We start from the raw sequence: 72,089 nt of genomic DNA, 5'->3' as shown, positions 1-72,089 counted from the left end.
GCAACTTGTAGAAGAGCACAAGTTATTTTGACATTTTAAGTGAAGGCCTTATTTGTATATAGCGATAACTAAAACGGATCAAGAACATATAAAAAAATCTTTCATCAAGAAAACGTAATTTAAAAAAAGACACGAAAAATGTAAAAAAAAATGTTTCTTGAATATTTATAACATGATTATTGTATATATTGCACAATACACTAACTATATATATATATATATATGTATATATATATATATATAAATACATACATATACGTACATATATATATATATATAAACAGAGCTGTGTGTGCCACAGACGATTTCTGATTGGTTAATCCAATAATCACATTTCCTAAAAAAACTATGGTTCCTACGTTCTTAAATTTACCATAAAATATTATGCCCTTATTTATTGTCCCACTTGGAAGGGTCTATTTTTTTCCTAACTTGCCATTTACAAATTACAAAATTACGAAACTTACACCAGCCATCACAATCAAACCTCCGACACCACGTTCGCCATTCTGGTGCTAGCCGCACACACGTACACACAACACGAAAACAAACGCTGTCCTCCAAAGGACAGACTATTAGTACTACTACCCAGCACACGCGCACACACGCACACACGCACACATACACACGTTCACTATCGTCCTTGTGTACGTCACGTTGTTATTGCAACCAAGCCCGTTCCCGTTTATCCATTCATTTGCTTATACTTTCTTTTACTACATTTTTTATTTATTTTTTTATTTATTAAAGGTAAGAGAGTAATTCTAGTATGCATACTAAACTGTTAACCGTTAGTTTGCGTGTTCGATCCTGATCAATTCTAATTTTTTTTAATTCTATTTGTTTATTAAATCCTATCCGAAGCGGGGAGGGGCTATACACTTTCCTTCCACCTCCCCCCAAGGGTGGATTTCTTACGGAAGGGCGCCCGATCCTCCACCAACCTACGGGCAAGCAGGGGGAGCTGGCCACCATCCCCCCCACCAAAAGGGCATTTTCTCACCCGAAAGGGGGGAGCTTGGCAGTTGCTCCCCCCAAAGGAGGGAGCCGGTGTCCCCCCCAAGGGTAGGGGGCGAAGAGGCCAGGAGGAGGTGACTTTTTCCTTTGGGGGGTAGAAGCCTCCAGGCACCCTCCACCCTGAAGTGGGGTTGGAGATTATCTCTCCCTGAAGGGGGGAGGCCGGCACCAAGCATGTAAATCCAGAGGGGTGACTTTTTTGTTACCCCTCGGAGTGGGAAGGAGGCCGATCACCCAGGCAACGCCGGGTAACCCCTGCTAGTATATATATATATATACAAACTCGGGCCTTATGTATTGTTTAAACATTTATGTGCATGTATATATATATTTATATATATATATATATATATATATATATAGATATTAAAATGTTTGACTTAAGTCTATGTAACCTAAATCTACAATTTTAAGTGTTTAGATACGTATATATATATATATATATATATATATATATGTATGTATATATACGATGAAAATAATGGAAATAGTATTCCGACAAAATAGAAAAAATAAAAAGGAAAAAACCGTATTATGTGTTCATCAACGTTTCGTCTTTATTTCTTCCAGAGGAAGTCTCGAAATAAAGACGAAACGTTGATGAACACATGACACGGTTTGTTCCTTTTTATTTTGTTCTACATATATATATATATATATATATATATATATATATATATATATATATATATACACACACAAACTCGGGCACTATGTATTGTTTAAACATTTATGTGCATATATATATATATATATATATATATATGTGTGTGTGTGTGTGTGTGTATTAAAATGTTTGACATATGTCCAGGTAACCTACATCTTAAATTAAACGTGTTTAGATCCCCAATTGGCGGAGCAATTGTGTACACTTTTCAATTTTGATCTGATTGCAGCTAAATTCTGTATAAATCTTATTAAAAAGGTTGCTTCATCTGTAAATACCGTTTATATAAATTTTCAAATGCTTAGACCCCAAATTAAAGTTATCAAATTTCAAAATGGTGGAGTAACCCCTTTATATAGAAAGATTTCTGGCCGAAAACCGATGAAAACTATATCAATACCACTGTTGGCAAATCTCGAGTTTTATAGACAGAGTAGTTTTGTAGAGATATGTACACATACAGAAACACAAAGAAAGATACTTCTACTTATATATATATATATATATATATATATATACATATATACATATATTTAGTAATGTGATTGATAATTATGTATCTAAATTACAACGAGCACATTTTCTTTCCCTGTATTTTAATTAAACTAGTAATTTTACATTAAAATACACTCTGCTCTTTAGACTATAGTTCTAATCTCCTTTAAATATATATATATATATATATATATATATATATACAATACTATCACAAAAAAGGCCGTATACTGACAGAAATAATATATTTATCGATAAAATAAATAAGAAACAATTGTTATATTCTAAAAAAAATCTTTTATGCACAAAGGAAAAAAAATTAGACTAATAGTTTTTCCTTATTATATAGACAAACAAATGTATGTATATCATAATATGAGTTTGGTCTTTGATAATGGTGTTATTATATTAAAGGTAATGTTGAGCTTCACACATAGCAATAAGTCCACATTTAAATAATCTTCGAATTATTTAATCCTCGAGTATATATATATATATATATATATATGTATATATATATATATATGTATATATATAACTGGTGAAAACATTTTGTCAACAGGATTATGGTGTAAACAAACACACACAAATACAGATATAATCATGTGTACACACATACACACACAAAAACACACACAATGATACCCACACACGCTCACACATACGCATATATATAGGCATATATATATATATATTTATATATTTATATATATATATATATATATATATATATATAAGAGAAAGAAAATTTGAAATGTAAGTTAAACTTTACAATTAAAATGTACCGTTCGACTGAATACTCCCCAAAAAAACATTTACCAAGTCCTTGTTAAACGCAGTTTGACAGAATGTTATTCTTGTTATTCTTTTCATCAGATGATGAAAAATTAACAAATTATATTTGTAGCAATGCTGGCATTTGCAAGTTAAGACGATATGTGAAAACGCAATTTGTTGAGGTTATACATTTTCAACTAAAAAAGTGAAAAAATTTTGGATATATAAAAAAGATAGATATAAAATCATACCGCGGGTAATATTTCAGCTTGCATGAAAATCCTCTCAAGTTTATCCGAAAAGCACAATACTTCTTTAGAGAGAATAGATTCCAAAAATAAGTCCAGTGTGACGATGAATATCACCCGATTGGGAAGACTTAAAAACAGCTGAAATAATGGAAATTGTTTTTTTTCCGGGCAGTGCAGTACCCCAAAGATTATATATATATATATATATATATATATATATATATATATATATATATATATATATATATATATTTTAGATGCGTGTATGCGCAGTTTTCTATCGTAATTTTTTGTCAATTTACGTAAAGCCGGGAATGCCTCGAAATTGCAGCCGCGCACATGTTTTCAATATGTATCCATTGCTAACAGTTTTTTTTTATTCCACCAACTAAATATTCATCTTCATTTGATGTAAAAGTAAAAGAGTTCATAGAGACACATTTTCCCTGGCAGTGGTTTGTTATTAAATTCTATAGCCATACTTAACAATGAGTCATTTTTGGTGATTAGAATTTTAATTATCTTACAATTTTATGAACATTGTCCAATTAGTATTCAATCAGGATATGAATCAATTATTTATCTAATAGCTGAAGTATTATATTTTATGCAAAGGAAATGCCCAATTCTTGCTTGTAAAATAGCATTATGGTTAATCGCTTTGGAGAATTTTGACATTGCTTCCGCCATTATTCTGCTATAATTATTACACGTACACTGAGAAAACTGTGTTTTCGTGCCCATGGCCTATATTCAGGTAAATGCAAATTATTGGCCAAAGAATAACGTCGTTAAAGAATTGTACATTTTGTTAAATATTATATATTTTTTTATATACTTTTATTTTTATTCATTCTTTTAAATAATTTTTATATAAGCAAATATGGTTTTCATTTTGCTAATGACTAAAATATATATATAACCATTATACTACATTGTATATTTTCATCATAAAACATGTGAAAATACGTTTGATACCCTGCTCTCATCCTCTGGAAAAACAGGTAATAGTACGGTTTCTGTAGCTTACTTGCACTTTATTTCTTGCACTGCAACACATTTCGCCACCGGGCAGGGTATTAAACAAGTAATTATTAATACGTTCGTGTATACCGAGAATTATTCATTCTCGGTCCAACCTCGCTTCTGAAGACTGTCAAAGTCCCCTGTTACGTCGAAATCGTGATTACTTGTTTTGAAAAATAGGAAATGTCTAAGTCTCCTCGAAATCAATGACATCTAACCTTAATAAGTATCATATTTAAAATCTAACCATTTTATAACTATGTGCGAGACAGTGTCTAGTATAGGTATTTTGTTTGTTCGTGTGCCTCCAGTTTTTCTCACAAGTTATGGTGAATTTTACGAAGAGGACTCTTTCGTTTGAATCTGGCCAATGTGCGGCAGTTTATATGTTGGTTTTATATGAACTGGAAAGTGTAGATATGTCTTAGGATCCGCTGACATTTTTACCGTTATTTGTTCCATTCAGCATGTTTAACATTAGATTCTTGTGCTTTTGACAGCGCATAATAATTCGTTTAACTGTATTATTTATACTGTTTATTAAAGAACAAATCCCGTTTACCGTGCCAGTGTTTTCATCAGGTCATGTGTTTTAAACATTTTCTTATGTCATGTATACTTTTGAGACGATTATAGACATAAAGCTAGTACATCGATTTATGTTCTCTGAACAGGTTTCCTCTGAATACAGAGATTAGTCGATTTATCACTACAATTTTAGGTCGGTTCTGTCTCGTAGTAGATCATATACAGAACGGAAATGGAAATGTTGTGCTTCTTGTTCTATTGCAATTTTAACGATAATTTAATTGATACAATATTATTCCAGTTTGTCTATGTACATTGTTAGACATGAGCGACATCAATGACTATATTGTTTTTCTCTTTCAAACTTCCGTATTTCTTCCGTCGTGATGCGTCCTATTATTTTTGGTATCGCCTTTGCAGTATAATTTGACGGTTATGCTACCAATCAAGCTATAAAAGTTTTAGTGACACCTATTATTTCAGTTATTCGTAGATCTCATTCCTTTCCTGTTTAATAACGACCGAGCATTTAAACTCGGATTTTATCTCTGGATACGCCGGTTAAATCTTCCATCTCGATATGGAGTTCTATTTTTCTAATATTGAGAGCTTTCATCATTCAAGATATTGGAAACTGTATATTCCTATCATTACTATTTCTTAACCTAGTTAAAAAACAAAAAACAAGAAGAAATGCCAAGATAGTTATGAATATATGTGTTACAAAATTGTTGACTTCATTCAACGCGACATAATGCAATCTCATACACTAGTAAAGGAGAAATAAAAACAAGGTAGCAGACCAGGTTAGTAAGTCAAAGTCGACATCTTCCGAGTAGAGGGTTTGCAATTGATTTATAACTCTTGAATGTAAATTGGTGGGTCTCTGCAATATTTGAATCACCGTGCATGCATTAACTATTCTGATCTTAACTCTCCTCCTGCAATTGTTGTTTATTTGGTCGTTGTTGTTCTTTTTTTATGTTTTAGTCTACCGGCACGATAATAAATTAGAGAAGCATAATTTATAATTTTCCTGATAGATGGCATTTGTTTATCAACCGAAAAACTAAAGTGTGGGTGGTAAGCAAAAAAAAAAAAAAATATGAGTCGTGTCTAATCGTGTTTACGTATGCATTTTATTAGCTTTTCGATCATTGATATATTGACTTGGTAGGAAAATATCAAGACGATTTTCGAACCCCAATGTTCTTCCAAATAGTGGGGAGTGGGCTTAGATTCATAAACAACCTATCGATTGACATTCCCTGATAGGTGAATAACGCCGCTTGCAATGATATGAATTGTTAATCCGTAACTTTTAAAATATGTTAATGTTATTCCAGTCATAGTTTATGGGCAAAAGCTGAATCTTATTATTTTACAAGAGGATCACAACTTATCAGGGCCCGGAAGCCACTCAGGGATACGGGTTATTGCATGTACAGTACGTTAGTGTGGACATTTAATAAAAGTGTCTACTTAGTGGGCGGTTACTCGGGAATTTGTTTACGTTGGACTTGAAAACATCCAGGTTGTAGTCAGGAGGGAAGCAGTTAGACGGAACAGAGTTCCACAGGCGTGCAGTTTTAAGAAAGATGCTTTCTTCATGGAATCTACATTTTGATTTAGGCACAGATAAAGAGTGGGGAAATGTTTGACAGTGGTTTCGGCTAGACGGGTGTTTTTCGTAAAAGCTTGGCTAGAGATTGGGGCTCAGACGAGCACTTGCCATGGAAATTAAGATGAAACAATGATAGGCTCGCAGAGTTTGCAGAGTTCTAATGGGAACTCTAGGCGCTGTTTTGACAAGGGCGACAGTACTTCCCTGCAAGAGATGCAAAATCCTAACGTCGTCATCTCACTAAACGGGAATATGCATGCGACTAGGAACCGCTTGCGATTTTCATACTCGCACCGAAGTTCCTTCGTTGGAGAATGGTGATTAAACCGCATAGGGTAACTGCGGTTTTCGATTCCATCACAAAGTGAAATGGCCTCTTCTGCTGCTGTTATGATACTTCTTCTATCGGTTAGTGAATACAAATAAATACATATAAACAAAAAGAATGAAAACAACTGCTGTGTGTCGTTAAAAATAAATCCACGGCAAATAAGTTTAATAGCAATACCAGGCATAGCCAAACATTTATCACGCTGTCGGTTATTTTTACATGGTCCTCTGCTGGGTTTATCTTCGAAGGTAAGGTTACTTCTATATGTAGTACGCGCTTTCTTGAATATATATATATATATATATATATATATATATATATATATATATATATACACACATTTAAATATATATATATATATATATATATATATATACACACATTTATAATAAAGCTAAATGTGTGTGTATTGCTGCACATGGATATGTTCAAATATGGTTCATTATTATACAAAACTGTTTACATAAAATAATAAAAGAGGCGACAAGGAGCAAAAATGGATATATTTTGTACAGTGATTGTTTATTCAAATCGTGCGGTCTTGGTACGCGGCCGCTCCTCAAATAATAGAAATATAAAACAAAAAACTTTACGAGGGTGCTTGATATAGATGCGGCTAAGATTACTTTGACAAATATGCTTCAGCTTGAACAGGGATGGTAAAAAAAAATGTTGGGGTCTACGTTCGCGCCTGACCTCAATAGAATGATAGCATGCCACAAACTTTAACAAAGACTTGCTATCTTTTTCATACTTGATATCTCTTTCATAATTATGTTTAATTTTGAGGAAATATGGTATAATAAAATTATGGGGTCTGAGTTTGCGCCTGATTATTATTGAATGGAAATATGTCACAAAGTTTAACAAGATTTTATTTAAATATAGATCCACATAAGGATATTGTGATAAGCGTTCAGTTTAAACAGGCGTGGTATGATAAAATAATATGATCTATCTAGCTTTTATAGAATATTATTTAATTTTATTTAATAAAATATAGTGTAAGAAAAGTATGTAGTTTTTAAGTAATATTCAGCCGAATTTAGTTGACCTAAATAGGATTTGACCAATATTTAATAATCTATATAATAAATCTGATGGGTGTTTTTAAGAATATGGCGACAAGCGTGTTTCAGATTGAACAATGTTGTATAATAAAATGATGGAGTCTATCTGGCTTTCATAAAATTGTTTCTAATTTGTTTTTACTAAAATGTAGTTTAAGAAAAATAATTTTCTTGTGTAATGTCCAAACCAATTTTCCTGACCGAAAAAGCTTTTGACTAGTGTTTAACTAATCTATATAATAAAACTGAATGTGTGGGTGGCTGCTCACGAATAAGCTTTTATATGGTTTTCTATAGTACACAACTGACTACATACTACGACGAGGTTTCAAAGAGCAAAAATGAATGTTACATTTTGAACAGTGGTGGTTTATAAAACTTGTGGGATCAGCGTAGGCGCTTACTCCCACAGAATTGAAAGAAAATAAAAAAAAATTACAAGTTTTTTTCAGAAAATCAGTTGTTTTTGAGTAATGTAGAAACCGATTAAGCTGACCTAAATGCGATTTGCCCAGTATTTACATAATTTATGATAAAAAAGAAGGGTTTAACTATCTGATATTATTTTCTCGGTATGGGTTCTTGTCCTCCTTAAGTAAGTGATTTTTTTTTAAATATTAAAGTTGCTTAAAGGCGGTTAGTGTAGCTCGTTTATTATTAATCATAAATTATCAAAATATTGATCAATCTCATTTCAGCCAATTAAATTGATCTGGAAACTAATTCCAAACAAATTATTTGACTTTATCTTCATTTTCCGAAAGAAAAAAAACACATTTAGACTTTAGATGGCGATTCATTTATTGTTATTAAATAAATGAAAGAATGAAATAATTAGGTAGATAGAGTATTTAGAAGTGAAACACGTGAAAGGTAAACATTACTTTAGTCGATAAGGATTTGTTCTCCTCTGACTGACGTAGAAAGAGCAGATAGTGAATGTTTAAGTATTTATTCTGAATTAAAATTGTTTTTTTCCATGATAATCACTACACTTGGATTTATTTATTAACGGACAGAACACATTTTATTTACAAATATTTATTTTTAAAAATTTCAAACGTAAATAAATATATTTTCATTATTTTTAGTATATATATTTGTAGTTTGATTGATCTAGTAAGAATGTAATTGTTAACTAAAAATAATTGAAAGATTGAAAACAAAATGTGTGTATAGTCTTCTCATCTCTTCCGACGAAAAATCAGTTTGGAAAGACCACAAAACATGTTACATATATGAATTTGTATGCAGATTAATTTTTATGCGTACCATGTTTTGATTAGAGATAATTTCTTCAATCGTCTTTACAAAAGTCAAAATCTCTTCCGTTGCTTCTCAGTTCATATGTTTCCAAAAATGGAAGCAGAAAGACATATATATTATTATAATATTGAAAGCAGAAAGACGTGAATATCCTAAAAACAAGCTATTAGTAGTTTACTACATCCCAAAGATCATTTAAATAACTATATAGGTCATAAATGCGTATTAAATTCTAGCTTAACAGGTAGTTTACGATATATGCCCACAAGGATCCTAGATGCAATGACTTATGTAATAACAAACACACCTGTTTATTAGATTTGTTTCAAATCCAATGTGGAGGGAAATTCAAGATGAAGTTCTCCCTGGATAAACAGACATCGATCAACAAGCTCTATTGGCCAGAGTCTTTCGCCTGCAGATAATCAAAGAGATTAATCCGATAAAGAAATCAGAAATCTTTGACCTACTAACATGCTACATGAACACACTTGAGTGACAAAAGAGAAGGTTGCTTCATCCACATATATTTTCGCGGCTTACCAGAAAAGTCAACTGTCCAGCAAATTGATTCTATTGATCAGCTGAGATTCCTGATACACAAACTGATCCAAGATTATTTGAAAAATTAAAGAGTCCGATGGTGTCTGATCCTTTTGCTAATATTTATTGAAATTCACCTTGCCTTGTTGATAGCCAATGTACAAAAAGACATCCTAAAAACAAACTGAATTTAATGATGATTGTTATCGGCTTTATGGAAGATCGCTTTGAGATTGTTACTTAGAAACTATGACACTAGATCGATTATACCTTACTCTCCTTACTCTCATTGCTCTTCTTTCTTTCAAATACATGCACTGCTCATATAAATGTTGAATTTTGACCGTCTGCGAAAACTTGCAAATAGTTTTGCAGATACATTAACAAGGGATCTGATGCAGCACACTGTGTGTTATGAATTACTCACATATGTACACAGTAGATATAACGGTATTAATGAAGCATTATGGCGTATGTTGGGGTTCATTTTCAATGAAAGACATCCTTTAATCAAAAAAGATTCAACTCTTTCTGTATTTTCTTATATTTGTGAACAAAAAAGCTTGCACTTTATTACATATGAAAAAAAAAACAACACATGCAATGGATGAAACAAGGAGTTGATGTAGAGGTTCATTTAGGTGAACAATTTGTCACTACAATTGGAAGGATATACTCTGTGCACTCACTTCATAGTGACTGTTTCGTTTTTGAGACTCTTTTGTCATAAAATAAGAACAGGACTTCATTTTCATTTCTAAGAACAACTTATGCACAAAGTGTTCACAACTATTATATTGTTTTTACATTCTCTTTGCAGTTAAGCAAATTACATATGTCAATCTCTGCAGGTAATAGAAACTCCGTGTTTTTTCTGCTTTTCTAAATGAATGCATTTTATTAGCCACTCTTTGCTACGAAAATCAACAATTGCGGTTATAAAATATATATATATTTAGACAAAATTTTAACTTTCTTTTCATCATATGTTTGGTTGGATACCCCAAATCTGAAGATATTTCTTTGCACGCACACTACTTTTTCATAAGATTTCATGAGACCAGACATCAGTGTCACATTTTATGGGCTCATTTTGAACCCAGTCAACGATGGGGTACTTCTGCTAACATATATATATATATATATATTTATATATATATATATATTTATATACATATGTGTGTGTGTGTTGTTTTGGTTTTAGCGATATGTTTTTGAATGAATTCAATTATTTAGAAAAGTGCATTTTTACCTAAATGCGAGTTGGGAATAATATTCCCTTTAACCAACTTGGTACCCACCAAGCGGAGCGGTATAAATATATATATATATATATATATATATATATATATATATATATATATATATGTGTGTGTGTGCGTGTGTGTGTGTGTGGGTGTGTATGTGTGTGTGAGTGTCTGTGTGTGTGTGAAAATGCCTATATTTTTAATTCCATAACCCTGGTAATTTTTCTGTTGATGTCTTCAGCATGTTAAAACGTTCTCTTCTTAAAAGCCCATGTTCGTAGCATAGAATCAAGCAACTATTTATTGTATAGTGTTTAATACATTCCGTTATAACTAACTAAAAGATAAAAATGTAATAACTTTAAAAGAAAATAAAAAAGAGTATGGGAAGATTGCGTGATTCCTAAAAAATCAACAGAGTATTTGCACATGTCTTTTATCAGTTTTACGCAGTGTTAGATTTTATATATATATATATATATATATATATATATATATATATATGTATGTGTGTGTGTGTGTGTATGTACGTGTGTTACGTGGGTTTGTTTGTGTGTGCTTGCGCGCTCGGGCGTGTGAGTTTTTCTTTTAAAATCTGAACTTGTGTTCTCTATGTAATTTACACATTGTATATATATAGGTAGTTTTATTGGATCATATTTTAATTTTATTGTTTTGTTCTCAGAATATTTTTTTTTTAATTTGGAATATTCTATCATGCATGCGATCTTTTTAAACGTCGCATTCTCTCCCACCAAAGGCATTGCCGAGGGGAAGTTATTCTGTTTATCTAACCTGTCTTCCAATTCAGCCGCGGGTCCTCAGACAAAATAGTCGAACTAAGTCGATAAAAATAATCGGCACTATTATCAACCTTTATCGTAAACGAATGTTTTTTGTGAGATTCCTGATGACTGTGCCGCTATATATATATATATATATATATATATATATATATATATATATATATAGCGGCACAGTCATCAGGAATCTCACAAAAAACATTCGTTTACATATATATATATACATATATATATAAATATATATATATATATATATATATATCCTAACAAGCATAATCTCTAAACTTGGATATACTTACACACACACACACACACACACAAACTCAAACACACACACACACACACACACACACACATATATATATGTATATATATATATATTATTAGTGTTTTTTGTAAAAATATCCAGCAGAGCGCTCAATTAAAAGGAAAACCAGAAATATAAGAGGGTATTCATATTTAATTAGGACCGTTTTAGATACCCTTATCAAGCTCTTTTCAATATTGACGAATACTGGCTGAAGAGAGCTTGATAAGGATATCTTTAACGGTCCTAATTATCGGGCTGGAAACCGACTGTACCAATGACTTCTGATCTAACAAATTTCTGTACACAATATATATATATATATATATATATATATATATATATATATATATATATATATATATATATATGTATAATAATAAATATGATCATCACTGTATATATATATATATATATATATATATATATATATACAGTGATGATCATATTTATTGGCACGGTAAAATAAAAGGCAAATATATGTGGCAATTAAGCCACGCAGAATATTCCGCGTTTCATTTTCTTGAGAATTTGTCAGCCTGGGGAATTCTCACGAAAATGAAACGCGGAATATTATGTGTAGCTTTATTACCATATATATTTTAATAACTTATTACTTAGCTCTAACTATGTCTTGGGCACTGTTGAAGTAACTACTGACAAATGAACGCATTAAATTATACTTTCGTGTATTAATGTACGACATTAAATGAAGTAATCGTATATATATATATATATATATATATATATATATATATATATATATATTGTATTGTTTCAAAATGTATTTATTCACAAGATACTTCGTCATTGTTAAAATAGCAAATAATGCACTTATTACGGGATGGATTATGTATACAAGATGATGTGAAATTAGAGAATAGATATTGTTTGTCACAGTATCCAACAATCAAGCAGTGAAGAAAAGTGATTAAATTTCTGATGAATTACTCAGAAGTGTTTCGTAATTACAATATTATCACAGTTTTTTTTTTAATTAGAATTATTGCATAATAAGCTTTAAATACAGACATAAAGCAGAGCTACTAAGGAAAAGTTTTGATACCCCTCTGAGAAGTATTATACTTTTCAGATTTTAAATATTATCACTTAAACATGAAGACACTACGGTGTCATGAATATTTTATTACATTTAGTGATTAATATGCACATGCACACTTACAAACATTAACATGGCTATACCCCATTTTGTTTGGTATATATATATATGTGTGTGTGTGTGTGTGTGTGTGTGTGTGTGTGTGTGTTTTAAAGAAAGTAATGTCCGACCAACACTGAGAAGCCACTGTTTAATATATTATTTGTATTTCAACCCCAGGAACAGTTTAATATTTTCATAACATTTATACTATTATTTGTTCATTTAGGCAAAACTAATCAGGGATACAGGAGAGTAAACGATTCACTGACAAAAAATGTTTTCCAACGAGGGACAATGTTTTCTTTTTATTTTATAGTTTAAAGGGTATAAAAAAACTTCCAAGACTATATGGATATGTGTATGCATATATGCATTTTCTGAGAGTGTGTCTCTGTCTATGTGCACAGGTATGCGTGTGCTTGTGTGCGGTATATATTTCCCGTTTCTCAACAGTGGCGCTAAATACGAGAAAATGCTCCCACCTAGTGCCGGATATTAACACCAGACTAACGTCATTTCTGATTGCCAGTCATGGCCTTCAACTACACGACTACTGAGAAGTATTCTAATTATTTATTTAGCGAATTAATGAGTTGTCTCAGAATATTCGCCTCACCTAAGGGCCGTTAACTTTTTTAATATTAATTTAGACAGACGCTATTACTCTGTGTTTTTTCCTTGAAAAAAAATGTCAAATAATAACTTTTAAACGGAGTAAATATAATTTAAGTGAAGTCGACTATGTACACAGAAAGACGAATACTTACACCAAGGCAAGCGTACGCAGACACACGCATATATGCATGTATATAAATATATTTCAACGTGAAGAAGAAAAGAAAAAGACAATACCACTTCATATGTTCCTCAACGTGTTCTTGGTTTTTCAATACATTCTCATAGTTTGTTCAATCTATTTTGCTCCTAAGAATACCACAGTACTACATTGATATAGGGGATACTTATTTGGAGAAAAGTCTGAGGAATACTATCTAGTGAGTTGACAAGAGAATGTATGGTCAGGTTTTTCTAGATTTTATGCAACAATACAGATGAGGAAGCAAGGACAGAGGATGTATTTGATGAACGTAACTATTTGCTTAACAGGTCTTCCAGTTATCCCTACACTGTAGGAGTTGGATTTTGTTATTTGTCGAGTTAGTCCGGGGTATTATTTTCGGTTCTAAATTCGAAAATACAGAGCAGAACAATAAATTTGTCGACCTAAAGAAAACAATAGCTTATTTTAAAACATTTATTTATAAAATCTATCCGAGTAATTAAATTATGTAGTAATGGCCGCCTCGATGCGGAGGCAGAATAGGGAACGTGCCTATTACCCCTAGAGCCGACATAAGCTTGGCTAATACTCAGTGGATCGCGGCGATCAGACTGGGGTTCGTGGTGTGTCAGGTCATATTGTTGACGTTCCTGACGTAAAACCAAACGAAGTATGTCATCGGCATCAGGTCAGGGGCGGGAGGGGGCAGTAAGAGAAGGGTGCAAAGTCGTAACACTCCTTCTGAAGAAAAAGCTGGAACACTTGTTGGCTGGCGCTGAACCCTGGTGCAACACTCATGGTCTGCGAGCGGCCATCTGATTTAACCAGGGCATAACAACACTCTCTAGAAAGTACACTTTGCTGTTGACTTTAAATCCGACGTCGAAAATGTGAGGTGCATGATGTGACTCTCACTGGAGACCACGCCAAAAACCATAACTTGGTCGGAAACTGCGTTGAGCTGTGTCCGCGAGTTTGGAACGCCCGCAGTTGCATTTTGAGGGTGCTGGCAATAGTCCTGTTTTCATAACTTGGGTCGGTAGAGAACATGGCTTGTATAGCGTTGCATTTCTGACCTTGCTGGCTGAATATTATGTCACCGTCATAGAAGCCCTCTATCGCCCCTGGGATTGGTACACAACTGGCCAATGCCAACAAAAAATTAAAGCCGCTTTTCTTCAAAGAGGAATTTGATCGTGTCTTTTCTAGGGCGAGAATTTTATCGTCCCACCCAGTAGTTGTTTTTTTTTTTTTACCCCAAGTATTTCCTTTTATTAAGAATAATCCACTTCTTCAGTATTAGGATATTTCTGAGTGTGTTCATTAATATATTTATGAGCACTTACTTGAAGTTACATTATTTTAATGTTTCCGAGCGTCCACCAAAATATGTAACATGAATTATTTTTATTTCGCAAGTCACGTTTAATTATATATTATCCTTAAGTCTATTTTAACTTTATTTAATTTTACATTCACCTTAATAAAAATAATTTATCCACACTTGTTTCCAAATATTATATTACCGTGTTGCCTGCATATTTCTCACAACTTGTTTACCGAAAAATTTTAGTTGCAAAGATTTAAATATTAAAAAAATGTCTATTGGCGTACACTATGTAAAAAGGGAGAAACATGAAACCACAATTGATCTCGAGAATGCTGAGTAAAAACAGAAAGGATACTTGAGCTCTCTTAATTTAAGGTGTGCTAGATATATTTCCTTTTTATAAGCTAACAACTCTAGAATCTGTTAGTAGCGATGAAATATTATTGTTGTCATGTTTCAAAGAAACCATTTTTTTCATAGAAAAAAGCATATTGTGAGAATAGCAAATGTATTTATTTAAATTAGTATCGTTTAGATTATGGCATTACATAAAATTCAATACAAATTAGAATTGATATCTTTTTGATGTTATTGTTTATTAAAACAATGTTCTCGGCTTTTAAACGTGCGTTAGTAACATGAATCAGGAATTATTTTAGCAGAGAGCAGAGAGCAGCGAGACATGTGTTAATGGTCAGCTTGAAGTATTTGCAATTTTTTTTCTATAAAGAAAATCTAGCAATGCATTTCCTTTAAATACAAAAGGCAGTTATAAATTTTAGAGGATATCTTGTTAGACAATCGAATCGAGAGGTTTGATAAATTTATGTTAAATTTATATGCGTGAAATGATCCTACACTCTAACATCCAAAGTATCATTGTCTGTCCAACACGAACTCCTCTTACAAAAGAGAACATTTAATATTTTGAGGAATTCTGCTTAAGTTATATCACATATGATGAGTGAATCTCTTGACAAAGGTTTCCTTTCCAGGGTAATTGATCTTGACATATCGAAGGCCTTCGATAAGGTATGCCATAAGGGCCTACTTCACAAGATTTCCAGCTACGGTATTACTGGAAATATGTTCTCAATCATAAATCATTTCTGTCCTAAAGGTTCATAAGAGTAGTGGTTGATGGGCAGATATCAGAGACCACCAGTATTAATGCTGGAGTCCCTCAATGTTCCATCCAGGGTCCAACTCTCTTCCTGATCTACATCAATGATTTCCCTAAGCACATACTTAAATCATTCGTTGACATCTATGCTGATGGCACGACTATCAATGGCAACACCTCAAAGACCGTAAATGACAAAGTTCTCTCTAATTCCCTCTCCTCTAATCTTGAGCATGTGGTATAATGGGGGAAAATGTGGCCGGTCACTTTTAATGCATCCAAAACAAAGCTTCTATCTTTACATCATCAACGCTCTGATCACCATCTGACATAAATTGAAATGGATGGCTCTCGTTTTGGAGAGGCTCCATGTTTTGACAAGCTTCTAGCTTTGACGTTTACTCCTGATCTGAAATGGAATACCAACATCAAATGTGTTGCCAGGGACGCTGCGAAAATGTTGGGATCCTTCTACCGCTCCAGAAGATATCTCACTACTGATGCAATTCTCTATCTGTATAAAAGCCAAGTACGTCCAAGGATGGAGTACTGCTGCCGCATCTGGGCATGAGCTGCTAAAAACAGCATATCCTGCCTTGAAAGATTACAAAACAGATTTCGTGGTTTAGTGGAGGATACCATTTTATCTTCCCTGCAACCTCTCTCCCTAGAAGAGACGTTGCAAGCCTGTCTTTTTATTGTTATTTCCATGGCAGGTGCTCGTCTTAGCTCCAATCTTTAGTCCCCCCTCGCCAATCTGTCACGAGAAACACTCGTCTGGCTGAAACCACTGTCAATAAGTTTTCCCACTCTTTATCTGTGGCTAACTCCAAACGTAGATTCCATGAACAAAGCTTCTTTCTTAGAACTGCACGCCAGTGGAACTCTCTGCCGCTTGCCTGTTTCCCACCTGACTACAACTTGGACGTTTTCAAATCCAACATAAACAAACTCCTGACAAACCGCCCCTTAAGTAAGGCACTCTATCAAAACCCCCAATACTAATGATTATTACCATACTATCTCATTGATTACTGTACACGCAATAACCCTTATCCCTGAATGGCCTTCGGACCTGATAAGTGGTGACCCCATGTAAAAAAAAGCTGCGCCCAGTTATTGATCAAGTTATCAACAATTATTAAAGTATTGTAATTTTAAATATCTATTATAGGTCTTAAGTACGAAAATTAATAATTATACAATGTACTGTAAAGTTGATTATTTAAAAAAAAAACCATTCATATATATATATATATATATATATATATATATATATATATATATATATATATATGCATATGTGTGTGTATCTGTGTATTTTGTGTGTATTCAATATATAAATATATATATATCTATTTATATATATGTATATATATATATATATATATATATATATATATATATATATGCTGTATAAAAAAAACCAAGACTTCAAAAAAAAAGGTGTTGATTGCAACAGAAAATGTATTTCATTTTAAGTTTCAATTGTTTCCATACCAGTTCAACAATTTCAAGCAATTGTAACTTAAAATGAAATCCACAGATTGGTGACATCAGCACCTTTATAGACATCTTGGTTTTGTTTATACAGTATATTAATGCTCAATTATGAAATATGATAATTTTGTAGCTTACCCTTTAAGTAATCTCTTTTTGGTTTAAAACTTATTGGTATATAAATTTACTGAATTACACAAACCCAGTAAAACTCAGTATATTACATACAAGTATCTCTCTCTTTCTGTCTCTCTCTCCCTCTCTCTCTCTCTTTCTATATATATATATATATATATATATATATATATATATATATCCGTCATCTAATGGGTATCTCTTGGCAAGACATGTATCGAATTTTGAAATACAAAAAAGGCTAAATCTCCAGTGCTGAAGAAATAATCGTAACAAACCAAATGAGGTGGACAGGATATGTCACGTGCATGCAAAAGCAGCTTTCCTTGGTGAGCTAAAAGAAGGTATACGATCCCTAGGCGCATCGAAACTTCGCTATAACGACGTGTTCAAGAGACATTTAAAAAACACAACCCAACTCAACGACAGGAAAAGAAAAGCTGAAGATCGGATAGTTTGGAGAAGTGTGGAATCAAGCGCTGCCGATGCCATTAGAGATAACAGCATTACTGCTTGGGAAGCAAAAAGAGGGCGACTACGGGCGACACTACCCGGATTTCCTGCCATCAGGTGTCACATCTGCGACCGGCGTTTTAGAGCTCCTATCGGACTCACATCGCACCTTCGATATGGACATTAACCGACCATGGGATCAGTATATATATATATATATATATATATATATATATATATATATATATATATATATATATATATATATATATATCGGGCAGTCCGTCGATTTCGACGATGACGCGGAAGTAGGTTAGTGTTCGTGTCGAAGGTGATATATATATATATATATATATATATATATATATATCAGAATTTGTTTTTAAACCTAAAGACGCACATTAATTATGTTTCTATGAAAAATATACTATATGCTCTATCCTCCATTAAGCCAATTTTAATATAAACACTAAATTTTAACGGGGTGTAAAATGTCAAACTTGGAAAAGAAACTTCTACCGCTACAGGTAATCAAACGAAACGAAACGATGTTAAAGGATGAGTCTTAACAAGATAAGAACGATGCTAGCTGTACAGATGAGGAAGAATGAGGAAGTATTACATTTTATCTGTGATGGACACAATCCTTGCTTATTTATTTGAGTTACGTAGAGGTGTTTATTCATATTGGACCCTTAGAAATATGTAGTCTGCAGAAAACACGTCTCACGACAATGTTTATACTAATGCGAAAAATATTTTTTTTTAAGAGGCCCTGTCTACAATGATTTTGCTGAGGCTTCGTACTTAGAAAATATAAGAAAATCTGTTTTCCTGTAGATTCTAGTGAGTAGATTTTCCTTGATTCCGCATACAATCTGATGGTGAAGTTTACCTTTTTTTGTAATTTTTTATTAATGATATTTTTTTTATTTTAGTTCTATATAGATATATAAAAAAGATATACATGATGTATATATATATATATATATATATTTATAAATATAAGCTAATATATCAAAAAACTTCTTTATGTAGAATTAAAACATATTTTTCTATATATATATATACTATATGTTTTATCGAGATTTTTATTATTGACAGAAGTAAGCTAAGCTATTTCAAAACAAAATATTACTGATGGTAATAAATGAATAAGTGCAGGATGAACTATAAACTACTAATACCCACATCATATGCAAAGATTGTAACCAAACTATCAACGTGAATATTTAATCTAAAACTAGGTTTCTAAATGACAAGATCGTAACACCACAGGTAATTGCATAAAAATGAAATACTGAGATTTTAAACAAATGAAATATATAAAATGAGGTATATTCTGTGTTTAATTTGAAAGTTTTAGCCTAAATATGAAGACACGTACAGAGGTCACATTGCGAGATAAAATTACGACATGAAAAGGGCCAACTTTTTGTGTCTCAGAATTTTTCATACGTAATTTATCAAGTGGACATCCATGGTGCATTTCTTCATTTTGACTCACGTGCATTATAAGAGTTCGTCTCTTAGTGTAAATATATAAATATCTGGCGGGAAGTCACAAGTCAAGTTATCATAAAAATGCGATTTGCAAGCTATCTGATCCATTTGGTCGGAATAGAAAAATAAGTGGCTTTACTTTTGCGGACGCGGTTTATAGTTACCCGCAATTTTACGTTTAAAACAGAATCAAAACTTTAAAATTTTGAATCCGAGATTATTGTTTTATTGTGTTTCTCATGTCTTACAATCAGTTTTTGTAAACTATCTTCATAAGAAAATTGCTATAAAAATATATTTTTCTGGAATGGGTATTAATTTTAAACCACATTTATAGTTTATTGAGATTATCGTACTGACTTCCTCATCTTGGTTGTTATAGTCACAACGTTTCGGCAGTCCGATACAAAAAAAAAACACCTGATTAAGGCCGGAGAGCAAAACTGCCGAAATGTTGTGACTATAACAACCAAGATGAGGAAGTCAGTCCGACAATTTCAATAAATGAAACCATCTCATCTCAAAAATACAGACAATTACTTCACATTAGTAGTAAACGTTTACTTTTCATACGATTTACATATTGTCCCCTACGAGTCTCATAACTACCGCCGTCTATATTCGGTAGCTGACCTTTCATCTGATTGAGTTGCAATAACATTATATAGGTAAATTATATAGATCCAATCATTTCTTGTTTTTTCAAAGATAATATATCGCATAGAGCGCGTTGTTAGTTTCATTGTGTTTTATTTAAGAATATCTAACAACTCGATAAGGTTGGCGACAGTTTCTTGGACATAGAGTTTATCACACAAATTATATGTTCAAGGCTGAACCAAAACACTAGAAACACCTGATATCCGTTCAATGCTTGATATCAACAAGTGTCGTATCTTAAGCAGGCACTATTGTGTAAAATGAATACCATTCTCATGGGACATCACGCTCGGGTTTTATACGTTTGCATTTGTATTGTTCTCATTTGAGAAAAGATATATTTTTCTTCATTTTCGTTTTGTATCCTTCTTCTTGCTGCGTGCACTTTTTTTTCTAACTGTTATTCTCTTTCCCATTAAATTACTGAGCACTAAGAATCTTTTTGCACTTTTTCTAAAGACATTTCATCTTCTTATTCTATAGTTATTTCAATAGCATAAAAATAAATGTATTTTCACAGACGCACTTGCATTTATGGCAAAATAAAACGTGAACAATCCGTCTTAATTATTAATGGTACCGCATTATTCTCGACATTTGGCGACGTTTTACATGAAGCGATAGATAGACGAGTGATGCATAGAACATTCGTGAAATATCTCAGTTCATTTCGCAAAGAAAAGGCGCTGATAACAATGAAAGCATGCTTTTAACCGCTAAATCCCTACTTTATACAAATACACCAATTACTTATTCAGAAGCCAAACTGATACACACGGCCCTATAAGTATAAGAACAAGGGACGACCAACATCTTAAGAATGTTATGGCGTGATAAATAAAGAATCGTTAATAAAGTATAATAAAAATAAAAATAATAATAATAATAATAATAATAATAATAATAATATATATATACATATATATATATATATATATATATATATATTATCTATGGTCTTATTCCTATATGATTCTAAAATAGTTTTGTATGATTACAAAGGAGATTATACAATATTATTACATCACACAGACACACCCATATATATACATATATAAATATATATATATATATATATATATATATATATATATATATATATATATATCATCGGCGGTCACTCGTGTCCGAGTAAGACTGTCCTCCGTTGTGGCTTCTGTGGGTCCTCAGGTGAGCATAGAGCCCAATCCTAGACCCAATTTGTCTTGTGCAATTTGGGCAGATAAAGGTAGTGGTGGTGGCGTGGGGTTGGGTGTGTCTGGTTAATAATCTGTCCTTTCTGTGCTTGCGTTTATCCTCAGCAGCTTGATTTAGGTCACTACTATAAAGCGCAGCACCTTTGTGGACAGCGCTCCTCCATGCCAACCTGTTCCCAGCCACGTTCTCCTATGTCTCAAGGTCCATGTCAAACCGCTTTAGATTTGCTTTGATGTTATCCTTATACCTCATCTTTTGGCCACCCTGGGCACGCTTTCCCTCAACAAGCTGAGAGTAGAAAATCTGTTTTGGGAGGCGGAGATCCGGCATTCGGACAACATGACCAGTCCATCTGAGCTGGCGTTGAGCAACAGTAGCGGTGATAGTGGGAATGTCAGCCTCACTCAGGACGCTGGTGTTGGTGCGTCGGTCCTTCCAACAAATTCTGAGGATTTTTCGGAGGCATCTTTGGTTGTACGTCTCCAGGGTTTTTACGTGCCTCCTGTATGTGGTCCAGGCCTCCGATCCATAGAGAAGAGTGGGCAGCAAGACAGCTTTATATACCATGATTTTGGTCTTTGCCAGAAGGTCACGGTTCTCAAATAGTCTCTTCCTTAGCCTTGAGAAAGCCCAACTGGCACAGCTGAGACGGTGTTGTATTTCATCATCTATGTTGGCTTTTGATGATAGGATGCTGCCTAGGTATGGGAAGTGGTCCACATTTTCCAGTCTAGCGTTGTCGATGGAGATGTTTGGGGGTGAGACTGGAGTACTGTTTGGTGGTGATTGATGGAGGAGTTGGGTTATACATATATATATATATATATATATATTATTCAAACGAAATCTGTAATAAATAATTAACGCCATTTTTTTAACCATCCATTTCAATCTTTATCCCAAACAACGCATATTGCCCCTTTTGAAGTGGAGAGCAATCATCAGAGACATATGTTGCCTGGATATTATGAGGGAGATGAGCAGCAAGATGTATGTTCACATTACACTTTAACTTCTGCAACGACGCATAGTTGGGAAGATAATCCCGGAAAGAATTTCCAAGGTCTAACAGTTCTGGGAACACACTATTGGGGTAGAACACTTTCTTTCATCTAGAAATCTCTATTGTGTAGGGGTGGGATTAAGCTACTTGTCGGTTGTCCTTTTTTTTAGTGGGGGAAGTATGCACGTCGAGGGGGTTGAAGTGTTTTAGTTCGTCAGACTCACCATAAAATACTTGTAGAACAGTCAGTGGTATTCATAGCTTAGATAACAGTTCGCGACGTATCTGGATGGCAACTCTCTTTTGAATCCTGTCTTGGAGTAAGAATGTAGTAGTAGATGCCCTAACCCAAATGCATCAACAGTATTCCATACATTGGCGAAGTATTGCCCTAGAGAAATACGGGATATTTCCAGCTTTCTAGCACGGTAGAGAGAGCCCGCCTTCTCTGCAGCTGCCTTGGCAATGCTCTCAATGTATCTTTTCCAGCTCATGTTCTCTGTGAACATTAGGCTAAAGAGTTTAAAAGAAGCACTTTCAGGTAACGATTTAGCTATTGCTATAGGTGGTAGAGAAGGTGTTTTTTGTTTATTATTGATTTAAACAAACTTAGTCTTGGCAACAATGAATGTGACCATCCATTTTTGTCCCCATTCAAATACAGATTGGAGGTATTCATCTAGTGTTTCTGCCATTTTTTAAGTTATGCGTTCATTTGTTTTACGTCGTGCCTGTTATACAGGGTGGTGCCATCAGCAAATATACCCATCTTAGAGACAACTTTATCAGGCAGATCATTTAAGAATATTAGGAAGAATAAATGTCCAAGTTTAGACCCCTGATATGCACTTGCATTTATGCCATAGTGTTTATATGTACGACCGTCGAGGACAAACTGGTTTTTCGCTTATATTATAACGATTTAATTGCGGTATGTATACTCCCATTTATATGATTAGATCTGATTTTCCTTAGAAGACCATCGTGCTATAACCTGTCAAAAGCCTTAAATATTTCTAGGTCTACTGCTTTACCCTCCTCTGCTTAATATATATATATATATGTATATATATATATATATATATATATCTGTAGAAATATATATTTCTCATACTGTATAGCAATCCTTATAAAAAAGCTCAATGTAATCACAGAGCAATATAGAGAATAAATGACAAAAGTTATATTCCAAAACTTGATATTGTCCATCTTATAATGTATCCCTTTAATTCAGTTTACTCATACAATTCTTGACACTATCAGTTTCGTAACGCAAAACCAATCACTTAATTATTACATCAATCAGTGAATCTATTATTCCCTTAAGTCATCAGAAGAACTAGCAACAATCAATCAGTCAAAAGGGGTTAAAGTGTGATTTGACATGATTAAAATCCGAAAATCGGAAGAGAATCTGCAAATACCTTTGAATTTTTCCTCACACCATATTGAATTTCTATCAAACAAAGTCATTAACACAACTATTCGTACTAACAGCTTTAATTCATTCATGAACTTCTACAGAAATGTTATATATAATAATTAGTACATTTATTAATTCTAACTTGTGTATACATACACATGAAAAAACATAAAATACTTATAAACTGTTATACATGTTTGTATATACGAAACTAAAATAAGCTAAAAAAATCATTTATCATTTCGGTCGGTTATCATAACTAATCATTAGTTTTATAAATTTAATTTTTTTCTCATCAGAAAACGGGACTTTCCTCCATTTCTCAACGCCCCAGGTTTGGAATTCACTAAGAAATCCTATGCGGTCCACTTTGTGACGTGGAAACAATCGGGGAATTTGTTTACGCTACGTGTCGTCTGATTGTTATTAGACTGCCATCAGCACATGTAACCGCCTTAAATGACCAGAAGAAAATCCTCTGTCATTCATAATAACCTGACAGATTCTCCTACTGAATGCAAGAGAAATTTTCGGGGACCTCCCGAAGGATTTTGCTTTTCCATAATGCTCAGTGTTCTTTAGAAATTTTCAAATAACAGTTTTACTGCGATTTACCTTAGCTGCTCTCGTTAGCTGTGACAAACCTTACTTATGGAATCCAAAAATTCGAGAGCGCTCAACTACGGTTAGTTTTCTTGATTTAGGCATGGTAACACCTTCACACAGCCAGTGCTAATCTTTAACATAACTAACAACATTAGAATTACCATAAATCTAACAATTTATACCCTGGGCATTATAATTTGAATCATGTGTAAAAAGCTTAATTTAATAAAAATGCAAATTTTTAAATAACATTTTTGGAATGCACATTTTTGTTTTCATAACCTTTTAGATTGTAGTATTGGTAACCTTAATCAGAAGAGTTTAAAACCTACCATTGAAAAAAGGTTTCTTTTCAAAGATTTTGAAGTGGGCTTAAATGTTTTTTTTTTTTATCAGCAGTGTAAATGGATATAGCATTTTATATTCCACTTTAGTCCCAGAATATATTTTTCAACCCCCAACCCTAACCCTACTCCATCTTCTAACCACATAATAAATAAATGAATGAATAAATAAAAATAAATAAACAAAAATAAAAAAAAAATTAATAAATCCACAGCCAACCTTGTTCTCCAAATAGCTTAACTTTACCCGCTGCCCCGTCTTTTACTAAGTAACCTTCTGTTGATGAAATTAGATTTTTGTTTTTTTTATTAAGAATTCCCCTTTTTTATATAAGAGGTGTTGCCAGAAGGAGTCTTTAGTTAATAATTACTAAGGGATCGAAACATGTCCATGAATGTGTAGCAACACATTATTTCTTATTTAAGGAGAAATTGAATATATATATATATATATATATATATATATATATATATATATATATGTGTGTGTGTGTGTTTGTGTGTGTGTTTGTGAGTGTGTGTGTGTGTATTTAATATGCAGACACACACACATATATATATAAAGAGAGAGAGAAAGAGCGAGAGAGAGAGAGAGAGAGGGCGAGCGAGGAAGAGGGATATCACACCTCACGCTGAAATATCATACTATAATATACGTACAATTCGTTTTCTTTTTTTTTTCTTTTAGAGCTAGTTAATTATTTATGAGTATATTGTACCCAATAATTAGTACTGGTTTCCAAATTTAATTAAAAGTATATAGTCTGCTACTAGCCTGAATTGGAAGTAAACCATGTAGCTTTACACTGACTTTAATCTATTATATCTTTAATCTGTAGAGAATGAAATTAACAGTGTAGTTTGGTAGAAACTGATCATCGCACAGACAGATATACAAGGTCTCTTGTATATACTAAAAAAATTGTTTGATATTACCTATTCGTAAATACGTTTAAATGTGATGTAGTAATTCATACACATTTCGTATTTGTTAGAGCACACATTTTCTATTGATTATTATATTATATAAAGGATTAAATTCACATGGTCACCAGCTTTTCGTTTCTATATTAAAACACCTATAGATTTGAAAATTTTATCAACATGTTTTTAATGATTAATGAGTTGCCAAATCCGTTACAGTATCTACCTCTACGGCGAGCAACATATGGCCTATTCTAAACACAGAATAGAAAATCCGTAAGTCGCTTGGTAGATTAGCCAATAGAAGTACAAAACAAATTAAGTATTTTTGTATACCGTATAATTAAATGCGTTAGAAATAGGTATACACCTGATTTTATGAAGCTATCCCATTTTTATGGAGGATAAAAGGGCGACTGCTGCTTCTATTTATATACTTCGGATCTCATATCCTCATATGTAAATAAAATGTTACGATCCCAATAGGAAGGATCATCTTTCGAAGACTAGGTTAAATTTAAATTTTGATTTTCGTATTGGAAGCATTAAAACAATATACTTGATTTTGGAATAACATTTTGTATCTGTGTGTCGGGATTTGTAGTAGTTAATTTATCAGCATTGGGTCGCATTTAAACATTTCAATTTTTTTTACATGGTGGTCACCACTTGTCAAGGCCCGGATAAGGGTTATTTCGTGTGCAGTAATCAATGGGATAATATCGCGTTAATCGTTAGTAATAGAGATTTGATAAAGTGTCTTACTCAATGGGACGGTTTATCAGGAATTTGTTTATGTTGGACTAGAATATATCCAAATTGTGGTCAGGTTGGAAACAGGCAAACGGACGAGAGTTCCACCGGCGTGGACTTCTAATAAAGAAGCTTAGTTCATGGGATCTACGTTTGGATTTATGCACAGATAACGAGTGGGGAAAATTATTAACAGTGGTTTTAACTAGACGGGAATGTCTATCATGTTCCAATATCGTAACAACAAACAGCAAACACCGTTAAATCAAATTTTCTTTGTTCACTGTTTCTCCTATTCATCCATGCTAGTACAGCTCTAGCAGATTCTTCCTTTATTATCGTGTCTTGTCAGCTATATGTTTGAATTGTATTTTATTTTATATTGTCAAAATTTACTGTTACCTATTCTATACTCCCTTTGAATTGGATCATGTATCTCTGTTTCATAAGGTACCTGTATGTCGAAAATTTCACTTTCCTATTTATTTATGTATACGCGCTATACCAACATTTCATTTAATCCATTTTCTAATTAGTTGGTTCCATTGTTGGTTGGTTGGGTATTTTTTTTTTACGGCATACCAACGCTTTTCAGTTTATTTAATGCAGAATCCATTGATTTTTGAAGAATTTTTTTTTTAATGGAATATTTGTTAAAGTCGGTTCCTATATAACCCCTAACAGGTACTACCACTCAAGGTCAGAGTGAATGGGAGCAATGGCAATCAAAGGGTGGCTCCACACTCCCCAAAGCCCCCAAGCTGAAACCTCACCACTGGATATAGTTTAAGGTCATACACAGGACATAGTCGGTTCCAAGTGGGGATGGGTTATCCTATAAGAAAGCACGCACGCATACATTCCAGCCGAGAGATTATGTTAAGATATTGTTAAGATCGTAGCTACACTTTTAAATGCAATCGTTAGTATATAGTTAAGGTGTTTCCCTGCCAAATCTTTTTAACTTCGCATCATCGGAAAAGCTAACATTTACTTATGCTGTTTCTTTGTCTTTCTCGTGGTACATAACTATGTCAATTATATTAGCCTTGTTTCCTAGATAACAGTACTGATTTTATTGTTTTAGTTGGCGTAAATGTGTTAATCTGCATCATATGATATATTTATTATGGCAATAAAATCTATTTCCCCAGTTTCTTGTACACGTATCTTTTTTTTTTAAAGTTTTCGGTGTCTATATCTGAACAACTATGTATTTTATACGTATTCTTACATCACATGTACCGAAAACGCATACAGACACACACACATACACAGACACAGGCACACACACACAAGCAAACACACACATATGTGTATATACATACATATATATATATATATACATACATATACATACATGTATATATATATATATATATATATATATATATATATATATATATATATATATATATATATATATATATATTTGGGCGGTCGGGTTTCGCTGTAGGCAGTTAGATGCCTGTGTTCCACACACAGCACCGCATGTGGATGACGATATATATATATATATATATATATATATATGTATGTATATGAGTGTGTATGTGCGTGTGTCTATGTTTGTGTCTGTGTGTGCATGTATGCGCATGTATAGCGGTGAACTTCACAACACAATCAGTGACAATGTCATAACTATGGCTATTGTAAAATCGCTAGTTAAGTTTCTATTGTCTCACACCCTTTTGTCGAAATGTCACCTACTCTTATACTGATAGTGTAAAAAAGTCAATAGTTGATGTGACTTAAAATGTAACAGTTTTTCTCGAAAACAAAAAGTAGATTCAACAGAAACACAATTTCGTTAAAGATAGAAACATGTTCGTGTATATACAACGCACAACCCCTAATATACCAGAGAATAACAATATTATGAAAAGCAGTTGTATAATTTAATAGGATATATCCCAAAATTGAATTGTCATATGATATATTAATATGTCTGTAAATTGCTGATTCATGATATGTCTATCAATATTTGCACTGGCTCGTATGTAATTATTTACGAAGGCAAACGCATGTGTAAATAATTATTCTCTATCCTATTTCCGTCTTAAGCAATCATCATATTGCTTACTCGTCTGCCACTAAAAAATCCTGTCCTCTAGTTCCCTATGTGATTCGATAAACAATGACCGTGTAGTAGCAGAGATGATCGCTTCGGAAATCGTATATATTGAAGTGTACAAATAGCAATAAACAGAGGGACATAACATACTCTTGAAGTAAGGATCTGTGTAACATTATAACGTTATCCAGTATTTCTTTCTAACCCTTTCCCAAAGTCACGCACACACACACACACGCACACACACGCACACACACACACACACACACACACACATATATATATATATATATATATATATATATATATATATATATATATATATATATATACAATAAGATACTCATCAAGTGCGCTTTAAAGCCAAATTACAACGCAATATTACAAAAATTCACGAATATTTCACTTGCTTGAATTTATAATTTAAATATTTTTCGGGGTGAAACTCGATTGTCAGTATGTTATTTCTTTTCTTTTTTTCTCATTCTCTTTCTATCTTGCCATATTGTAAAGTTAGAGAAGGAAAACTCAGTTGGAAATATCCGTGCGTTGTCTCTCAGCGGTTGTATTTGGAATGCCGGGAACAGTGCATTGGCTAGGCGAGATTAACCTGAAGGAAAATATGTGTTTATTTTCGTAATATTACGTCATAATGTGTGTTTATGCGTACGTGAAGCGTATTTTTTAATCAAATTAAATCAACATTTCTATAACAAAAATCACACTCTTTACGTTAGTCTCGCGTAGTCTACACACTGTTCTCGAGATTTTCAAAATACGACCTACATAGATTAAAATTATGTATATGAATAAGGCATATTAATCTTTTCATCAACAACAATTAAATATAGTTGTGTAAAAAAAACGGAAAATAAATAGTAGGTTCTTCTATATTATGAACAAGTTGTTTTGACATCGCACCCAGTTTAAAGGAAATGTTACATATACTGCTCTAAAAAATGCAATTTGAAGTTAGAAAATGTGTTTTATTTTTGTGACAGTTAACTGTTTAGCACCTAGTCAGAGAATAGGAACCAAAAGATCACTTTTCGCATATGAATTTCTCATTAACGTATACACAAAAATATCAATGGCGTCTGAGTCTACAACAGCTGGAGATAATGCAAATACTACACTTTGATTCGAACACATTATTTTTGTAGGTACTAGAAGAAGTGAGGTAATATACAATTTGTTAACCTTAAACATACACGAATTAAAAAAAAGTATTTTTCATGAAAGAAATTAACCGCTAAATACATGTCTATGCAATTTACGAGACGTTTACACAATATATTTAAACTCTAAGATTATAAGGTTATTTGATCAGCAGGGTAAGTATTCTTCGGGGAGAATAAATGGGAATCGAGTGATAAATCGTAAGCAGATAAACTCTTCGGCAAAATTCGCCATTAATTGGAAATGATGGCGATTTGGACTGGACGGGCAGATATGGATTTTGTGAGAGCGGGACAATATATCATTTGCTTGAGAATTGGAAGTAACAACGTTTAAAAACAGATGGTAGATTATTATTTTGTGGATTCTGTTGCAATGCAGCACCCACAAATTTAGATATGTATTAACACATACTTGTACGTATACATTTGTATATACATGAATGCACACGCACACACACACACATATATGTATATATATACATACATATATATGGTGGGTGTTGAGAGAGAGAGCAAAATGTATTTTCGTATTTTAAAATTACAAATAAAAACATCATAAAATAATAGCAACGCCAATTACATTGCCTTAGAGGAATTTATTTTTATACGTAAACATTGAATATATCTCTCTCTCTCTCTCTCTCTCTCTCTCTCTCTCTCTCTCTCTCTCTCTCTATCGCTAATGCCCTCTATCTTGGGTTGAGCATATTGGGAGGTGATATATATATATATATATATATATATTCTCTTCTCTTCTTCTCTTCTATTCTTCTTCTATCTTCTATCTATCTATCTTCTTCTATCTTTTCATCTATATAAATAAAATGAACTCATTTTTCCCGTCGGATTTGTACCTTAATAGGATTAAAAATCAAGATATTTCATGCAAATATAATATGCACAAACGGCAGAACAATATCTGAGGTGTATTATAGGCTTATTATTTCTCAAATTCCTCGATAATCTTAAATTTCTATACTTTTTCTGCTGAGAAGTCACGGCCAAAATCGGTTAAGATCAATGGAAGTCGTAAAATATTTTCTCTCTAATAAATTCCTCCTCCCCCTGCCACCACTTAACACCGTTTGGGGATCGTTCACAAGGAACAGTTGAGAAGAGAACACCGGTTTGGCTTCGTAGTTCTTTCATGTGAAGTTATTTAAAATCACTAAACAAAGCTGCAGTGCTCTGTGGCGTAGTGGTTAGGGTGCTGGACAATTCACATTATATTTTCACGTTCGCGCCGACCTACCGTAGTCGTTTTTTTTTTTTTCCTAAACAACTGGAATGGACTTTGCTTGGTGGCCGAACTGTTAACGTTGCAGATGTTTTTTTTTTGTTTTTTTTTCACACTTTATTTTCCTACTTTTACTCATGACTCCGGGTTTGATCCTTCCTACTTACCTACCATAACATTTTTAACCCCCACCCCGTCCCGGAAACAAACACTCGGGCAACGCCGGGTACCCCCGCTAGTATCTATATATATATATATGGATGCATATATACACATATATACACACATATCTAGCGAGTTAGAGCATTGGAAGTTGCAGAGCATCCTATGGCTAGAGAGATGTTCTGTGTCTAATAATGAAATAACTTAATATACGTTATGGTAATGACTAACACCGATTGCAAAACAACATCCCCTGAGAATCTCATTCGAACTATAAAGAAAAAAAAGGATGGGCTCACCAAATCAGTTAGTAAAGCATCAAGCTTTGTTTCGCTGCTATTTTGTATTGGTGAATATATCAATACTACGTACAACAGTTTTAAAAGCCAATCAAAACATCAATGACGACTACTACAAATAAACAGGTCATGAAGAACGCATTATTATTATTTTAATATTTTCTGAAAGAGTTTTTGAAATTAGTTTGAAATATATAAAAATAGCATCCAGGGTAAATAAATTCACTTCATATAAAGCGAGATATCTCATAAGTAGTCTCCGATAAAATTACGGTTGGCACACAGGCTCTCACCAGATAACAATTATGAGTCCGGCAAGTACGACATAAGTGACAATTTGACAGAACTAGGCGTTGTATATATTGCGATGAGACACACACACACACACACACACACACATATATATATATATATATATATATATATATATATATATATAATATGTTTTTATCTGGTGGCACGTTTAATTTACTGAGAGATGCACTCCCAAGCTTTGTTAAAACATGCATCCATCTAGGATAAGGAAAACTCTTAATTAAAACTTGAGGTTTACTGCTTGTAGTCTCTTGTGATAATCATTGTGCCGGGCAAATTTAGCAGTTATACAAAACACGGTGTTTGTTCTCATCAAAGCCTTCACCACTATAAACATATCATATGTTGATTTCTCAGCAACTTAAGTTGCTGACATAGAGCTCAGAGGTCCAGATCGACTGTAGGGTCAGTCATTGCCCGCCAATACGGATATCGCTAAATATTTATTTGAAGAAACAAAAAAGTATAGTGAGAGAAGTATGCATATCGATTGCTAACAGACAGACAGATAATATCTATTTTGAAATAAAATCGATAAGATTCGTGTTATAGATAACAAAAAGTACTTTGTCTCAACTGGCTGGTTTTATCATACATTTTTAAAATGGAGTTCAATTACGCAGTGATGAAATTAAATAATAAAAAAAAAAGACAATTTGATCTTTATCGGTTTCACACTTCTGAAATTGAGTGACGAGGTGTGAATGCTATTAAATATACGAGACACTTTTTTAAAATTACAGATTATGTGGGTGACCACTAATTTGTCATAAACTCCGTTTGCATTTTATAAGATGCATGGAACTGTTTCAATCCGTTGGTTTGTCACGTCTCATTGTAAATGAACATATTTAGCAGTGAATTAACGGTGTTCATATTTATTTGCTTTCCCACGGTGACAGAGTAAGAGAAAAAAGTATGCTTTTAATGTAAGGAAAATCAATCTCCCTAAAAAGGGGCACACTGTGTAGGAACAGAAATAAAAATTTGGTCAGTCAAGAATGATTTCTCTTCTACTGACCGATGATGAAAATGTAAAGTGTAGTATCCAAACAGATACTACTTCTTCTTCTTAGACAAACGATCAATTTATCTAAATGTCTAATCACAAAACAATGATTATTATTTGCATTAGTGTTGTTTCTACTACTAGTACTTTTAGAAAACTATCTACAAGCAGTGTCGTCATCACCATCGTCGTGTTTTGTCTTGTTTAAAAATACAAAATAAAATCTCAGACACCAATATATTTATAATTCTTTGGACAATTGTCCTCGTCTTAGGTTTTATGTTACAAGGTTCATCTCAGTGTAGCGTTAGATCTTTGTTATATCTACCTTGTCTTACTCGCAAAACATTCTACTCAACTTTGGAATCATTCACACTGCCTGGAATTAAATTAAACTAATTTTTTAATCCAAGAGATTACCATAGATTGATGTTGACAACCAGGTAGCATGCTTAATTCTATTCTTAAATCGGCCACCCGTGGGGAGTGAAGTTTGAGCCATAAGAATAATGTAACTTTCATACTAAGCGTTTTATACATAACGCAACGGGTCGACACGAATTAGTATAGTATTAGTATTAGAGATAGATTCTAGGTGTCGACAAAAAATAATCTTTTTCGAGAAGATACACGTGTAGAAATTCAGAAGTTACATGACGTGAAGCATTGTGAAAACAACACTTTATCATTCACTAGATAAAAGGTAATGTAAATGGAAGCATGTATCAATGCATAAGAATAAATTAGTCAGTCTGACCCAATAGTCTTACGGCCTAACAAACTGTTGGCTTGGTAATATATATATATATATATATATATATATATATATATATATATATATATATATATATATATATATATATATATACATTATGAAGCCAGACTTTGTGGACGCATCCTGTAGATTATGTAGCCAGACCTTGTGGGCACCCTGTATATATATATATATATATATATATATATATATATATATATATATATATATATATATATATATATATATATATATACATATTAATAGATTCCTAAGCAGGTGTAAGTTTTATATAGATATTTAACTGAAAATATCGATTGACAAACTTAAGAAACATAACGTGTTCACATTTTCTTTTCTTATTTTGCTCCAAGTAGTGATACATCATGTTAAATGCCATGAATAAAACGGAACTACTTTGTAAAGATTCTAACATACTTTTTAAGCGTAATTGATGTATTATCACGTGTATATCCAGGGCAGCTTTTGAATTAATTTTATAGACTCAATTGCAGTCATGATTACTGGGATGATGGTGATCTTTTAAATATTCTAGTTTCTTTTATCGTACATAAAACCATCTAAGAACTGAAGTATTGGTATTTCTGTGTGCATGTGTATTGTAACATTACTAGCATTAAACATACATTGATGTATTAATCAGTGTGTATTCACACGCACCAATTAAATGCCAGCACCCCCCTTTTTATATAGATATGCATAAATAGTAAGATACAATCTATATTTTATTGTGTTTGTTTTTGTTTTTGTTTTTGCTTTGTTGTTGTTTTGTTTGTTTCTTCTTTTTGGTGAATACTTTACGGTTTGTAAAAGAACAAATTTCTGAGGGTCAATTTTTGCACCACACACTTCTTAAAAAAAGGCCCAAGTTTTCAAAATATACATAAAAAAAAAGAAAAAAGATGAGAGTACTTTTCCATGGTTTTCAAAAAAAAGTGCCACCAGTGATTTCGACGTGCGAAATTCTCTATCGCAAAAAAAAGCTCGCATAAGGTTACATCAAAATGAAAACGTTCGTAAGAAAGAGGGGAAAAGGCATTGTATGTTAAAAGATGCTGGACTGAAAAGGGTTTTAAAAACTTTTGTCTTTTACAATGCGAGATTATTATTTGTATTGAAGTATCTAGAAAATTACTAGTTTTTGATTATTTATCAGTAATTATTGATATATCTCATTTAAGTCAGTTAAATATTTAAAATAAAATAGCAACCTTTCTCATAGAAATATAAATATAATAATCTGTGCTGCATGAGATATATTTTTCCGTCGAACTATTATGTTATACACAGGAAATACCAGTTTTATTAAAGATGTTTAGTTGTATAAGTGCATTTCCAATTCTTTGGAATTCCTATAGTCCCAGCTACTAAATAATAATCAATATATATTTAGAAAATGAGGAATTTTCACGATACGTATTTTTTACATTTAATATCATAACATTCTCACTTGAGATGCAAATAACCATAGGCTTAAAGAAACAGAACTTTAAACAGTTTAGAGATCATAATCCATGTTGAAAATTCTGAATGTTGCATGTGTAATGTATGTAGATATTATCTATATAATAATAGGATTGCGGATGTGTTATTTATTTTTTGTGTCACTCTTATATCTTTGTGACTGTCGTGTAGCTGTTATAGACTTCGATCTCTTGTAATAAATAATATTTCCAATAATTCTTAATAAATCTGGATTTAAGTTACGATTAAAGCTGATGGCACTTAAATAATCTATTTTTTATTAATAATTGTACCAAGTATATTTCTAAGTTTTGTTTTCGGTTGCGATTATAACCGAAGTTACTGATATATATATATGTATGTATATATATAGTAATTTATAAAATATGTATGGCGATTAAGCTACACTGAATATTTTTAAAAATTACTAATTAGCACTACCTACATATTGAGCACTTTTGAAGTAAATACTTAAAGTTCATGCATAAATTTATACTTTTGTATATTAATTTTATGTGAGTAAATGAAGTAGTTATATATATATATATATATATATATATATATATATATATATATATATATATATATATATACATATACATATATACATTATTTAATAAGTTTTGGTTTCGGTATTGATTAAAGCTGGTGAGCCCAAGTAATGTCTAGTGCTATTACAACAGCATATTATTTTATTGTTTTGAGTCTCGAATATATATCTGACTCAGAAGAACACAGTTGATCAACCGAAAATCACATCGCTTTATATAAAGACATATAAGATATCAACGGATACACATTAGAGAGTCAAAGCAATGAAAAGAATACTCTGTTGGTCTAGCACTAGTCATATCATACGGATATATATTTTTATTTTTTTAAATCGCAACTTTATAATACATAGTATCGAGAGAACGTTAATTCTATCAGAATATACATAAGCGATCTGCAATATTAAAATATCATTTTTAAGCATAATTCACGACTGGGCTACGCTCGTCGTTCCTGTCGGTTAAGATAGATATACTTTCGCAGTTTTAACAAAAGAGCTACAATAATATCAGAACAGCTGCATTTACGCTGAACATATACAGAATGTCAACATCCATATATTATATAGGTTCTCTTTTGAATTTCCAAAGGTCCCCGTAGTTTGTATTAATCCGAGAATTGTTCACATTTTTATTTGCGTTCTGTTCCATGTACACTCTGGACTCCTTAAATGTATATTTGTCTTGCGAATCTTTTGTTACAGGCTGTAGAAATAATGATAATTCACCTGAAATATTTATATTAAAAATAGTTGGTTTTAAAAATTAAATTTATTAAAATTGTATAAGACGTTTTTTTGCATGTAAAAAATCATGTCGAAATAGTCGAGAACGAATGAGATAAAAGATCAAGAAATCTTATTAGTACACATTACTTTGAAAAAAATTAAATAAATTTAACGTTCTATACAATGTTTCCATTTTTTTACACATCTTTACATAGTAGAATATATACACGTCCTTTAATATATATGAAAAAAGGTTTGTGTTTACGATAAACGTCTTACGCAAGAAAAAATCATGTAGAATATGTGCATGAGTATAATTAGACGTTTAACTTTACTATAGACGCTAACTATATGAGAAACTCGAAAAAATTAAACGGGAATTAATTAAAATGCATGCTCAAAAAATAGGCAAATTAGGTAGTTTTTTTTTTTTGCAAAAAAATGCAATTCAACGAACTATATATAACAAAGATGTTTTTCTTTTTAATAAATAGTAAAAATAATGTGTAATATGATTATCAATACACAAAGAAGAGATTGTATGGAGCATATATATATATATATATATATATATATATATATATATATATGTATATACATGTATATATATATAAATATATATATACATTATATATATGTATATTTATCTCGCTAGATTCAGCAAATCTGATGAGTCGAGGACGACGAAACACGTGTCAGTGGATAATTATATTTAAAAAATAAAATAAAATAAAAAAATATATATATGCTGCTCCTTTATTAGGGGGTTCCAAATTAACCAAAGGAAAAATTATTCCAAACAGGCATTAAGGTAAAAATGCACTTTCGTATAAATACGTGAATTCATTCAAGAAAGTATTGCTAACAAAAACAAATAAAAACATATATATATATATATATATATATATATATATATATATATATATATATATATATATATATATATAAAGCTGAAAGCCTGTGAGTGTGCCTGGTAACGAATAGGCTCCTATATGGTTGACTATTCTAGAAAACGGATAACATATAATGATAGAAGATGTATCGAGACACATGAAGGGGTATGTTTGCTCTAGCATAATCATAATTTCTTAAAATTGTGGTGTCTGCGTACACGCCTGGTGTACAAAGTATGGAAATAAAAAAAAATGAAAAATTAAATAAAAAACGTTTACAAGTGTTTTTGATATAGATGTTCATAATAATACTTTGATAAGTATTTTTTAACTTAAATAGGGATGGTATAATAAAATTATGGGCTCTGCGTTCGCGACTGGTCTCCATAGAATGGAATTAGCCACAAACTTTAATAAAGACTTTTCATATTTATATGCGTAAGTATATTTTGATAATTATGTTCCAGTTTGGAGAAATATTGTGCAATAAAACTTTGGGTGTTCATTCACGCCTGACCTCTATACAATGGAAATATGTCACAAAGTTTAACAAGGATTTTTTTATATGGATCCACAGAATATTGTGATAATTGGTTCAGTGTGAACAGATATGGTATAATAAATTATGGGGTTTATCTATTTTATTTTACTTTTATCATCTTTTGCTTTGGTTTTGATGCACTCAAATTCGTAGCTATCTCTTTACATCCCTAATCAATCATAATCTATCATCTTTTCATAAATCAGAATCTATTTTCTGTAGGCTGTTTTTGAATCCAGTTAACGTCGGGTATTTTGCTAGTATATATATATATATATATATATATATATATATATATATATATATATATATATATATAGAGAGAGAGAGAGAGAGAGAGAGAGGGAGAGATACAGAGAGCCCGAGTAAATTAAAGTAGGCATAATTTTAAAAATGTATTTAAAATGATACATAATTAATAATAGTATGATTGAACAATCAATCTTGATTCCGACAGACACGGTGTTTTTTTTTTCTTCCATTAAATAAACGATATCAATCCTTAAGTTCTTATAGGCTGGGAAATTATTAAAGTATGTTTGCTTTCATCCGGTTTTACTCTGCTACGCCGATTTACAAATGATTAGATCCGAGATGTTGTAAAAGGTTATTGCCAAGACAAGTTTAAGACAATAACTGCTAAATATTTGTTTTTGTTTTTTTTTCTTCTGGAATCATATATTATGGACATATAAACGAGTTTTCAGATTGAGAACTGAAAAAGCATTGAATATCTAAATGGAAAGATTAATTCCAAAACGTGCTTTTTAGTCAAGAATTAAAAATGACATTTTCTGAAAAAATGACGTGAAAAATTTAAAATGCATTTTGTATTTTGAATGGTTCTATTAAAATTCAATCAGTAAATGATTCAATTCAATACGCGGATTTTGTAATTAAATATTTTTGGATTAGAAGTGTCAAGTGTCAGCAACCACTGTAAAAATAATAAAGAACGTGAGAGAGGTGTATGCCCAGTCCGTCAAATCAAAATAGCTGAACAGTGGCTTAGTTCCCACCAGGTTTGAGAAATAGCAAAGAGAATCCTGAGCAGAAGCGTGTGCTCTATCCCAACTATTATCAATTGACCTGAGATTATCTCGTCAGCATCAGACAAGGCCAAACCCTTTGCCAAAACTTTGCAGCCTATTCGACCCTTTTGCTACCAATGCTGCCAACCCCCAATATTTTCTCCTGTATCAGAAAACACGCTATGTGGTACACAGATATATCTGTAAGCTCATGAAAACCTTTAATTCCAGTAAAGCAACCGGCCCTGGAGGTACAATTATAGTACTCAAAAAACTTCGACAAGAACTGACTCCCATATTTACACACCTGTTTAAGCATTCTCTTAAATAGGATTGCTTCCAATCACCCTGGAAAATCTCATCAGTATTCCCTCTTCCCTGTATTTAAGAATTCAGGTTATCGGTCATCTACCTCTCAGTACAGGCCAATAAGTCTCTTGTGTATCATGAGTAAGTTGCTGAAATCTGTTTTAAATAGAGAAGTAATCAGCTATCTCAGCAGAAATTAGCTTCATCGCACGAGACTAAACCGGACTTATACTCCTTAAGCGCATTCGCATTGGGCCGCATTTTTCCATAGAAAAGTTCCTAATTAAAGGATACCTTAACTTAACATGTAAGTCTCATCTCCAAAACCGCCATGAGAATGAAATATGTGCCTACATAAGATTGCTTTCATGTGGTAGGGACATCTCCACTCACCTTAATTTACTCCATAGGTGCTTCTTGTTTCACTTGCTAATACCACTGCATTTATATTTACCATCTAGTGTCCCTGAAGCGTTACTATCTTTAAGAGCATATCTGAGAAAATTGTTATACTTTCAGCTCGTCGTCCGGCTAACATTCACATCTGTGGAGACTTCAATGTTCACAATGTAGAATAGTAAACCCAGTCAACAAAGACTGATATCAAAGGTGAGTTCAATCACAATTTTTCCATTGCTTATGACATCACTCAGATTGTTCAGGAACCAACCCGTGTGCCCAACACTGCCGATTAGTACGCAAGTCTCCTAAACATTTTTTTCTCAGAAGTTGCCCTGAGCTATGTTCATCTTCTGCTCTTCACTGATATTTTCATCTTCTGCTCTGTACTGCTATTTTCTGCTATTTACTGGGATATTCCGACCACTCAGTGGTATCAGTTGAAATAAAAAGTAAATATAATAAGTCCCCAGACGTATCCGTCCATCGTAAAATATATAAGGTCTACCTCTGTGTTATATGTTTAAAAAGAATATGTACTGTATAGTATAATCCCTTACAGAATAGTTCAATATAGGAATAGATTGCTTTAAACCCTCCAAAAACTCCAGCAAAACATAAAAGCCAGTCGTAGGTCCCTCCAGAATGTGCTGCTGTGCTTGAGCACAGAAACCAGTTTTTTCATTGCTTTCAGAGATTTATGCCTCTTTCAGAACTGCCAGCAACTATTGTAAAAGAGTAAGAAACAAGGCGAAATTTCTGTATGCTCAGTCTTTTAAGTCCAAAATAGCCGAGCAGCGATTTGGTTCCTACGAGTTTTGCAAAAGAGTAAACAGAGTCCTGATCAGAAGCGTGTATTCTATCCCAACCATCATCAATTGACCTGAAGTAATCTCGACAGCATCAGACAAAGCCAAACATTTTGCCAAGAACGTTGCAGCTAATTCTACCCTATGCTACGAAGACCGTCCGCCCCTTATATTTCCTCCTGTATCAGAAAACACGCTATGCGACATTCAACTATGTGCGTGCGATGTTGGCAACCTAATCAGTAATTGTTCTTTCAGCAAAGTAAGTTTCAATGACGGCATTCAAATTAGTGTAAAAAAAAAACTAGACCAGAACTAGCCCCATAGTTACGAAATTATTAAGCAGTGTCTTGTGATAAATAGCTTCCCAAGATCATGGAAAACCTCATCAATATTTCCTTATTTAAGAATTAAGGTGATCGGTCATCTCCTTCTCCTGTGCGTCATGTGTAAGTTGCTAGAATTAGTGTCAAATAGAGAAGTATTTAACCACCTCCAAAAAACATTCTTAATGACATGCAATAGTGTTACCCTTCTGATAGGTCTACAGCAGATGCACTACTGAATATATCTGATACAATTAGGGAATCTCTCGACGAAAACTTCCTTTCTAGGGTAATTGCTCTTGACATATCAAAGGCCTTTGATAGGTTATTGCATAAATGGCTACTTCACAAGATTTTCCGCTACGGGATAGCTGGAAATGTCTCCCCAATTATTAAATAATTTATCTCTGAAAAATTCATAAAGTTCTGGTTGATGTTCAGACATCAGAAGCTACCAGTATTTATGCCGGAGTCCCTGAAGGGTCCATCCTGGGCTCAACTCTCTTCCTGATCTACATAAATGATCTCCGAAATCGCATCCGCTGATCAACTACCAGCAAAGGCCGTAAATGTCTATCTGATTATTTCTTCTCTGATCTTGAGCACGTGATACAATGAGGAAAGAGGTGTCTGGTTTCTTTTAATGCATCTGAAACTATTTTTTATCTTTACATCATCTGTTCCCTATCTGGCATCAATTGTAATGAAGCGTTCCTGTCTTGAGGAGGCTCTATGTTTAAACAAGCTTCTGGGCTTGACTTGTACTCCTAATCAAATCTCTTTCTATGGTTACTGGGAAAATGGTGGCATCTTTCTACCGCTCAATTATATATCGCATTGCTCATGTAAATCCCTATCTATATTAAAGACAGGTACGTCCAAAGATGAAGTGCTGTTGTTAACCTGTCTCCACTTTATCATTATTTTGATAACTAGTGCTCGTCTGAGCTTCAATCTATAGTTTCCAAACGCCGGACTGTCACGAAAAACGCTCGTCTAGCTGAAATAACTGTCAATAATTTCCTCCACTCTTTATCTCTGCCTACACATATACGTAACTTATATGAACAAAGCACTTTTCTTAGAAATACACTCTTGTGAAACTCTCTTCCATATAACTGTTTACAAGCTGACTACAATGTTGTAGTATTCAACTCCAACGTAAAACCATTCTTGATGAACCGCCCCTTTAAGTAATCCAATTAACAATATTTTACTACTAATAATCACTACATTATTACTCTATTGAATACTGTACATTCATTATCCTTTACACTCGAGAGACCTCCAAGCCTTGTTAAATTGTGAATCCTAGGTAATAAAACAAATAAACAATGTGATGTCAGAATTTACCGTTTCATTTGCAAAAGTTGGATCGTAGTAGGTCACTGTTTTAAGGTTCCCCTAACATGTAACAATCAGAACCCTGTCACTGTATACACTAGCTACTCACTGGAGCAGGGTCTTTTATATATATCCACAAGTTTGCCTCAAGCTAAGAACATTCTTAACTACTCAATGTTTGTTTCTTCTGAAGTTTACCATAAAAAATACCTGTTATATCGATAGGTTTTCATTTTAGGAAAATGTGATGACCCAAGTACAAGTTACTGAACAAACTGGAGTACTTCTTGATTGAGAATTTATGGTGCAACCGAATTTCACGAAATATAAAAACATATAGAATTGATTTTCTTAAACTAATACTAGAACTGTCTTTGAACAGGTTAATTAAGTACTTTTAAAATCACCTTTTTTTGCGAAGGTTGCCCTTTAAATCCTAAGTGCGCACAAAACTCAAAATACAATTTTTAATTATTTAACACTTCTACCCAGTGAAGGTTTACAGAACAAGAACATACTACCTTCGTTAGTTTATTAATATGTAACTTTTTATATCCCGTGAAAATTACAGAGTTTAAAAGAAAAAAAAGGCACCGTGTTAAACTTAAACCTGAGCTAGGTTTCCAAGATATCTCTGAAAAAGGCAATATAATGCATGTATCGAAACGTTATGACAGTAACACTAATAGTGAAAATGGACGTCATAAGACTCGAAATAAAACAAAGTATTTCAACAATATGTAAAAAAAATGTATTTTACAAAAGTGATATTAATATGTTTCACAAGTTGAGATCAATAAAGACATCTCTGAAGAAGGCAATACAATGGATCGATCGAAACGTTATGACAGTAACACTAATAGTGAAAATGGACATCATAAGACTCGAAATAAAGCAAAGTATTTCAACAATATGTAAAAAAATATATATTTTACATATGGGATATTTATATGTTTTACAAGTTGAGATCAATAAAGATATCTCTGAAGAAGGCAATATAATGCATCAATCGAAACGTTATGACAGTAACACTAATAGTGAAAATGGACACCATAAGACTCGAAATGAAGCAAAGTATTTCAACAATATGTAAAAAAAAAAATATTTTACAAAAGTGATATTAATATGTTTTACAAGTTGAGATCAATAAAGACATCTCTGAAAAAGGCAATATAATGCATGTATCGAAACGTTATGACAGTAACACTAATAGTAAAAATGGACATCATAAGACTCGAAATAAAGCAAATTATTTAAACAATATGTAAAAAAAAAATATTTTACAAAAGTGATATTAATATGTTTTACAAGTTGAGATCAATAAAGACATCTCTGAAGAAGGCAATATAATGCATCGATCGAAACGTTATGGCAGTAACACTAATAGTGAAAATGGACACCATAAGACTCGAAATAAAGCAAAGTATTTACAACAATATGTAAAAGAATATATTTTACAAAAGTGATATTAATATGTTTTACAAGTTGAGATCAATAAAGACATCTCTGAAAAAGGCAATATAATGCATGTATCGAAACGTTATGACAGTAACACTAATAGTGAAAATGGACACCATAAGACTCGAAATAAAGCAAAGTATTTCAACAATATGTAAAAAAATATATATTTTACAAAAGTGATATTTATATGTTTTACAAGTTGAGATCAATAAAGATATCTCTGAAGAAGGCAATATAATGCATGTATCGAAACGTTATGACAGTAACACTAATAGTGAAAATGGACATCATAAGACTCGAAATAAAGCAAAGTATTTCAACAATATGTAAAAAAATATATATTTTACAAAAGTGATATTAATATGTTTTACAAGTTGAGATCAATAAAGACATCTCTGAAGAAGACAATATAATGCGTGTATCGAAACGTTATGACAGTAAGACTAATAGTGAAAATGGACATCATAAGACTCGAAATAAAGCAAATTATTTCAACAATATGTAAAAAAAAATATTTTACAAAAGTGATATTAATATGTTTTACAAGTTGAGATCAATAAAGACATCTCTGAAGAAGGCAATATAATGAATCAATCGAAACGTTATGACAGTAACACTAATATTGAAAATGGACACCATAAGACTCGAAATGAAGCAAAGTATTTCAACAATATGTAAAAAAAAATATTTTACAAAAGTGATATTAATATGTTTTACAAGTTGAGATCAATAAAGACATCTCTGAAAAAGGCAATATAATGCATGTATCGAAACGTTATGACAGTAACACTAATAGTAAAAATGGACATCATAAGACTCGAAATAAAGCAAATTATTTAAACAATATGTAAAAAAAAAATATTTTACAAAAGTGATATTAATATGTTTTACAAGTTGAGATCAATAAAGACATCTCTAAAGAAGGCAATATAATGCATCGATCGAAACGTTATGGCAGTAACACTAATAGTGAAAATGGACACCATAAGACTCGAAATAAAGCAAAGTATTTACAACAATATGTAAAAGAATATATTTTACAAAAGTGATATTAATATGTTTTACAAGTTGAGATCAATAAAGACATCTCTGAAAAAGGCAATATAATGCATGTATCGAAACGTTATGACAGTAACACTAATAGTGAAAATGGACACCATAAGACTCGAAATAAAGCAAAGTATTTCAACAATATGTAAAAAAATATATATTTTACAAAAGTGATATTTATATGTTTTACAAGTTGAGATCAATAAAGATATCTCTGAAGAAGGCAATATAATGCATGTATCGAAACGTTATGACAGTAACACTAATAGTGAAAATGGACATCATAAGACTCGAAATAAAGCAAAGTATTTCAACAATATGTAAAAAAATATATATTTTACAAAAGTGATATTAATATGTTTTACAAGTTGAGATCAATAAAGACATCTCTGAAGAAGACAATATAATGCGTGTATCGAAACGTTATGACAGTAAGACTAATAGTGAAAATGGACATCATAAGACTCGAAATAAAGCAAATTATTTCAACAATATGTAAAAAAAAATATTTTACAAAAGTGATATTAATATGTTTTACAAGTTGAGATCAATAAAGACATCTCTGAAGAAGGCAATATAATGAATCAATCGAAACGTTATGACAGTAACACTAATATTGAAAATGGACACCATAAGACTCGAAATGAAGCAAAGTATTTCAACAATATGTAAAAAAAAATATTTTACAAAAGTGATATTAATATGTTTTACAAGTTGAGATCAATAAAGACATCTCTGAAGAAGGCAATATAATGAATCAATCGAAACGTTATGACAGTAACACTAATATTGAAAATGGACACCATAAGACTCGAAATAAAGCAAAGTATTTCAACAATATGTAAAAAAATATATATTTTACAAAAGTGATATTTATATGTTTTACAAGTTGAGATCAATAAAGATATCTCTGAAGAAGGCAATATAATGCATGTATCGAAACGTTATGACAGTAACACTAATAGTGAAAATGGACATCATAAGACTCGAAATAAAGCAAAGTATTTCAACAATATGTAAAAAAATATATATTTTACAAAAGTGATATTAATATGTTTTACAAGTTGAGATCAATAAAGACATCTCTGAAGAAGGCAATATAATGCGTGTATCGAAACGTTATGACAGTAAGACTAATAGTGAAAATGGACATCATAAGACTCGAAATAAAGCAAAGTATTTCAACAATATGTAAAAAAATATATATTTTACAAAAGTGATATTAATATGTTTTACAAGTTGAGATCAATAAAGACATCTCTGAAGAAGGCAATATAATGCGTGTATCGAAACGTTATGACAGTAAGACTAATAGTGAAAATGGACATCATAAGACTCGAAATAAAGCAAAGTATTTCAACAATATGTAAAAAAATATATATTTTACAAAAGTGATATTAATATGTTTTACAAGTTGAGATCAATAAAGACATCTCTGAAAAAGGCAATATAATGCGTGTATCGAAACGTTATGACAGTAAGACTAATAGTGAAAATGGACATCATAAGACTCGAAATGAAGCAAAGTATTTCAACAATATGTAAAAAAAAATATTTTACAAAAGTGATATTAATATGTTTTACAAGTTGAGATCAATAAAGACATCTCTGAAGAAGGCAATATAATGCATCGATCGAAACGTTATGGCAGTAACACTAATAGTGAAAATGGACACCATAAGACTCGAAATAAAGCAAAGTATTTACAACAATATGTAAAAGAATATATTTTACAAAAGTGATATTAATATGTTTTACAAGTTGAGATCAATAAAGACATCTCTGAAAAAGGCAATATAATGCATGTATCGAAACGTTATGACAGTAACACTAATAGTGAAAATGGACACCATAAGACTCGAAATAAAGCAAAGTATTTCAACAATATGTAAAAAAATATATATTTTACAAAAGTGATATTTATATGTTTTACAAGTTGAGATCAATAAAGATATCTCTGAAGAAGGCAATATAATGCATGTATCGAAACGTTATGACAGTAACACTAATAGTGAAAATGGACATCATAAGACTCGAAATAAAGCAAAGTATTTCAACAATATGTAAAAAAATATATATTTTACAAAAGTGATATTAATATGTTTTACAAGTTGAGATCAATAAAGACATCTCTGAAGAAGACAATATAATGCGTGTATCGAAACGTTATGACAGTAAGACTAATAGTGAAAATGGACATCATAAGACTCGAAATAAAGCAAATTATTTCAACAATATGTAAAAAAAAATATATTTTACAAAAGTGATATTGATATGTTTTACAAGTTGAGATCAATAAAGACATCTCTGAAGAAGGCAATATAATGCATCAATCGAAACATTATGGCAGTAACACTAATATTAAAAATGGACATCATAAGACTCGAAATGAAGCAAAGTATTTCAACAATATGTAAAAAAAAATATTTTACAAAAGTGATATTAATATGTTTTACAAGTTGAGATCAATAAAGACATCTCTGAAGAAGGCAATATAATGAATCAATCGAAACGTTATGACAGTAACACTAATATTGAAAATGGACACCATAAGACTCGAAATGAAGCAAAGTATTTCAACAATATGTAAAAAAAAATATTTTACAAAAGTGATATTAATATGTTTTACAAGTTGAGATCAATAAAGACATCTCTGAAGAAGGCAATATAATGAATCAATCGAAACGTTATGACAGTAACACTAATATTGAAAATGGACACCATAAGACTCGAAATAAAGCAAAGTATTTCAACAATATGTAAAAAAATATATATTTTACAAAAGTGATATTTATATGTTTTACAAGTTGAGATCAATAAAGATATCTCTGAAGAAGGCAATATAATGCATGTATCGAAACGTTATGACAGTAAGACTAATAGTGAAAATGGACATCATAAGACTCGAAATAAAGCAAAGTATTTCAACAATATGTAAAAAAATATATATTTTACAAAAGTGATATTAATATGTTTTACAAGTTGAGATCAATAAAGACATCTCTGAAGAAGGCAATATAATGCGTGTATCGAAACGTTATGACAGTAAGACTAATAGTGAAAATGGACATCATAAGACTCGAAATAAAGCAAAGTATTTCAACAATATGTAAAAAAATATATATTTTACAAAAGTGATATTAATATGTTTTACAAGTTGAGATCAATAAAGACATCTCTGAAGAAGGCAATATAATGCGTGTATCGAAACGTTATGACAGTAAGACTAATAGTGAAAATGGACATCATAAGACTCGAAATAAAGCAAAGTATTTCAACAATATGTAAAAAAATATATATTTTACAAAAGTGATATTAATATGTTTTACAAGTTGAGATCAATAAAGACATCTCTGAAGAAGGCAATATAATGCGTGTATCGAAACGTTATGACAGTAAGACTAATAGTGAAAATGGACATCATAAGACTCGAAATAAAGCAAAGTATTTCAACAATATGTAAAAAAAAATATTTTACAAAAGTGATATTAATATGTTTTACAAGTTGAGATCAATAAAGGCATCTCTGAAGAAGGCAATATAATGAATCAATCGAAACGTTATGACAGTAACACTAATATTGAAAATGGACACCATAAGACTCGAAATGAAGCAAAGTATTTCAACAATATGTAAAAAAATATATATTTTACAAAAGTGATATTAATATGTTTTACAAGTTGAGATCAATAAAGACATCTCTGAAGAAGGCAATATAATGAATCAATCGAAACGTTATGACAGTAACACTAATAGTGAAAATGGACATCATAAGACTCGAAATGAAGCAAAGTATTTCAACAATATGTAAAAAAAAATATTTTACAAAAGTGATATTAATATGTTTTGAGATCAATAAAGACACACTTCGGAAAGATGAAATGTTGAGTAAAATGCCGCATAAAATGTCAGGAATCAATAGCTCATGTAAAAAAAATGATCTTTAACTTTCTAAATGGGAGGGACTAATTAGTAATGGCTTCACTTACACTAAATCTTGTTTTTCTTTTTACCGTTTCCTTTGTTGGAACCATTTGGCTATTTTCTTTTTATATTAACTGTCGCCTATATGCAGTCTGTTCTTGTTGGCATTATGTGATCTTATCGATTGCTTATCATTTGCGATGTTCTCGGTTAATGATCTGATGAGATTTTTAACATCTTACATTCAAAAATATCCCATTATTTAAGCCTTGCACGATGAGAATTCTTCTTTTTAAAACATACACATCTTAGTGAGACTCCAGAGGAGGTCTTCAGTGAGACATTTGCCAGAATCAGTAGGAAGTTTCGGATCTTCCGGCATTATACCCAGTTTAGTATACCCAACCGGTCAGATATAGTCGGGCTCAAATCATTGTTCTTGTGAACATTCAGACACTATTATGGTCCACCACAAACATCTCTGACTCTCTTGTAACTAAAAGTGCAGAACCGAATCAAGATGCAGCAATAGATGCTCTAAACCTTTAGAAACACGTTTTTCATTTTCATTGGTCAATTAAAATACTGTTAAAAAGATAAACCAGTATTATATGATAAATATATATAATGCCTACATTAAGGTTTAGTTTAATATTTTAAGGCGAATAACTTATAAATTACGAGTTAGACATGTAATTCCCCGAAATATGTTTTTTTTTTAATCTGCAACTGTTCTTGGATAGTGCAAATAGTAAGGTCTATGACAGGTATACTAACAAGTAGAAAGTATGAGATAGACCCTTTCAATAAGAATAACATATATATTTATTTAAGATAGAGATAAAATATAATATCTAGGAAAGACTCAGTGGATTTGTACGAACCTTCAGTGAGGAAATATACACAGCCACACACACACACACCAACACACACACACATACATATATATATATATATATATATATATATATGTATATATATGACTACTTTTAAAATAAACTGCATGCATGTATATATGCATATTCACACACACATATATATATATATGTATATGTATGTATATATATATATATATGCATGTTTTGTGGGTGTATTATATATTTAATAATAGTGCTAAGATAACAGCATTTTGTTTTCATTGTTTTGACTCTCGAGTGGGTATCTCTTGATATCCTATATACTTTTATATGGAATGATGTGGTTCTCGGTTGCTTAATTGTTTCCAACTGTGCCGTATCTTTATGCGAGTAAAAACAATGTAAAGAATACGCTGTTGTCATGGCCCTATTTGTTTGCATACAATATTAACATCTAATATATGTATGTGGTTATATACATGTAGATATATACATAATCGCATATGCACACATATATATATATATGCACATATCGATATATATATATATATTTAAATCTATATATATATATATATATATATATAAACATATATGACTGAATAAAAACATGCTAGCGAAAAATGTAAACCTAATCTTCATTTAAGACAAAAATAGTACACATGTTATTTTGTTATAGAAATTTCTATACACGAAAATTTATCACTTTATAAAATATGTTTACTTTAGAATAGATGAAAATAACTAGTAAACTGGCAATGAAGAATTTATTCAGAAGAGTCAAAAACCAACTGAGTGACAACAAATTATAAAACTTACACTGACTAGCGTGGGTCATCCCTAATTAATCAACTCAGGAAATCCAATAATGGCTTACATTTTGAACGTCCTCCAATACTGATACGATTAAACAAGTATGTAATATCTTGTTGTTCAACGATAAACCTGATCTTTTCCTGGTAAAAACAACAACATAATATATTACGCATATTTATCTATAGTTAACAGATATTTATAACATTTAAACTCTTCAAAAAAATAATTCTTGTTTATTTAGAAAGATGGAATTATATCACGCTACTGAAATGAAGTTGACATTTTGATGATACCCTTTTTAAGCCCTAATTATCTTAAACACCCTATCGAGCAGATACCATGATTCGTATTCGCTGCATCTCTATATTCCAAACATTGATATAAACCTTAAAAAATGTTATTTAGCGATTCATCCAAATTGCGAAAATGTAGAACAAACAGAGCAAAAAGCAATGTGAAATAAAATACAGTGTGAAACGAAAATTTTATCATCCTAAAAGACACAAATAAACGAAAACCACTACAGCTTCATCTTAAATTTATGTAATATATCGATTCAAATACTTGATCACGTAGAAGAGCTGACATATATCTAATCTAGTTTCCTTCAGTCTAAATCACTGCTTCGGGTCCGTGATTGGGAACATTCATTTTCAAACAGCGCCGGCAAGAGTTCGACGAATACTCGGCGGATGTTGGCGATCAACCTGGCTTTCGGTTTTAAAATGGCCATTCTATAATGTTAACAACGTATACCCAAACGAAGTAGGTAAAGGGGTACAGGTAGGGCAGAGAGAATGCCAGTAGGTAAACGGTGCAGAGTCCTAGTAGTCCTTCTTTAAGCAAGTCTGGATCTCTTTTGAATGGTGGGCCGGTGCCGACTCCTACTGATTACATCAGGGGATTAGAACTTAGGTACAATTGGTGTTGACTTTCAAGCCGACTTCAAAGATATGAGATTGCATGATGTGGTCTTCACTTGAAACCGCACCTAGGACCATAAGTTCGATCGCTATAGAACATGAGTTGAACAGCGGAACACTTCCAATCTAACTCGTTTGATATTGTGTTACTTTCAGACTGGGATGTGTACACAACTGGGCAACTTGCATATGCTCATCAATAAACGAATGTTTTCGTTAAACTGAAAAGGAATTATCTTGTTTTTCTATGGCGATAATTCTATCGTTGCACATTGTACATATATTTAGATTGAAATAACCGGAAATGTGGTGCATATTTGACGATGCCGCATAGCAAATACTTTTATTGTTTTTTTGTGAATTACGAAAAAGAATAGAAATGCTATTGAGTCTGAGTAATTAAATACACGTCTTGTGTTATCTTACTTTAAATTTTTTGAGCTTTATCTTTAAATTGTATGTGTGTTCTTTCGAAGTTTTAAAATTTAATTTGACTGTCGGTTCACGTTTAAAATCAGCAGCGAATGATGTCATCATGTTTTATGTCTAAAGATATGTTGTTTTTTTTTTGTTTGATTATTCGTTGAAGTTTTTTTTTTAATAGGTTCGCTTATCAAGAAACACATGCCATCTGAGGATGACTGGCAATAATATAATAAAGTTATGATAAAAATAAATAAGTGATTGTAAAGGGAAGCTTGACATCATAAGTAACGGAAAGTCGGCCCAACTAGGTTGGATCATTGGGTAGACCAATATAAGCCATGTCATCTGATTACAATTATTTGAGAATTAAATAAACTATGTTTATATCCCAGGTGAAAAAAAGTATTTATAATGAACTAACAGTACCCGCTAAGCGGAGTTGCCCGGTGGAAGTATGCCACCTCGAAAAAAAAAAGACGGTTGCTTTTGTTGTTGCTGCTGCCCAAGTGTAAACCTCCTCATGTTATGAACAGCTTTCTGAATAGACACCACCAACTACTAACTGAAATAACAGCTATGGAAATTGATACCTGTTTTTTCTTTATTGATTTCCTGTTTTTCCTCATTGAAAAAGCAACGAATTTAGCTTGTCAAATTTTACGGACTCGGACTCTCTCTCTCTTTTTCTCTCTCTTTCTCTCTCTTTCTCTCTCTCTCTCGGTCTCTCTCTGGACAGGTATACGGATAGCTTTTTTATCTTTCATTCATCTGTCGATTTACAATATCGAGCCTGCCTGCCTACAACTTTTTGTTCTCTTCACCTGTTTCGCCTACTGCGTTTCTTTTTTTATTATATTTTTACCTCGCGTCAACTTTTTACTTTTTTGTTTCTTATGGATAGGGCTTTTATATGCACAAAGGCATCACCACATTATCAAGGCAGAGAGGCCACTTGAGGATAAGGGTTAAAGAGTGTACAGTAGAAATTGGGCAATATAGTAATCAATTCGGTAAATTTGTTAACTTATATGGAACGGCTCATCAAGACCTTGTTTACGTTAGACTTGAAGATAACCATATTGTAGTCAGCCGGAAAGCAAGAAAAACGGAAGACTATTCCACAGGCGTGCATTTCTAAGTAAGAAGATTTGTTCATGGAATCTACGTTTAGGTTTAGGAAAAGATTCAGAGTGGGGGGGGATTATTGATAGTGTTTTCAGGTAGACGAGTCATTCTTGTGAAAGTTTGGCGAGGGGAGCATAGACTGAAGCTCAGTCGAACACTTTCCATGAAAATAACTATAAAGCAGAGACAAACTCGCAACATATCTTCTGTGAGATAGAGATTGCAGGGAAGAGGAAAAGTCATCTCCTACGAAGCTACGAAGTCGATTTTGAACTCTGTCATAGCAGGACAAGTCATTTCTTGCTGCTCCTGCCAAGATGTGGCAACAGTAGTCCATCCTTGGACGTACCTGGCTCTTATATATAGAGAATATATAGAGATAGATAATATATAGAGATAGAGAATTGCATCAGCAGTGAGATATCTACTTGATCGATAGAAAGACCCCACCATTTTCCAGCGGCCTTGGCAACAGATTTGATGTACGTATTCCATTTAAGATCAGGAGTAATGGTCAAGTTCCGAAGCTTGTCAACACTTGGGACCACTGAAGATGAGAGCCATTCATTTCAATTGGTGCCAGATGTGGATCAGAGTGTTGATGATATAAAGAGAGAAGCTTGGTTTTAGATGCATTAAAAGTAACCAACCACTCTTTCCCCCATTGTACTACGTGCTCAAGATCAGAGGAGAGAGTATCGGATAGAACTTGGTCGTTTACTGACCTAGGTGTTCTACCATAAAGGCTTACTCAATATCCTTGCTGCACTACCTCTACTCACCCGTCTAATCAGTGTGACTAGATCATGAGACGAACCACGTGTCAGCGGATAATTATATTTAATAAAAAAATAAACAATATATAGGTCGCTCCTAATATGGGGGTACCAAATTGGTTAAAGAGAAAATTATTCCCAACTCGCATTTAGGTAATGAATGCACTTTCGTAATTAATTAAATTCATTCGAAACGTATCGCAGAAACAAAAACAAACAACCTCTTACTAAATCGCGTTGTATCCAAACAGTCGGGCAGGATGGAAAACGGTAAGCGATTGGGCTCCTTAAGGTCCCGATTTCGAATCTCGCTAGATTCAACCATTGTGATAGGTCGTCGACGACGAAAGGGATACAAAGTTAGTTAAATGGAAAATTATTTCTAACCAGCATTTAGGTAAAAAAAATGTCACTTTCTTAAATAATTGAATTCATTCAAAACGTATTGCAAAATCAAAACAAATGACACACACACACAGATATATATATATATATATATATATATATATATATATATATATATATATATATATATATATATTGATTCGAAAAGAAAGGTTGGGCTGAATTTGTAATTTGGATTGCGAATGATGCATTTTGTAATTTAAGAAATTTCGTGGTGGTGAAGGAGCCTTGGACATGATGACCGTAGTTGTCGTATATCGGATGTAAACAACGACGAGTTATGAGCTTCTAACGAAGCCAATTCACGCACAACTTTTGTGAACTTCTGAATTAGGCGTAAGGTTAATACGTCTACTTTCATATGCATATGTTCTAATATGGTATGGTAACAATTACCACTGGTGGCGACATGGTTTTGTTTCTATTTTTTGTAATGCCGCTGATGTAAGTTGTTTTTACCTTTTGATACTACTTATATATATATATATATATATATATATGTATATATATATATATATATATGCATATAACTACTTAATTTACTCACATAAAATTAATATACGAAAGTACAGATTTATGTGCATAATGCACATAAGCCTGAATCCTAGAGTGGATGAAACGCGGAATATTCAGTGTAGCTTAATTGCCATATACATTTTATAACTTTATATATATATATATATATATTAGGTGCAATATAATAATCAATATAATATTTACTTTCTTACAATAAATATGAAATCTTCATAAATTAACATACTACATTTAATCGTATTTTATAATCGGGCAACGCCAGACACACGGCTAGTGCATTATAATAGCTTATAACCAATCATTTTACTTTTACATATGTGACAGAATCAGTATCTCATCAAAAGCTATTTTCAACAATTACAAATATTAAATGACACAACTAATATATTGCGTATAAAAGTAGCCAGAAAACTTTACAATGTTTACATGTTTTGATTTTATCTGTATGCTTTATATGAATGTGCAAGAACACTTCTTTCTACACATTGTAAAAGTGAACAATTGTTTTAAATTATAATACACAAAAACTAATGCATATATATATATATATATATATATATATATATATATATATATATATATATATATATATATATATAATAAACTCCACAGCCAAACAACGTCGCAGTTTCGCCCTCATTTGGGCGCATCAGTTGGACACATCCGAACGGAGGTTCAAAACCCGAGCCTCTTACATGCGAGGCAAGCACTCTACCAACTGAGCAAACGCCCCGCACACAAGAATTTCTATTAACCAACACACATCAAGAAAACCGCGCAGAAATCCGACTGTGAAACGAACCTACTTCGTCTCGAAAAGGGACGCGGCCATCCAACCAGGCAATAACCCAAGCCGATGTCTCACAAGTAGGAGTTTTTAACTCGACAGGACGACGCCATCCAGCAATGCAAACAAAACGAGCAACTTATAATAGGATTTTCAGAATGTGGGAGATTGTATATAATAAATTCCACAGCCAAACAACGTCGCATTTCACAAGAGCCATGACAGTCAACAAACCGGAAGTCCAATAATCGAGTTTAACCCTCATTTGGGCTCATCAGTTAGACACATCCGAACTCCGGATTCGAAACCCGAGCCTCTTGCATGCGAGGCAATATATATATATATATATATATATATATATATATATATATATATATATATAATAGCAGGGTGCCCGGCGTTGCTCGGGTGTTTGGAGGTGTATGCTGTGCAAAAAAAAGCAAAAAAACAAAAAAAATGGTTAATTTTCTTAAAATTTGATCCCTATTATGACCCCTTAAAATTTATAGTTTCGGGCTCAAATCACTTTATTAAGTTAGATCCAGGTTCAAGGAACCTATATCTAAAATTTCAAGTGTCTAGACCCAAAATTGTCGGAGGAGTTTGGTAGAGTTCTTAAAGGTCAAATCGTTGAAATTTAACCCCTTAACAGCCAAATTTCTGGCTGACACCCGTCACATCGATTTTCCCAAATCTCAGTACCCGGTATTTCAAATTTCGAGTCTATAGACTAAAAATTGACAGAGTTATTGCGTAGGAAAATGTACACAGACATACAAACACACAGACACACAGACAGACAGACACGTTCACTTTTATAGATATATAGATGTATATATATATATATATATACATATATATATACATATATATATATATATATATATATATATATAGTAAGATGATTGATAACTTATAATTAAAATTAAAAATTACAAATGTGTTTCATTAGAAGGTACACAACAAAACCAAGATGTTTTTATTGAGATAGATATTAAGTCATGGACAATAATTTAAACATGTAGTTTTTCGAAACAAAGTCTTCTCATCAGCAACAATATTGGTTTTTGTTATTTAAAGACACCAGAATAAACTGAGCATTTTTTAAGTAAGGCAGATGTATCTGGAAAATATTCATATATAAAAGAAAATAGATACTTATTGATGTTGACATACAAAGTAAGATAAGTTGAGTACATAACATTAGAATGCAATTATAAAGCTGAATTGGGTTTAAATATAAGGTTATAATAAAATGTTTTTAAGAACATTTTAAAATATATATTTTTTTTACATTATAATGTTTCGCCTTTTGAAATTCGTTATTATCATCGTCAAAGCATCCATTTGTTCATCTCATCTGATCTAATCCCCTCTGCTCCTTAGACTGCTGCTGTACCCCCTTTAAATATCTATCTATCTATCTATCTATCTATCTATCTATCTATCTATATACATGTATATATATATATATATACATGTATATAGATAGATATATATTTATACATCTATATACATGTATATATATGCATGTATATATATATATATACATATACATGTATATAGATAGATAGATAGATAGATAGATAGATAGATAGATATTTAAAGGTTAGTAGAGCAGCAGTCTAAGGAGCAGAGGGGATTAGACCAGATGAGATGAACAAATGAATGTTTTGACGATGATAATTACGAATTTCAAAAGGCGAACCATTATAAGGTAAAATATATATATCTTTTACAATTTTCTTAAAAACATCATTATAACCTTATATGTAAACCCAATTCAGCTTTATAATTTTATGTGGACTTTGACAGGTAGGCCTAGCTCTGGTGCGGTACAACTCTCAGTTATATCGGCCGCAAAAAAGCGAGTACAAAATCAGATTAATTTATTATAAACAACAAAAAATATCTATATTATATATATATATATATTTTTTTTATATATGTATATATATATACATATATATATATATATATATATATATATATATATATATATATATATATTTATATACATATCGAGGGTTTTTGTGAGGCAGTTTTGTTGTGATATTTTTGTTGTTTATAATCAATTAATCTGATTTTGTACTCGCTTTTTGCGGGCTGTTATCCTCATCTTCGTGTTGTCTCACCATGTTTCGGCCAACTCTCTCACTGTCGTTCTTTAGATATATATCAGTGACGGGATAGGGGTGTTGAGGCTTGTATCTGTATCCCCAGTAATTACTGGCTTCCATAGTTTTTGTTGCCTCACCATGTTTTGGCCAAATAATTTTCTGACTTACTTTTAGCATTGCCAATTTTACCGAAGGTTGAATTAATTTATACACAAATTATAACGTTTCGTATTAAAAGATTCCAAAAGTAATGAGAAAATAATACATAATAATCTGCTCTTGTTATAACTTTCACTTTATTTTATATTATAATTTTAGAAAATGCAGAGAGAAAAAGATGGTACTAGATGAAGAGATAATAATATACGATATATGAAATATAGACATTGCGATATTTAATGTATTAAATGAGGTATATATTTATTTTCATAACAATTACAAAATAATTCATAAAAAATTATCACAATGCCAAAAATGAAGGCAAGAAAAGCAGGCGGCCATAATACTAATTAAGCTAAACAAGCTAGTTCTTGCTGTCACTCTACTTTCACCAAAATGCCGATTCATATTATGCATCCATCAGCATATAAATCATTCATCGATCACTATAAAATAACCATACCATTACTAACTTATTTTAAACCCATATATGAAATTATGCAAATGTGTATTAGGAGCATACAAATTTTATATACAAAATAAAGATGTGATTTAGAACACTTTTATGAAAATTATCTAAGGATCTGAACATTTTGATCCTCTCGACATGATACCAATCAGCCGTTATCATTCAAATCAGTGATTTGAATAAAATATATTGTGAAATCTTGGGCAATTTAATGCTCCTAGGTCGTGCCCCCTGACAAATAAGCGGTCGATATAATAGAGAGGTGTACCGCACCAGAGCTGTCAAAGTCCACACTTTCATTTCGGATTTTGTCGATAAGACAACATTATCCACTAACTCACGAAATAAAAAAAAACATCTTGATCTCTGTTACTACCACAAGAAGGCAACCCAAATCTATCCCAATCGAGGTCCTGGACCGCATTCCAGTCTTTCGCTAAGATAACTGTTCGAGAAGTACTCAAAACGACTCGATTCGCTGAAAAAAGCAGCACGCTTATCCTGATTATAAGGCGCAGTGAACCACAATGAAACGAACACCCTACTTTTTAAAGTAACATCCAAAACACACAGTTTCCCCTCTGGAATCATGTAGCACAGAACACACGACACGCCTAATATCCCTGTAGCAAGCCGAGAACACCTCACGAATGAGAAATGAAGTATATTGAGTAAGGGCAACATATCTAAGACAGCACATCCACGATGGCCATCTGAAACTGATGGGTTTCTTGCGAGCTACATATATCCATTACAAGGAGCGGCAGATCCAGGCCCAAACGAAATTTTCACGAATCAGCCGTTAGCTTTCGAGTATTCACAGTAGCACGCTTGAGATCCATGGTCGTGCCCTAGGGTTAAGAACCAGCAACAATCATTGCTGTCGTTAGCGTGCCGACCGATTTCGTGATTGAATAGGTACCCATCTATTTGTCAATGAGCCGATTACGTAACATACCGCCGATGTTCACCGGATATGTTAGCTATACTAGTTTATACAGGTAATCGTGCATTTTTACCGAGGCCCGTCCAATACAACATTTTCGTAAATAACGAATATTTCAATTCTTCTAAGCTCACTAAATTAGATAGAGGATTCAAAGGATTCATTTGCTTCCTCTAGCATTTTTCATATTTTTTCCTCCCGTTTTTTTTATGACAGTTAATATTCGTTTTGAATTTGGGAATGTTTCGGAGATCATCAGTAGTTTTGCCTTCTACCCTACTGAATCCAATTAATTTCAATAAGCCTACTCCCTTGAAATAGACCGCATTATTTCTCTGCTTCGCTTCTTAAACAGCTTTCTGTGCCATGGGAATAGAGAGTTTTTTTTCCTCCTGGGACGGGCTTTGGGCTTTCTTTAAAGTGGTGTCGTGGTCGATGAAGATCCATATAGTATATCTGGATATTGTTTGAGACTATAAAATATGGGGTTTATTTCATAGACATCTAAAAAGCAGCAGATTGTATCTCCCTCTTCATGAGAACTATGTCTAAAAGAGAGTCCCCAGCCTCTTGGTTATGAACTGTCATCTAAGCCTGTTTTATAAGTATTTAAGCCAAATTAATCTTGAGCAGTAAGCTAGATCGAATAATTGGAAAAAAAAGTGATTGATCAACACTACTGGGGAGCGATGACGTAATATATCGTTTTTTTTTACTTCCCCCAAACACTGTTTCATGGTAAACAACTGATGATTCCTGAAATAACATGAGGACTATTGCGTATTTGAGGCAGCTTCCAACGAATGATAAAAAATTATAAACATTTAAGTTTATTATTTGAATATTTATATGGATTAACAAGAAAAATATTACATGTGGAGTGTTGAAATAGACTGCTGTTATAAACCAAAAAACATAAACTAACAAATATATATTATTTACTCGTAGAAAAAAAGCTCGTGTGGTTTACAATAATATAATCTGATCTTGTAATTTAGTTCAAATAGCATTAGATAAAATCTATTGTATACACACAGAGAAAAATAGTTTAAGCTGATTTTGTAATTTTGTTCAATTCGCATTAGATAAAAACTTATGTGAGCAGAGAGAGAGAGAGAGAGAGAGAGAGAAAGAGAGGGGAATATAGATAAAGATAAAAATATATAGGGCTTGTAAAATATCAGTAGTGCAACAAACTAGCATATGTACATATATAGAGAGTGCGAAGCTTAAATGATATAACGTGAACTGAAAATACGTTACATGCAATTTATGACTAATTCGATATTTTTTTCTTTTTTTTGTTACACGGTGGTCACCACTTATCAAGGCCCGGAACCACTCAGGGATAACGGTTATTGCAAGTACAATACGTTAGTGTGAAGATTTAATAAAGTGTTTACTTAAGGGGGTGGTTCATTATGTCTTTTGGACATAACGCAATCATTAAACTAGGACATAATTAACGTGAGTGTTTCTGCTGAAAATATGAACCTGTAAAAATATTTTATTAATATATATATATATATATATATATATATATATATATATATTGATTTATTGTCCAGAGTCCAGTGTCACAATAAACATCACCATCGCAAACAGTAATTTATAAAAAAGAATTGCGTCCTCTTATAGTCGCTTTTTCTCAGTTAAAAACCATTCAAACCATTCCCGCTTTAAACAATTTCAAAACAACACAAAAACAACATGGCTGCCCTTTTACGACGGCAAATTGGCAATTTTATTTACAATTTAAAACATTGAGAGGAGATCGTATTTTAATTAGGTTATTGATTCTTTTTAAAATTAAAAAAAACATATGTACAAGTAAATTGTCAGCTGGTCTTTCATAATTCATATTAAACATAATTCAGAAAAAAATGAGTTGTGTGTAGATTTTCATTGAAAAAAAAATGTTTTTATTAATTCATTTTAGATGTATAATGTTAAAACGAATTTGCTCACAAAATTGTTTTAAATTTTTGCGTTAACTGTTTTATTTTATTTTTTTTAATCATTTGTTTTAGAGATTTTCACCTCCCGTGGAATTTTCACGGGTGCTGCTTGCTTTTATTAAAATAATAACAAAGTTCAGAAAGTTAACCATGGATATAAGAGGAATAATATATGATCTCTGAGGCATCAGAGAATATAAGATGTCATAGTATTGATAATACAAAATCATATCTTAAAAAAAACAAAGTATCTAGGATTATCTCATTTCAAATATTTTAGCTTTATTAAACTAGTTAATGTCGTTGTTTCTTATTCTAAAATCGAGTCCGCCTATTCCATGCGGTTGCCGATAAAATCACGGAAAATAGATTAGCATATTCCGCCATATTAGATTTGGAATAAATTTGTTTTGCGAAGAATATAAATCAATTTTGTTTTGCAAGAAAAATCTATTGGAAGGAATACAATATTAAAGAAAAGCTAAAATAAAATAAGAGACCAGCATGTAATCTGCCGAGAATTGTAACGGTATTTAATTATTCAGAAATAGGGGGAGCGATTAAATGTGAAAAGGAGAAGGTGAACGAGAGTATAGCAAAAAGGTGATAGAACAGAGAAATATGAATGATAAATGTAATAAAAACGAGGTTACAAGATATAAAGAAATAAAAGTGAATGAATTAAGATAAAAACAAAAACAAATGTAAAACAATAAAAAACGAAATAATTATCTAGTAGTCGTGTGATAGATACTCTACACTCTCCCGTGTCAGCTCGTTCTATCTAGGACTAGTTCAGTATATAAACAATGTGAGGACGCTATATTGGCTTGATGTGGGTTATCTTCCATCTTCCTTCGAGAACATATCACTGTTATAAAATCATGAAGAGAATATGGTTTGGGTGTTAATTCTTACCCCTCCCCCATCTGTATCCAGCATATCAGTGTGCTTGTTTGTTTGTTTTTATTTCTCGTCGTTTATTGTCACAATAGAATAAGCTAGCACCTTCCAAACACTAAAAAGGTAGCGCAGCATTAAACCGGACGATTGACGAATGTATAGAAACAGAATGTTCTGACACAATAACGGGACAGACGGATGAATGTACATCATCCATGCGGGTTGTAAGCGACATATTATTCAACACTTACGCACCAATATATATATATATATATATATATATATATATATATATAAATGTTTGGAGGTACAGAATTTATATAAAGTTTTGAAAATAATAAGCGGAAGTTTCTCAAGAGCTCTTTCGGCTATCATCTCATCAGGAGAAAATCGATAGCGTACAAAATAATACTATGTCGAAAACAAAGACGTCAAATGGGGAACTTATTGAATGTGCCAAAAGTACAGGGAAACTAAAATAAATTTATTAACGTTTAAAACACGACTAAAATATTGCCGCAACGAGGGGGAAAAACGGGAGAAAAAATTCAAAGTTCCCCAAAGAGAAACAATGCGTTGGATGTTTTCTTTTGCCGGCACAAAGAAGATTGACGCACCGTAATAGAGACAGACTTCAAAACCTTTAAATGGTTTCTGGAGTCCGCTCTATGAAGCACCTTGAACCATTCTATTTTATATCTATCGTCACACCATGGTTTGTCAATCAAATGCTGGCCAATAGCAGAGTCCAAGGATGCAGAAGGAGGGAGACCATCATACCCCACCCTCTCGTCTGATCTTCGATGGGGCATGCTGGTTTATACGAGTCAAAAGATGCAAGGATGTTCGCCCAACATAACAGCACCGCAGTGGCATTTAAATTGATATACAATATTGCTATTTTGGATGTAAGGCAAACTATCCCTGCGAAAAGACGGAAAAGCAGGTCTCGTAGTATATGCCAAACGTAAGGAGACACAATAAATGCAGTCGTAAATTCTTCTGCGAATCTCTTTGGACAGTCTGTTACTCTTTACCCCAATCCACGGTAATTTTAAATAAATCGGGCATTTCAAGGGTCCAAACTTTTAAGGGGGTTTAAAATCCGCAACCTTTTTAAAAATACAGTCATCAATAAAGTTAACAGGATAACCATTATTGATGAATATTTCCCTGATCTTATCGAGTTCGGCGTCGTATCTGTTAGGTAAACACATCATTAGGGCTTATTTCGAGTCTTCCTCTTGATGAACTCGATGAACACATAACCTGGTTTTTTCCTCTTTATTTTTCTATTTTGTAAGAATAATATTTCCAATATTTTCATCCCATACACCCCCACTCACACACACGCACACACACACACACACACACATATATATATATATATATATATATATATATATATATATATATATATATATATATATATATATATATATATATATATATGGGTGTACACATGTGTAAGTGGGTGTGTGTGTGCGTAGGAAAATATTGGAAATATTATTAGGTATTGAGATTTGGAAAAATCTTGGTAATCGATTTTCTGCCAGAAATTTGGATGTTAAAAGGTCAAAGTTCAAAGATTTGACCTTTTAGAACACTACTAAACTCCTCCGCCAATTTCGGGTATAAACAATTTAAATTTTAGATATATGTTGCATGAACTTAGGAAATTGATTGGGGCTCAAAACAATAAATTTTGAGGGGTCATAATGAGATTCAAATTTTAAAAAAATTGGTCTCTGCGGTCTCTACCAAATTACTCAACCAATTTGTGCTCTAAACATTGTAAATTTTACAAACAATGTACTCAGAGGTAGGGCAAGCCTTTACATCGGTTTGAGTCGAAAATTTCAGGTATCAATATATAAATGTATGTATGTATATTTGCATGTTTGCTTTACCATTTCGACAGAGGCGACTGATGTTCACAAGATCAGTATCGTTTGAAGCTCGACCCTTCAGACGACAAATACCGAAAAATTGGCTAAAAACATTAATATCTTCACCCTTAACTGAGGGTTTTTCTACAGGGAGGGGTCGCGTATTCCGCCGATATATTCGAAAGTCATTCCCTCTTTTCGATTGTACAGCTTTGATTTAAACCTACGTCCCTTTACGTTTGCCGCTGGTCGTAACAGAAAAGACGTCACGTTTTTCACGTTATTTTCCTCCTCGCGGTACGGGTTCGTGCCTGCCTTCCTATATCATATATATTTTGCCCAACATGCACCTTCAAAAACCCCGGTAAACGCCGGACACCCATGCTAGTATATATATATATATATATATATATATATATATATATATATATATATATATATATATATATATATATATATATATATATAATTTTTAAAGTTTTGTTGTGAAATGTCGTTACTTTCAATGTATACCGTTTTCGTTTAACGGGTCTAGATTGTAATTTTAAAACCATTCACCGTTAAATTTGAGTTAAGCTCAATGTGTCTATTTAATAGGGACAGAACATATATGGTGCAAAGTTTTATTGAAAATTCAAAGACTAACGTTTTCTTTTTTATAACCTTCGATTATTTCCTGGATTTTTCCATTACAGCTGTTTCATTAATGAGTTGGCAATTTTACGATTTATGTTTCCGTTAAAATATCCTGTCCCCACCAACTTCTTCAGATGTTTATCCATTATATTTTTACAACAAATGGTATATTTTTAACATGATGGACATCATCTAGTTTTACGGAAACATAAATCGTAAAATTGCCACTCATTAATGAAACAGCTGTAATGGAAAAATCCAAGAAAGAAACCAAGGTTATAAAATGAAAACGTTAGTCTTTGAATTTTCAATAAAACTTTGCACCATATATGTTCTGTCCCTATTAAATAGACACATTGAGCTTAACTCTGTCACTTCCTTATTTATAGGGCATTGTTGCCACATTTTAGCTAGTGTTCCTGCTAATAGTCTCTACCACTTAAATGGGGTTCAAAAGAGAGTGCCCAATCTAATAGGCCGCGCATTATAAGCTAGGCTTTAACCGCTGTCCTATCGACGAAATGTTTCATTCCTATTCTTGTTTTGAAATAATTTTACAGGTCGATGGTCGAACGAATTGCAGGCACTTTTCCCCCTCGACAACACCCAACAAGCAGTAAAACTACACCCCTGCCAAGTAGAAATCTATAAATGTATACATTTCTTCTACTCTAATAGTTTCTTTTCTACGCCTGCTAGACCTTTGTAATTCCCTTCCGGCTTCCTGCTTTTCCGACTCTATTCACCTACAGAATTATAAGATTACTGTAAACAAATATCTTGCTGCTCATAAATTTGCATAGTACTCCCTCCCCTTGCGAATCATGTAATAGATACTATTTTCCTATATTATAGTGGCACTATACCTTCTGTAGCGTGAAAGTGCACTGTTTTTGTAAGTATACCTACTTGTCACTACTTTCGATTAATATTCCGTTGACAGGTTAGCAGCAAGCGATGATTAGTTCTTATCCTCGAGAGTCATCTTCGCCTTTTGTCGGACTCATTTGTATAACAGTACTTCTGGGAGAACAATAGATGGAAACGTGGTCGAGGACATATCAATAAGAAGAATAGATAGAAAAAGAAAGTGCAAAGCCTCTTCTGACACAAAGCAGATGTAACGAAAAGGGAATACATTATACGAATCAACAAAAAAAAAAAAAAAAAAAAAGTAACAATATGTATATGTGCTTCCAATTTTGTGTAAAGATATATTTTTTTTAATTTTTAATTTTTTTAAAATTTTAGATATTGTATCGATTCTTTCTCTTCGGAACTTTAGCAGATCTCCCCCAAGTCAAACAAAACAGCCAGATGTTATTAAAACCGTGAAACACATCCGAAAAGAGAAGTCTTAAGACTCTCATCACCATGTTCTATATGCCGTTAAGGAAATTATAAGAAAGTTCTCAAACAATAAAGTAACACATTTAACTGAAAACGTATGAATGAATTATTCACACAGTAATTAATTGAAAAACGCTTGGAATGAAAAACACAAACATCAAAGATTCATTGTTAACAGATCTTCAAGTATTTCTTGATTGGAACATATGGTATTGAAATAAAGACATTCATATCTGGTTTAGCCTGTTTTTTGTCATTGTTTTCAATATTATGAGTAATCACTTTCAAAGTTTTCAGAGGATAATATTGATGATAAAAATAAAGATAATATTAGCAGTTCAACCCGGCTTATCTCACGCCCTCTATTCTGTTCAAAATTTATGTGCATATATAATATATATGCACATATATATAATGTATACACATACACACACACATATATATATATATATAATGTACATGCATATATATATATATATATATATATATATATATATATATATATATATTAAAATGCTTGACACATATCCAAGAGACCTACATCTACAATGTTAAGTTTTGGAACCCAATATTGAATGAAGAGTTTGGTAGAGTCTACAAAAGTGTATATTGACCTCATGCCAGCAAAATTCTCGTCCACAAACTAATTAAAATGCTTGCTGCATGCCTGATTACTATTCATGTAAGATTTCAAAATTGCCTGAATAGTTTTTTAGAGATCGCAATAGTCATATCTTTTTAATTTTGACACTTTTGTTGCCAACAATTTTGCTAAAAAACGATTAGGAATCTTGTCCTATCTCAGAATACATATTTGTAAAATTTCAAATGTTTAGACCAAAAATTGGCTGAGTAATTTTTAAATGACCGCAGAGGTCAATTTCTTTTAACTTTGATCGCAATTTATACAATTTAAAGTTTATTGTTTTGGGACCAAGTCAAATATTAAAGCTTGATCCGGTTTAGACACATAATTTTCGAAGGAGCTTCATTTCTAAGGTCAAATCGTTTATCTTTGGTCCCATTGACAACCAAATTTCTGGCCGATAACCGATTAAAATAATTTTCCCACATTTCCGTACCCCATTATGTCAAATCTCGAGTTTGTGGACTGAAAATTGGTCGGGAAATGTAAACACATAGACACACACTACAGACAGGTAATTTCACAGATGATGAACATGATTACGAAGATGAAAAGAAACACGTAGTACTGCAACTAATAATAATTTGTATGATTTATGTAAAAATTTAATTTTGGCGTTACATGTTTCTTTTTAATTGAAAAGAAGTAACGATATAAGAATAAGTAAGAAAGAAATTAGTAAACGAAAAAAGAATAGAGGCAGCAAAAAGGGGCAATTTACTCACATTAGAAATATATATTATGATTATTTATTCCATTAATCGTTTAAAGCGATAAAAAGGCAAACTGCACTACTACTACTACTACTACTACTACTACTACTACTACTACTACTACTACTCTAATAATGATAATAACAATAATAACAATAATAATAATAATAATAATAATATGATTATTGAAGGAGAAAAAATAACTACATAAATGATCTATAATCGATATATCTATAAAAACAGAGATGTGTGTGCCACAGACGATTTCTGATTGGTTAATCCAATAATCACATCTCCTAAAAAACTATGGTTCGTAGGCTCTTAATTTTACCATAAAATATTATGGCTTTATTTATTGTCCATCTTGGAAGGGTTTAATTTTTTTCTAACTTGTTTATTTACAAATTAAAAAAATACGAATCTTACACAATCTTACAATCCAACCTACGACATCCACGGCCGCCATTCTGCTAGCCGCAGACACGTACACAACACGAAAACAATGTTTTGAAAATCTAGCAAAAATTAATTTTCCTGAAATTTTTCAATATTTAAAAATAAATTATGCCGGCTGATAAAATTTTTAAACTTTTTTTAAAGCTAGAAAGATAAAATTTAAAAATACTTATTTTTATGTAAAACGCGCGTTCCCTCGTGGTCTTTTCATTTCGGGTCTGTATATAACAAATAAATGTTATCAAAGGCAAGATAAGTTACTTTTCTACCAAACTGGATATATTTTTCGTGTTTTTATTCAATGTAACACATTTATTCAGCTCGAAAAAACGGGTTTGTATTACTGTACACATAGATTCGAAGAAGTTGATAAGATACGAAACAATACAGCACGAAAACACGCGCACACACGCACACACACTCACGTCCACTACCGTCCTTGGCTACGTCACGTTGTTATGGCAACACGATAAATACACAGTAAATTTGATTTTCTTCATTTCTACGCAAATATTACGCAAATATAATTCATATAGATTATCTGTATGAATATAATTACACGTAATAGTTAAATAAAGATGATCATCGTATAAGAGAACCGAAAAAAAAAACTAATAGGGAATTTGTATAAAGTTGTATTTTCTTTATAAATAAATAGAAAAAAGGGGTGTTGATAAGACTATCGATACTTATACAGTTTAGTGACGACATTAAAAAATGGAAATATTGAAAAAAAAATTTATTGTACGTAACTGTTATAGACTGAAGTTCTCCGAAAATAAATTTCACTACATTTGATCAAGTAGTTTTCTTCTTACAGCCAAAAACAATTATTTATCACGACGACGTCAACGTGGCCATTTTGGAAATGTACCTAGCAGAATACCTCCATTTTAGGCCAAATTTCTCAATCTAGCCTTTTTTTTTTCTCGCCATATTGAGATGCGCACAACACATCTGCAATTTTTTTACGTTTTTTTTCTTTTTTTTTTTAAATCTGCAATTTTTTTGCGTTTTTTTTTTTTTAAATAAGAATACTGTTGAATATGCAAAGAAATTGAAGAATGCAAAGAATTGAAGAATTTTTATACAAGATTATTTTCGAAACATGCTCAGTTGGACACGCATGGATAACTTCGAAACTTCGTTTATTTACTTCTGTTACAAATTAAAAAAAAAAAAAAAAAAACAGCCCAAAAATGTCATCTGTCTTCGCAAAAAAAAAAAAAAAATCTCATTCTGGTGGGGGAAAAAAAGGGCTAGATTGGCCTAAAATGGAGGTATTCTGCTATGTACGGCAGTTACCTGCCCTTGGGGAATTCCTGGGCCTGCAATAACATTTCCAAAATGGCCACGTTGACGTAGCCGTGATAAATCATTGTTTTTCGCTGTAAAAAAAAAACTACTTGATCAAATGAAGTGAAATGTTTTTTCGGAGAACTTCAGTCTATAACAGTTACGTACAATAAAATTTTTTTTCAAAATTTCCATTTTTTAATGTCGTCACAAAACTGTATAAGTACCAGACTATCATTACACACGGAAAAATATAGATTTATTTCTGGGTAAAGTTCCCCCGAGTTTTCCTTTCACTTCAGTAAATAATGGTATTTTGTTATATATATGGCGTACTATTATCCTTATATATATGATGTTTATGTTTATATATATATATATGTATAAGTGATAGTGTATGTGTGTGTCTGTGTGTGTCTGTGCGTCTGTGTGCATTTCCCTACGCTAAAACTCTGTCAATTTTAAGCCTACAGATTCGAAATTTGATATACAGGGTACTGAGATTTGGGAAAATCGATGTGATAGGTTTTCGACAGAAATTTGGCGATTAAGTGGTCAATATTCAACAATTAGACCTTTGAGAACTCTACCAAACTTCTCCTACAATTTAAGGTCTGAACAGGTGATATTTTATATATAGATTCCTTGGACATGGATCTAACTTATTAACTTTACTTGATCCCTAAACAATAAATGTTAAGAGGTCATAATAGGGGTCAAAGTTTAAAAAAATTGACCTTTTTTTTTTCCTCAGCATACACTTCAAAACACCTGGGCAACGCCGGGCACCGTTTGCTAGTATAACATAAGATTAGAATCACGAAAAAAATGTGCACATTAGAAATATATATTATGATTATTTATTCCATTAATCGTTTAAAGCGATAAAAAGGCAAACTGCACTACTAATACTACTACTACTTCTACTACTACTACTACTACTACTACTACTCTAATAATGATAATAACAATAATAATAATAATAATAATAATAATAATAATAATATGATTATTGAAGGAGAAAAAATAACTACATAAATGATCTATAATATAACGTAAGATTAGAATCACGAAAAAATGTGCATGACAAAGAAAATGACACATGAACAAAGTAACAAAACCACAACTGACAGCTGCACAGAACAATGCGATTAGAATGAACCACATTCCAGCAGGAAAATGGTAAATGTATTGCTTTGTGGATTAGAAAGACAGAACGACAAACACCACTAATAGGAGAATTAATAGAAAAACTGACACATCTGCACGGGGATGGCAGTGTACTGAACGCTCCTCAAACGACTGCACCTGAAATTCTACGGACAAATAATTCAAACAGAAACCAGAGACTAATAGGAAATTAAAACCGAAAAATCCATCTGGGATATAGATATACAATCACATATACTCATGGAAACAAGAAGATCGGGCGCCATCATAATTAACACGAACAAAAATATGCCTAATAATATATTTTGCCGTCCGAGGAGATAACATTTTAAGATAATATACATAGAAAGACTTACAAATGTGCAAAGTCAGCAGTAAAGTGAAGGAAATGTGGAGCCTTAAAAAAAGTCAATACAATATCAATAAGTATAGGGGCATTAGAAACAGTGTCAAAGAACTTGGAAGCAGACTTGTAGAAATTGGGATCAAGAGGAATCGTCAGACTGTGCAAAAGACAACAATGATTATAAAAGGTAAAATCTAAATTAATCAGCGTGGAATCCGGAACACAATCTACATGAACGAAAAACCATAATAGATCATATAAAAGATGCTACAGAAGTAAAACAACAAAAAAAGAAAACTGAATCTGCTAAAGTGTAAGCTTACTACTACGTTTCCCATCACCATACTTACATACTTACATCCTCTTCTAATTTACTACTACTTTGTCCTAGTCCTCTATAACATTACCTTCACCTCCTTTGCCCCACAAAAATTGTATAGTCGGCATCAGCTCGAACGACACCAAATAGTTGTAGGATCAAGAATCATGGAAAGATTAAAGAGTAAATGCGGTCATAAGACCTAAACTATATATGCGCTGCTCGAAAATGTTTGTGAATTTTGCGCTATGTATATAATTAGTATTCGGTACACTATTTATTAACACCGATAAGATTGGATGATAAAACTGCACAAACTTTTTACACTATAGTAGCAAATATCAACCTAAAACTAAGGTATGTATTGTTGTGGAGTCCATTACGTGAATAGCGCGGGTAACGCGATGTTTGGTGTAACGTAAATTGTTCGTTCCAGGAAGTGCAATTAATTTACTTTAGAATATGAAATTGTGTACGATTAACCACAGCCTGGAAAGCAATTAATCTTAATATTTAAGGAAAACCATGACGTGGGAACAAAGTATACTATGTTGGCCACTCGTCCTGGAATTTAACGTGTAAGACCCTATATAGACATGGAAGATCCTATTTAAACCCGTCAGAAAACATACAACAAATGATAAATAGATAATCGTTACACGATAAGAGTTACAGCTGGATATGAAACTAATAATAGTTAACCGAATAAGCATTTATTTCATTTTGCAGGAAATTAATATACTCCGCCTATTTTCAAATGTCCATGACATGAAAAGTGCGGTTAACGTGGTGCTGGGTTGAACGTAAATTGGTTGTCTCATTTTCTGGAGGAGGATTGCTAAAGGTCCTCATCTGCAATTAAATATAAGTATAATTAATTTTTTAAATTGACAAACTTCAAATTTTCCCATTAGATATATTCTCAAGGATATTTAGCTTGTGCTATTTTCACCTACATGATTTGTAATATTTTTACCTACTTTCCCCGATCCCCCCTATGTATAGGTAAAAATAATCTATCAAGTAACTCACAGTTAAATTTGGTGCCAATATTTTGCAGATTGGTTGAAAAAAATTGTTTTGCAATTAATAATTCATCCCATATTTAAAAAAAAAATATTCGGTAATATTCGATATTTAGGTAGGCAAATGTTGGTATATTTAATTTGTAAAATATTTAAATTTAACTTTCATTTTAACTACTGTTTTATTTTATGATATGTTTCTTGCAAAAGAAAATATATCCTTTCTGAAAAACAGGAACCACGAGCAGAGATTACCTGAAAGCCTTTCGGGGATCTAATCGCGTCAATATGATTCCAGAAATATATAGTGA

Source organism: Euprymna scolopes, chromosome 31 (assembly GCF_053919585.1).
Source record: "Euprymna scolopes isolate OS-2025 chromosome 31, ASM5391958v1, whole genome shotgun sequence".
Lineage (NCBI taxonomy): Eukaryota > Metazoa > Mollusca > Cephalopoda > Sepiida > Sepiolidae > Euprymna > Euprymna scolopes.
This window is presented reverse-complemented; position numbering follows the sequence as displayed.